Source organism: Chaetodon trifascialis, chromosome 8, assembly GCF_039877785.1.
Source record: "Chaetodon trifascialis isolate fChaTrf1 chromosome 8, fChaTrf1.hap1, whole genome shotgun sequence".
NCBI classification, from domain to species: Eukaryota; Metazoa; Chordata; class Actinopteri; order Chaetodontiformes; family Chaetodontidae; genus Chaetodon; species Chaetodon trifascialis.
Genome location: NC_092063.1, coordinates 23,716,607 through 23,788,465, shown reverse-complemented (window position 1 = coordinate 23,788,465; position 71,859 = coordinate 23,716,607). Strand labels below are relative to the sequence as shown.

The window sequence follows — 71,859 nt, the reverse complement described above, 5'->3', positions numbered from 1 at the left end:
AAGATGGAGACGAGGAAAGAGGGGTGTGAAGTTGTTGATGGAAAGAGGGATGATTTTAGGTGTTAATTTGAGGAAATGATGCTTTTGGAGACTCCTTCATCCTGATTCAAGCTTTTTCTGCACTGCGACCAACACTGAGTGAGCGTGTTTGACACCATCAGGCAAAGTGCTTGAAATCTTGCAAGGATGTGTGTTTGTCCAGTCTGTCTACAATGGAGGATTTAGAGTCTTTAAGAAATGGATGGACTTGGATCACACTTGAAGGTAAATGAGAGAGGGGTGGACAAAGTGGGACCCCGGGCCAAGAGGAAATGAGGGGAGGAAGAGGAGGAGGAGTGGGAGGCTAGAAAAGGGGGCTGTATATCTTGAAGAAGGATTGTATAAGACAGCTCTACGCCAGAGACTGATAAGGTGCAGCTGTTGAAGGAGCAAAAGAGTGAGAAAGCAGAGGGAAGAGTGTGTGAGACGTAGTGATGCTGATGACACAAACGAGCACATGCTCACATTTATTGTGCCGATGAGTTCAATAAAATCCTTTCTGTCAGCCAACGCTGCTCAGTCCCTGAGACATTTTTCCAAAACTTGGAAAAACTTCAAGCTTGACATTTTTAAGTGTAAGAAAAGAAAATGTTTTCAGCATATTTTGCTGTGAGGTGTTTCTTTTAAGGGTGGTGCTGGGATTTGTTGGGAGGGCCATTTACCGAGGGAGGAAGTGGTTTATGTCTTTCCCTTTCCCCTCGATCAGCTTTCATCTGAGTGCCCATTACACACAACAACAGACATTCCTCAAATCAGAGTTAGGGGCACATCAAGCCACAGGAATCCAGTCGAGGAGTGTGAGAATTACTTCTATTCTATTCTATTCTATTCTATTCTATTCTATTCTATTCTATTCTATTCTATTCTATTCTATTCTAATCTGGATATTCGGAGGGGGGGCTATATTTAACCCTAACTGGTCAGTGTTCCTTCCTATGTTGGGCGTGTCTTTGTAGTGAATGCCTGTGGCTCAAGGCCTCAGTATTCGTCATGGCCAATCTAAACTTTGTTGCTCATGAGAAATTACAGGGACAGTTGACAAATACATATAATACCACTGTCACAATGCCAGGTCTCTGTGTATTTCTAGAGACAAAAACACACACATACAAAAGATCAGAACTACTGTGATTACAAATTTAACTTTTTATCCAAACAACAGACTGAAAAAGTAGAACTTACTTGAATTTCTAGGTCACTGGCATTATAAGCAACTACCAGCAAGCTTGCAATCTTAGAAGACATAACAACAGCTGTACTACAGAAAAGATCAACATATGTAGTTAAAAAGACTAAGCGTCTACAGCAATGCAACCAGCCATGTGAGGCTGTACTGAGACACAGCAGTGCTTTGAGGAAAATTTTAATGTCATCATGCTAACATGCTCCCATTTACATTTGCTACTGTAGTTAGCACAAAACACAAAGCTCAGCTGAGGCCATGGGAATAACATTTGTTTTGAAGGTATTTGGTCATAAACCGAAGTACTGGACAAATTTTGGACAAACTTTTGACTTGATGATGGAGCTTGATTAACGTAAGAGGATCACCAGTGTTATTGCAAATCACCCTGAAGGGCCAAAAAACCAAAAATATTAACCTCATGGTTGCATGAGGGGAAATTTCATTTCATGGAAATCTATCCAATAGTCGATATTTGAGTCTGGACTAAAGAAGTGGACAGACTGAAAGACATTATCTCTAGAGCCACGCTGGCATGGCTGACAAGATCCTGCCATTCCACGACAACAGAGGCTGTGACAGAATGAGTTTCATATTAAACTCCAACTGCCAAGTGACTCCATTAATGACTCTCAGACTTGACCCTTGGCTGTGCACGTAATTAAACACATGTTTATTACGATGCCTGCCAAAATTTTAAGACATTTAACTTCCAGTGCCAATGTGGTCTGTTTGTGATCATAACACACAATAGAACGGATCAGAAAAATAATTTTATGACAAGGAGAAAACCTCGAGGTGGCAGTTCCATTACTTTTGTCTGAGACTCGCCCACATTGATTCGTCCCACGTGAATTCTGCATCATTCCCATTTTCTCTATATATCTTTTAAAGAGAACGGTATATTTTATTGTCTCTCTCCATCAGAAACTGTTTGTTTCAAGAATCCATTTTTAGAAGGTTGTTTGTTGATGCTCAGCTACTCTCCATCAGCAGCAGTCCAAGAACCATTGGACCATGAGGCAGTAAGGTGCATTTTGAGCAGGTACGTTTGGATAAAATATGAGTGAGAATATGAAAGGCATTGGATAATCCAATACTTACCAACAACTGAACAAATAAAAATTAAGGATTTGTAAAATAACACTAATACTCACAAAAACCTTTTTTTTTTTTTTTTTTTTTAACACAAAAGCGCAGCAGAATTCTGAACTTTCTGAAAGACGTGTTTCAGCCCCACCCAGAAAACTGCAAATATGCACAGCTGTTCAGCACAGTGAGTCAAGACACAGTTTATGTACTGCATGGAAAAAAAATATATGAATATCCTCATTAGTTAATGAAAAAGTCAAATGAGCAGCAACATCATTTTCTGTTGCTAAGTGTTCCCATTATGTACTTGGCGTAAGTCTGACTGGGAATGTTTGACAGGATATAAAGAAATTAAAGCCAAGTCACACTGTGGTCAGGATCTCACTAATAGTTCCCTCCTCTCACACCTATGACTGTGTGCAGGTCCACGGAAAACAACCATGATTATGTAAGAAAAATTTGATTTGTGAAAATGAAAAAAACAACTTAAAAAAAAAAGCACATGCAATAACATCTCCTCCTCCAGGCTAATAAGTGGGATTGAACTGGTTCCCACACCCCTGTAGTGGGGTCGGTCATTGCAGGATGACGTCGTCCAGAGGGCTCCACATTCCCACGCTGCTCAGCATGTGATATGGAGCCACTGGGACTGTGGTGCAACCAAGCATACACACGCACACACACACACACACACACACACACACACACACACACACACACACACACACGGAAACCAAAAACAAGCGCAGATGGGAGTCGACATGTGTACACATTTAGAAAAACGGATAAATCAGACATCTGGATAAAAAATGCCATAAATACTCAAGTCTGTATGTAATTCGATGTGATGTAAACTAGTGGGCAGAGGTCAAGGTTCTCAATGTTCTCTTGATGGCTAGTAGCACTTAAAGATGTCTTCAGCCACCCAGCCTGCCTCTGTTACATTGTCACATTATGATAATTCCCCAGCAGTGCTGAGGACATCACAACAGAGCCATTGTATCCGTCCAGATGTGACCTCAGCTTGGAGATGCCATCGTCATCCACATCATCTTTTAAATCAAGGCCAAACAAAACACACACCCACACCCACACACACACACACACACACACACACACACAAACACACACTCCTCATAAAAATCCAATATAAAAGATCTCTTCTTCAAACATCTCCTGCACATGTCTGTCAGAGTGGCAAACGAACTGTCACCTTAAAGAAGACTGAGAGTTGTCGTTATTTGTTGGCACTTTTCTTTCACACATGGATCTAATATTGATCAATTGCTCTTTAGCCGATACTGACCTTTGACCTCCCCCTAGAACAGGGCTGCAGGGAATAAAATTTCCCATCAAGCATCAAAATTTTTGTGAGACCAGTGTCCACTGAAGTCATCACTGACTCCTGATTAATGTTGGTCTCATGAGAATGCAAGGTGTCCTTATACTCTAAATACAATACACTTACATACATTATAGATACTCAGCCATATTATGTCCCTACTCATCTGTTTAAAGTGGGGATGTGTGAACACACAACATGTATTCTTGGAGATCATAAACTAGCAAGTTAAAATGAAACCTGTTGTTCTTTCAATATGCATGGTTACAAAAATGATTGTTGTACACTGTTGGATCGATTCCAATACCCGAACTTGTGAAATTGGATTAAAAGAATGCTCCAATAATTCAGCATTGCACTCTTAGAATATCATGATAGAAAGTCCAAAATTGATGCATTGGAACTTTTAATCCTTGTCAAAGCCTGGCACCTACATTACCCACAATGCAACTCAACCACCATCAGTTCAGTTAGAGATTTGGGTCTGTTATGCTAGTAGCGGCTAATGTAGCCTTGAGCTGCACGACCAGTCTTCAGCCCTAACCAATGCTGACTCAAGTGACATCACGTGAGGCAATTTATCAGCCTCCACACAGCTCCCACAGCAGCCACAAAAGGTTTTTCACACCTTTTTCACATTAGCAGTATATGCTCCTCAAGACGTGTAAACAGACTCTGATGTGTAAAAGAATAAATTATGCCTGTAATATAAAAGATGTTCTAATGATCTGACATTATCTTCATTATGCATTGTTGTGGATAACTCACTCAGCTGTGACAGATATGAAACAATACTGACTGACTACAAACACTGGTGCCCCTCATCAACAGCCATGCATATCAACATTTGAATACCCAGTTACAGTGAACATGTCTCCATAATATTCTCACACACTCATGTGGACACTGCATGCACACTGACCTTTGTCAGCCTCATCCTGCCACTCTCACTCCTCTCCAGGCTCCTTCTCTTCAGAGACGAGTTTCTGACCACCGGCACAGGTTGGACCTCTTCCTCCCCACACCAGTCCGAACTCAGGACGCAACCCATATAGGTGGATGGTCCTGGACTCGGGGACTTGTTCCTCCTCCTCTCTCCTCTCTCCCTCGCTGTCCTCTAAACAGGCTCCAGCCCGGGCTCCTGGGCAGCTGTTTTTGTCAGCTGGAGAGGAGGAGAGGGAGGCCCTTCCCCTTTTCCTGGCTCTTGTTCAGCCCTGCTACGGGGACAGAGGGAAGGATACACTCTGCATGCTCTCACCGCCCCCCCTTCTTTCTAGACACACTTTAAAAACACCTCTCTCTCCAGCTTAGCCGTAGTTACATGTAGACACCCCATTTTTCTGCCTCCACCCCCCCTCACTGCTCGTCTTTGTTTCACATATACGGTAACAAACTCCCAAACTTAGGTTCCCTGCTTCACTTTGTTTTTCTTTGCGTCAGTCGATCACACTGCACAGGACTCACACATGTGACCCTTCACTCGAATGTCATGCAAGGATTCATCTTCCCATCCTCTGAAGCTCTCCTTTATTTCTTCTTCCTGTTCTTCAGCACTTTCTCTCCTTTTGTTGCTTTTCTTTTTCCCACCCAGTCCTACCATCCCAACAACACTCTCTCTCTCCTCCTTCTTTCTCCCTTTCCTCCTGCTTCTACCCCTCGACTAGGGTTGCCTCACTCTTACATATACAATTACCTCTCTGTTCTCACCCCCACCCATCTGTTCTCCTCTGCAGTTTCCTGCTCCCAGATACAGGCAGTCTCTCCTTAGCTCGGGCAACACATGGTTGGTATTGTCTAGAAAACAACCAAGAAAACCAAACAGTGACGGCAGCTGTTGGGATGCTGCGGCAAACCAGTGATTCAGACTGGACTGAGCCTTCTCTTGTTTTCAGTGCAATAGCCTATTTGTTGTGATTGAGAAACAATGTCTCTTTCACCACAGAATACATACCTAACAACAAAGGATGTGAGAAGCCGTATGAAGAAATGTCTCATGCATTGCTGTTACTGTTTTGCTGATTTCTGCCGAGATAGTGAAGGAAAATTCAAGCACAAAGAGGCCCTGTGCATTTTAAATATTGCTAAAGTGTGAAAAATATTAGCATTGCTCATGTTTCTTTTCCTCACGGTCTTTTTGCTGTTGTTTATTTCTTCTCCCCAGAGTGTTTTGGCTGCTATGCAAGAGCTCACAAGGCTTGGAAGAGTGAGACTGTACCCCTTAAAAGGCAAATTCTTGATGCGCCTCCAAAAGCCCCCCCCCTTTGTGTTTACTCTCTACATTCCCCCTTTCTTCTCATTTGTTTTCTTTCTTTCTTTTGGTCTCCCTCGTCTTTCTTTCCTCTTCTCAGACAGAAACTAGTGGTGAGGCAGACTTGTTGCTGTAGGCATTTTGCCCCAGACAGGCCTTCCAGGTGTCCTTCCTTTCCACCCTTCCTATACCCTACATCCATCCATCCCTCCTGCAACTCTCCCCCACTCTTGTTTCTCTTAGGTCCCCTTCCATTTGACCCCAACCCCTCCTTTTGCTTTGCTTCAATCCCTCCCCTCTGTGTATGTCTCAGACATGAGCTCAGGCTGCAGACAGCGTTTACAACAAGCCCCCCTCCTGGTTTTACATACCATGAAATGAACTCCTTCTAATCAACTCAATCCTGCTTTTACATGCAAAATATGGACAAAGATGGAAGGTGATTTGCAGACTGAGCCATTATCCACTCCTAATTTCAAAGCCAAAAGAAAGATCCTCGTTTAATCCGATTAGAAAATATGGTACTGAAAAGAAACTAAAAGCAGACTTTTTTTGGCAAAGATGTGGCTACCTTCCGCAGCAGAATACTTGGCACTTGTTAGGAGTCTTGGCATAAATCAGTTTCAGTCTGGATCAGTGAAGATTAATGGACGATTTCTGGTGGATGGAGTTTTGATGGGAAGGAAAGGGGGGAGAGAAAGGATAACATCTTAGAGAAGAGTTGAGAAAGACAAGATAAACCAAGTCCAAATATGGAGAAACGGAGAGAAAGAGAAGTGATTGTAATCTGAAGATACACATGTTGAAGAAACAAAGGAGCACAGAAATAGACTCAGTGGTGATGATGTCAGGGATGATGCTACCCAAGCCTTCTCCACAACAGTCTTTTTACCAAACATCCCTTTTCACATCTCAAGTTTTTGACTTCCAGCGTGTGCAGTAAAATTGCTTAACAACTCTTTCTCACCCTCTCTTTGGCCTCTTTGCTGTGTCCAACCATCTGTTTTTGTGGGTCAGTCTTGAACTACGCCATGAGTTCAGTTTCTGTCTTAAATGTGCACAGCAATAACATAGCTGTTAGGCCACAGACTGAGGACATCCATGCCAAGGGTGTGTGTGTGCTGGTTAGGCTCACATCTCATCAAGCATGACATGGCACCCACATGATTGAAAGGAATGCCACATACAAACGCTTGATATACTAGTAACACATGAGATTTGTATTTTTCTAGGTTTGTTTGTTTGTGCCCAAGTGGCCAAAAATCACCTTTAAGAAGACTTAACATTGAAAACAAGAGGCTGGTGATATTTGTCCTTTTTCATACTGTCACAAAATCCCACAAAGAGACCAATTTCAGCAAAACTGATTTTATTAACAAGTATTGTTTGTGTATCCCAAACCTGATATATCTTACTGCAATACAGCGCCACTAAAATACATATATAAATATTGAGCACACAATGAGCCACACTGTTGCACTGGGTGGCACGTTCCTTCATTATGATGAATATTGGCACTGCAGTTTATTTTGAGTCAATCACACATACACTATCCTGCTGCTGGAAATGCTAGCTAATGCGACGAATGTGTATTAATCCACAGCTGAAAATAGTCCCAAACAAAAGCACTGTTTGCCCAGCTGTTTTAGGAAATCACTGAGCCTGTTTCGAGTGCCACAGACAGGATCAAGTCATAAAGTATGGACTATCCCATTGTTGGTTTTAGTCTTTTCATGGGATTTGTTGACAATAAACTATACTGCCAGCATTATCCTTTGACTCATATTCAATCCTCACCAAGCTGTTTGGGTGGAAGCTAAATCCTAATTAATCAAATCGGCATCAGATTTAAATGGTTTTCAGACTAAAAATAAAAGACTCAGCACAGGACATGACTGGAAACAATGAAAAGGTAGACAGGAATCAAGTGAGACAGCATAGAAATGTCACACCTCGTGTTGCCCTCTGTGGCACAGTGCCTAGATGGCAACACAGTCTCACGAACAGGAAAGAACAAAAACAGGCTCCATAATACTTGAAGGAAAAACTAAACCATACCAGCTGTGAAATGAAATGCTACAAAAGGCAAACACTGGGAATAAAAATCATTGCTGTAAAACGGAGGCCAAAAGACATCTAATTCCATCTATTAGGACAGCAAACTTTCTGTTCATTTGTGGCAAAGGGCAGGACTATTTATCTTCATCTTTCAGATTGACGTCAGATTAGACAGAGAGCACAAAGTGAATACAAAAGCCGGAAACAGAGTGTCTAGCTCTGAAAGCTTAGTCATCATGGAAAATATGGGAGGAAACTGAAATAAAAGTTAAGATAGGCTACAAGTGTGTCAAACCATAGGGATAATCCTGCAGCTAGAAAATGGTAGCCAGCACTGCATTCTCTTGTCTCTGCTGCATAAATCACCTGGCTCAGAGATTATAGGAAGCCAAGTAAAACCTGGCTTCTTTAACAGTTCAAGAAATACACCATAACTCTACACCAGGTTACAGTACTGTGGTGGGTTTCTGCATCATGACGCCAAAGTCCTGTACCTGTCAGAAGGTTAAAAACTTCTGTAGGACTCACCTCAGCTGAGATCTTTTTTAAAATGCCCCAATCTCTGACACTCATTGTCAGTTTGAGCAAACACTGCTGTCATCAGTGGCTCATGTAAACTGGTTACCCCGAGAGAAACGAATGACACTCAGGTTGAACGCTAACAGCAGACCCTGTGTTCATTGTGATGTATAGAGCAGTTCTCTGTAACTTGATTTTCACAGAGAAAACGTGGCAGCCATTGTCTGTTTAAGCAGCATTCTCATATATTGGCTGCTATGAAGCTTACATCATCTGTAGTTAATGAAGTAAAACACAGAAATACTGGTATGGTTTAACGGGACAGTTTGGTTGTCAGCAAAACATCAAATGTTAACTTAAAGAAAAAGAAACCAACCAGTTTCTTTCAAGAGGGTTCTGTGAAATAAATTGGGCTCCTCAAAAATCTCCATTCCTCAGTGATGTAGACGAGAACCTGCTGAAGCTGAGTCTCCGGAGATTGACCACAACATGGGAACCAGGGAGGAGAGGCTGGGAAAATGTCTATGGCATGTGCTTACAGTGGATCTAAGTGGAGGCAGTTGTTCAGTGAAAGAATTAGAGCTTTCACAAATCCTGCTTTCAATCACTCAAACCAAATAATAAAAAGGGAAATGGTGTCAGATGATTTGGCCAGGTTTTCACACTCCACTGTCACGCTGACAAATTCAAGCGCTGAAAGTCTTGGTGCCATGGAGCTGGAACCACATGCCTGTATGAACTAAAAAGGCCACCATACTACACACTCAAATGTGGTTTTATGGATTTTGAAGGCTAGCATTCACTGGGCTAGCACACGATGACAGAAATGCGGTCTACCCTTTCCTCCAGGGGATCCATTTTGGTGAACCTGGTTAAACTGTAAAACAGCATCATGAGTTGATTAAGAAGAATTCTTAAATTCTCATGGCTCGCTAGTGGTACGAGAAACTTATTCTCATGAGCATTATGAATAATTAGGGAAAGCTAGGCCACATATTGTTGGGTAAAATGATCATCTACAGGCTCTTCAGCCAAAGCTTCTGCTCAGGGAGGAGGCTGTGCACTGCATGGAGGTGGGGCGGTTAACCAGACGGCCATTTGTCATACCAACCAGTTCATCCTCATGCTAGGACTATTTCCTCTTGTAAAACATTGCTTGAAAACAAAGTCAAAGCATAAATCGCACCCTGTGTCACCTGTCAAAGTTGGCTTGCGAGTGCAGTACCAGGGCAGTACTAGTGGGTGTTTTCCACCCTGCAGCATCATGGGGGAGTAATAAGCCACAGGGAGGCAAAGGAGATGCGGAACAAGACAAGGTACCTATTTGAAACAGAATGAAACTGAATGAATGAGGTAGTCATAACTTAAATGGACTCATGACTGGTGTTTAAATGAGGTGTTAAGTCTTACTAATTTCACTTGGATTAAAGTTCACAATTTTTTCAAGTCAGTCTTAAAACAATAATCAGGTGCCCATATGGTCAGTGAAACATTTTCTTGCTGTAATTATTCCTCCTTTTCGTATTGGCCATTGACGCCTCAGAAAAGTTTAGCATGACCATATTTTCTTAAGTTAAAATCGATCTAGTTCAGCATTTCCTCTTTGTGTCACTGTCCCTCCACTGCAGCTCAGCAAGGAAACACATGGCTGTAGGGAAAAGACTAACTTTGGAAGATCCAGTTTTTGTAATTCTGAATACCAAAACATCATATTAGTTGCAGACACAAACTTTTGGAGGATATTTTTTTTTTCACAGAACACTAGAAGCACAATAGGAAGGGATCACTTAATCGTCGGTATGAACAGGAGGAAACTATTTCAGTATACCATACATTTGGACATTTAAGTAGTGTATTAAGACAAATTTGAAAAAAATGTTAATGCATAAAACTATTCCATATATATCCGTTACTGCTCAACTATTCTGTGTGGAAACAGCACCACCGCGTGGTCAAAATACAGTATTACATGCAGTTTTTTACACAGCAGCAATGCTGTCAGCTTCCTGATGGAGCAGCTCTAATGGCAGAGCTTAGTTTCAGGACTGAATGTTCAGAATAACTCATCTTACCTGTCTCATCTTACCTAAAATGTAACTGTGATGTGTGAAAAATACTCTCTCGCTCTTGTCTGCACCAACACATTGGTTTCATAACATATGAAAAAAAGGTAGTTTGTAAGTACTGTAAAAAGCCCAACTTGTTCTGAGGAATAAATCTTGATTTTTAGAGTCACACAGTGGTCATGGTGACCATTTAATCCCCCCCCTTTTTTTATTTCTCCAGATGATTCCTTAGTTTTGTATCTATTTCACACCACTCCTATTTTAAATAAAAATCTTTATCTTTATCTTTAATATAGATTAATACAAAGATAATATGACCAGATCAGTGTGCATGGACAGGTAACACACTGATATGTCTTTGTATTGAGGTGAATCACTCATGCATTGACGGCACAATAATGTTTGATCTAACACAACAAGAAACGGTGAAAATCTCATCAGTTTGAGGCTCTTCCTTTAGACTATGCTCAGATTTGATCTTAGCTCTTGAGTATCTCAGCAGAAAGTCCATTTAGCAGCTGTTCTGCAGCTTTCAACAATATCACATGATCATTCTCAGCAGCTGGACTTTTCCCAGTTAACGAGGAATGTAGATGTTCAGATTTTCCACTTTTTTTCTCATCCTTTCTGACTTAAAAGTGGAGGCTGACAGCTATTTTTTATTTTTTATTCTCAGAAACAGCAGTTGACAAATCAGTCTCACCACAAAGTCCATTTCCATATATAATTCTACTCAACCTGCTACATTTAGTCACTTTATTAATCACTTTATAGACAGAAAATTAATTGGCTGCTATTTTGAAAACCCATTAATCATTAAAGTACATTTTTAAAGCAAAGCTCCAGATGTGCTTTGGCTCCACCTTCTCACATGGGAGCTTTGCTGCGTTGCTCTGTTTTATACTGTGCAATTAAAAAGTATTTTGGACCAAAGATGTTTGATGACACCACTGTGTTCTGATGTGACATTTTCATAGTTTTCTGGTAGTTTATGAACTAAACAATGAATACAGAAAAGATCAGTAGATGAATGAATAATGACATGAAGTGCTTGTTGCCGCAGTAAATTTCATGACAACTGGGCAAACTCCACCTGCAGAGGATGACAGTGTGGTGCAATCTGAAGCTCCAAAACAGTGAGTGAATGGACATTGTGATGGGACTGTTATCAGGGTTGAGAATGAATTTTAGTCTGTCAGAGTTGATTTTAACTTGCATGTTTGAGCAACAGGTTGGGATGCAGTGTTTGCTGAGACCACACATGGGAGTGTGTCACAGTGGCATCCTGGGATGATACTGTCCACACCAATGTCAAACATTTCTACTCCAACATCACTAGGGAGCAGTGCAGGCAAAGAAATCTCTCCTCGTGCTTCTCTGAATGTCTGCTCTCAAATGAGTCACCATGAATTCATTATACTTTGATGATTATTATTGTCCAAGGAAATACATGTACCTGTACAACCCAATTTACTCTGGAGACTCTGTGCTTTTCAACCATGTGAGTGTTTGTCCTCCAAATCACTTCATCTTTTGAAGTTACTTTGACCTGTTGCATTTATGAGCATTCGCCACACAAACACTCAACCTTTATTGTATGTCATCTTATTTGTGTATGTTATATAATTCATTATTTTTATTATTATATATATGAATATTGAAGTTTTGTCTTTACTGACCTGAAGCCTGCTGCTGAGTCAACGTATCACAAGATTGTCAGATTCATTTCATTAACCTGCACATGATGGTTATGTCTCTGTCAGCATATGAGTGCATGTGCTGGCATATAAATAGAGCCTTAACACCACTGTGTCACACATCCACTGCCACATCCAACTGGTTCTATGAGTGCCCTGTTTTGCCCAAAACCAAACCATTATCTCAACAGCTTCCCCAACAGCTCCTGAAAGGCAGGGTGTGTGTTTGTGCTCATGCAAATGATGCTTGTCTGTCTGAAGGGAAGTCTACAAAATACATGAGGGTAAACTTGAAAGATGATGCCCACGACGGAGAAGAAAAGCCGTGGACGGTTTGCTTTCTCCTCACACATTTTTCCTGCTGGTCATCAAAAAGACTTAGTAACTCCCAAACAGTTGAATCATTGTTTTGGCAACAGTGACACCCCCACACATTCCATCAGTAGCTGCTGGACCTGAACTACTGTAGACTTGTCTGCTTGATATGTTTTTCATTACTTTACCACCCAGGAAAGGTTTTTTTTTCTTTCTTTATGGCGCACTCCTGGACTTAACAGTTTCTGCCTGGCTAATCATACACTGGGCATGTCACCAGCAGCCAGAAAAACAGATAAAAAGGGGAACTGAGCAGGGACAGAGATTTCTTCTGTATAGAGAAAGAAATCCATTATTCACCCAGTTAACTGATATATTTTTGCAACTGTAGCCAGGACAGTCACATGTACAGTACTTCCCATTCATTTTTCATCGCCATGACAACGCCTGCATGCACAAGTCAGAGTTATTCGTCAGTGCCAGACAGGAAATAAGCTCTTTATTCTTTTTTTGACATTTGTGTGAATGAGACATACAGAGAGAGAGAGATTTGACACTAACACAGATGAAAGTGTGTTGTAATAGATCATGACAAAGCCATTAATTAGCTTGACAGTGCTGTGATTTACACTTTGTCGAGCCCGATATTGCTCTTTAAACACTGCACTTTGGTCCGGTTTCTGTGGTCTACTTCTGGATCAGTGTCTAAGTGAATGTTTATACCAAAAGACAGAGAAACAAAGGCATTTGAAATCTCTGTACATTGTGCTGTTGACTGTAAAAGTGACGTTGTGTTGTTCCATATATAGTCCTGAGTTTGCAATGATGATCCGCTTTGTGTCTTTAGCTCCCATCTGCTAGTAAGCAGTCAAACCAAAAAACACATAGGGGATGGGCAGACATACAGTAAATGACTAGACTGTGTGTGTGTGTGTGTGTGTGTGTGTGTGTGTGTGTGTGTGTGTGTGTGTGTGTGTGTGTGTGTGCGTGCATGTGGAGGCGATCTGTCTACTTTTTTGTGGAACATTTCCCAGAGTGGTTTTGCCTCTGTCATTTTTTCCCCCTCTGCTCTTTTTCCAAAATTGAACTCCAGCAGGCGCCTGTCATGTCGTAGCACACATCCACAAACCTTACTTAGATGAACGCAGACTAAACTGAATGCTAAAGGCTTTTTTCAGGGAGCAATAGCCGCTGAACAATTCAGCCATGGTTTGTTGCCAACAAAGCTTCAGTCATCACCGCTTAATTGAATACTAGTCTCACCCTGTCAGCAACAGCTTATAATTAGACTCCTATCAAATCTGCTAAGTTTACATCATCAGCTCGTCTAGTTAGACCCTCACATAAGAGCTACGCAGTAAGTGACAGTGCATTAACACCTGGAGTAATTATGATGGGAATAAGGTGTGTCAGCACTTGTGTCATGTCAATGCATGATTACAAAAGGGACAACAACTGTCCTCCCACAATGTCAGCTGTGGTCTGAGTACTCTTAGTAAACACTATAAACACTTAATAGTGACAACAGTACCTTTTACTTTTGATCCCTGTCACTAGAGAGACTTGGTGAGGTCAAAGTGCAGTATAGAAAAGTCACTGCAAATACACTTTTACTTTTTGTGCTTAATCAAAAGTATGTTTGATATATACTTATGTCAAAGTATACTTATGTCATTAACTTCTAATGAATAAACTAATTCTGCTGTACTTGAAATGGTATTTCAAAGTACTTATGAAAAGTGTGCTTTATTGTGAGTGTATTATAAATTGTACTTAAGTGTAGTTTTAAAATACTAAATTACAAATACAAATTGCAAATTAGTAATAAACTGCACTTATAAGAAGTTTATGTATTTTTAAGTCCTTTGTAATTCACTATTAGCATGTTTAATTATAGTGGACTTTAGTTTCACTTCATTTTAAGTATAAGTATGGTGATATAATACAATTGTACTGCAGTTTTGTTTTGAATGCTCATGAATCCTGATTTTCACTGGTGGACTTCACTGCACTTGCAAGTGATACTCAAGGACTACTTGAGTGCGCTTAAGTATACTTGAGCACAAAGTGTACATTCTTCAAAAAGTATAATTTAAGTATACATTTTTTCACCCGAGAGGTAGCAGCAGTAATTTGAGAGGGTTTGCTGCTGGTAATAAACCCACAGGTTAATTTCCCCTGACTCGGTAGTCCCCCTTTTTAGTGTTTAAGTGCCTTTCAGTTCATGGTTTTGGCGATACAGCCCACAGCTTTATTTTACTGTCATTAGTTCCAGATGCAGCAGGCAGCTGTTTTCTGATAAAGGCACTTTGTGCTCCTAACTAGCACTAAAGGGCAAAGTTAGCTATTAGTTGTTGAACATAGTGGAGCATTGGGAGTTAGGGGAGACCAACTTAAAGAAGACTGAACACTGGACTTTACATTGAGTAGGTGACCAGAAACTGACCCTAAAAACATGGCAGTATCTGTATCTGCACATGGCAGCTAGCAAATGATTAAAGGTAGAGAGTAAATGTTGGTCTGTGAGAGGACAGGAACTCGAGTATCCTGCGTAAAGGACACTGTGCCGACTGCACTGGCATAGAAAGCAATAGACTGTGAGGTGCAGAAACATCCAAAATGGACATACTCCTACAAATACTCAGCTACAAGAAGCATGGCTCCACATTAATGTGAATGTTGCTCCATGTTTGCAGTGTAGAGCAATTATTTGCTGTCATAACCAGCATAACAACCTTAATTGATAATGATATATGAGGTTGTTCTGCTTTTCCCAAGTGGCCAAAAAAATATTGATCAATCAATACTTTAAGGCATTGTTCATTTTCCCATATGATTACTTTACAATTTTTTCTCTTAATTATGTTTTTTCTGCATTAGAGGCCAAATGAAGTGCACTGAGTGCTCAACAAGCCATTACATCCAGTGCTGACTGCTGATGCCAGAGTGATTATCCCTCCGGGGTGAAACATGGCTTTGAGTGAGATCGCTGTGTGGTTCCTGGCAGAATCATCTCATAGATTCCTCAGCGTGGAGACCCTCAGAAAGACTCCTTGCTGAACTTGAACTGAAGGGCTTTCAGAAATTCAGATTGACCCAACCACATTACCCCCTTTAGGCAAGCCAGGGTGTGCTGTGGCCAAGCAGTGAAAGAACCATATTGTCTGCATCCTGTCTCAGCACATTTGGAACAAATGAATCGGCTGAATTGTTCTACAGGTTTTACTGAATATCTTGGTATTAAAGTTTGGTTGGAGGACTACAGTATGATCTTTGTATTGTTTGATTTATGGAGTCAACCTTCAACAAAAGCTATTAATTTTGCTCCCAGAAGGCTCTTAATGCCAAGCTTGTAATCTGCTGAGACAACTTCCTGTGGGAGAATTCATGTGTGTGTCATGTATACATTAAGACATTAAGGTGTACGTTCATTCAGATGGGCTTATTTGCTGCAGCATCATCCTGTGAAAACCCCCCAGAAGGCACCCCTGGCAACATTACATAAGGCGAGCAGCCATGAGGAATGTTTGAGAGAAGATTTGTCCTCTCGTGCAGAACGAGCAAACAAACCCAGCTGATTTATCACCACATAAAAATGACAAAAAGAAGCACTCATTAGTTTTGCAGTCGTAAACAGTAAGCCTCTGAATGCAAGAATCTGAGTTACTGCGAGCTCTGACAGGATCACAAACAAAATGATTGAGGTATAACTTGGCTGCTGCACAGCAGGAGCAGATGATCTCATATTTGACCCGTAACACATACGCTAACACTGAGTGAAGTAAGGATGCTAACGACAGCTGCTTGACATAAAGTTCTTGTGCTCATTTCTTGTTAAAGGAATGGTTAAAGGTGTGGGAAAGCGTGCTTTTGCTTCTTCTCGAGGAGAATATTGATACCTCTCACTGATACCAATTCCAGTTTAGCATGACGGCTGGAACCTAATATACATGTTGTACTTTGTTTGTCTGAGAGCCCGGCTCACTCCACAGCTCCCACTGTATATTTATGAGGACATATGTAAAAAGTCCATTAAGCAGAGTTAGCAGCAGCACCAGTGTTTTGGCCACATCTGCCATTGCACAAAATCGGCTCACATAAACAGAAGAGATAACAGCCCACACTCTGACATTAAACAAAGGAGATACCGGTGCACACTCTGTCGTCATAAGCTGTTTTACCTGTCTACATGTCAACATTGTAAAAATCTGCACTTTTCGAGAAGCTTTCCAGAAAGACCAATTTCACTGACAGTTTGTGTGTGGACAAAAGGCCAAAACTCACAGATAAAGGTACATGTTTTAAAAATAACTAATAATAATAGTGATTAAGCAGTACAAGTAAAAGTATTACCCAAAATGTTGACTATTCCTCTTAAAATATACACATCTGGATGTTGAAATAGAAGTGTGTGATCTTCACACGCTCTGGCAACATTGCCATATTGCTGATTGGCAGGGTGATTCCCTGCAGAGAGACAACCTGTTTGCCTTTTCCTCACGCGTCACCTGAAGTGGTTCAAGTGAAAGGCTTACGATGGCACCCAGTCATTTCAAGCGATCTTAATTATATCTTCCCATCTCAACACTTTCTCAGACTCTTCTCCCTCCTCACCTCTCACATCACTGCCTTCCGCTCCTAACCCTTTCTCTCTCTTTTTTTTTAACATAATCTTGGCAAGCAAACAGGTCTCATGAGGTTTTCCAGAGGTCCGGCTCACGGAAACGTCAGCTTGGTTCATCTTCTGCTTGAAGTGAGGAAAGATATGAATCAGAGAAAGGAGGAATTAGGTGTCCCATTTATAGCCTCACATTTGTTTATTCCTGATTTAAGTCTAATACCAACCTTTTCAGACTACCTAAGAAAAAAAAACCTCGTCATAACAAATTCTACATTCCTGCCCCAGAGAAAACATCGTATTATCCCCAGCGGGTTAAAAGTGGCACATTTAAACACTGTGTTTTTGCAGCCATGAGACCATGTTTATAGATTACATCACCTGACGACATACACGTAGCATGTGAACCCCTCAGGTAAAGAAAAGCTTGTGGGATTATAGGATCATGCAGTGATGTCATTGGGAGGAGGGTGCTGGGTTACACAAACTGACATCATCATTTTGGAAAGGTTTCCCAAACATTCTTGTTATCATTTCATTAAGTAACAATCCAACACTCAGTGTTAACATAGACCTGTCTATGCAATCCAAATTTCTTAACTGTGTGTACAGATAATCAAACAAATCAGGAATTTCAGAGGATAATACAGGGAGTTTTGCATCTAAATCATTAAGTTGTCGCCATGAGAGATAGTAGTACGATCCAGCAGATTGGACTGCTTTGATATCCTTCACTTATTTGACATGTCACTTCGCTGTTGTCTGACAGGCCCAGGCCTTGGTCAGGACTGTTGAGTCTGGAGACTGAAGACAGTGATCTCAGCATAAGGTTGGGCTGGCATTATCCAGCTCTTGGGCATGTGTCTTAGACAAATGTCCTTTTGTCTCCACAGCTTACTGGATAAGGGAAGCTGTGAGTGCCAATTTTGGGATTTAAAGGGTTTCCATGTCGGAGTGACTGGTTTGAAGGAAATGTTTTGAGACAATTCTGTCCAGTAATGAAGATGAATGAGAAAAATCTAGACGTGGTAATACCTATAACATAATTAACAAGACACAACATACTGAGGCAAGCAGCCTCACCCTGACACTGTTGTTCAGGCCAACAACAGTCAAAAAGATGATCTAGTGGCTAATTGTGAGTGAGGACATGCTCAAAACAATATTTTTTGAGGATCAAATGACTTCATGTCATGTGGAGGGTGTTGCTCAAAAGTTAGAAAAAATGACTATGAATCATCCTCAGCTGAACAAAATGATTTTCATCAGCAAAGTGATTCAGAATTTATACCTTTATCAGTGACTAGCTGGTCACGTAGTAGTTTAAGAGCTGGACATTTCTGTCAGGAGTTGGGGTGTAAAACAGAGCTAAAAGGTTAAGATGCTGATGTTAAAGGAATAGTAGATGACAGTGGGCAGTTTGGAGAAACATATAGAACTACTGGCATGGAAGCTAAGCAATGTACTGCTATGGACGAGGGCTGTGCAAAATCTGTTTTAGTGACCTTAAAAGGCCCACCTTAAATATTCAATATCAGTCTTTAAGTGTATGCTGTATTTACAGTAGAACATTTGCACAGCTTTATCTAGCTGTCACAGCGCTCCTTCTGATGAGAAACTATTCATCTGTGCTTCAAAGCCACCGGATTCTTCTGACGACGAAAAGAAATTTTATCCCCTTGTTAACAAGGGTGTTGCTGGTCTACTACTGCTTTATCAGTTTGTTTGTGTTATACTGTTTAGTTTGTTTAGTTGATGGAAGGCGTAGTAGACCAACAACTCCCATGTTCAAGAAGGTAAATTAAGGTTATTTTAAGCCTTGTGGCTTTGAATACTGCAATATAATGGCTTCAGTTCCCTCTCAGAAAGGGCTGTCTAATGGCAAGGTAAAGCAGTGAAAACATTCTAAATATAACATATACTTAGGTAGATTTTGTTTGCAGGACCTTTGCTTAGGTTGTTGAAATATGTTTTGCTACTGCCCTTGTCCACAGCAGTACACTGCTTAGCTTCTGTGCCAGCACTCCTGTCTGCTTCTTCAAACTGAGGGCATGCTGATCCCCTCTGCTGTAGGTAATACAGTGACAATGGATAAGTACATCATCCGACCCCACTTCAAACAATCCAAGCTAACCTAACAAGGTAACTTACTTTAAGGCGAACATTTTCTGATCTCCACTGCAACACAATTAATGTTGCTGCTGCTGAGAGAGAGAATGCATTTTAAAGCTAAACATGTCAACTTCATGGTGGTACTAGATGAAAAGTCAGTGGATCAACAAACAAATCAGGATTCATGCTCTGAACACCACGAATGTCCTCAAAGTTCACGTCAGTCCAGCTAATAGTTAAATGGAGTTATTTCAGTCTGCATCACAGTGGTGGATCATCAACAGACCGGCTCATACAAAGGCAGCATGATACGTGGACAAGTGTTTTTTTTTCTTATCATTGTTTGTTTTGGTGGCTTGATATGGATCATATCACCTCTTGCTGGGCACAGAACCAGAAAGTTGAAAAGTCAATGCTGCCACATCTGTTTCACTGTTGGGAGCCACATTTTGTATCAGTTGCGGCTAAATGTGAAGTTATTTCCTTCACACTCTCCGACAGGGAAGCAGCGCGGGCTGGACTCTCTTCTCTGCTCTTATAAGGCAGCCTTGTTGATAACTTAGGCATCCTAAATTGAACACGGTGGAGGATGTGATGATCTGTGGGTATGCGGAGGTAAGCCAACTCCCCAGAGACGCACCAGATTAGGTGAAGTCGGGACAAAACATTAAAGGGTCAATTTAGTGAGCTCACATGAAAAGAGAGAGAGAGAGAGAGAGAGAGAGAGAGAGAGAGAGAGAGAGAGAGAAAGAAACAGATGCCGTTAAAATGAGATCACTGCAGGAGTCTCCCTTACTTGGCCTCAGTCATTTCTGTGTCCAGAAGCAGGAAGTTGGCCTTAAGGACCACAGGAAGAACAGGGTGCTCTTTAGCCTGCTTACCTACGAACACGGCATTTGGGCCAAGACTGAAACTTTGAAGCTCTTTAAGAGGCTCTGATCAAGCAGCCTATTGTAATTTGAACTCATGTCCTCTCACTCTCACCCTTTCACGCTCTTTTAAAGATGTTTGTACAATGTGATTAGAGACGGCACGCACCAGAGGAACGGATCGGCACCTGGTTTTGATGTTACTTCAGCCAAGCCCATAACTCTTCATATGTTACTACTCTATCTGCCGTAGCCGTCATGTTAAGATAATCTCCAGGGCTGTAAAATGACTCATTTCACAGTGTTTTTTGTTCCCATTTACCTGCACTGTGTCGGGTGGATTAGTTAATGATCACCAGTGTTAAAAAGGTCTCATCGTACCTGTCACACTTTCCAAAACTCCTGCGTTGACCTTCAGCAGCAGTTTGCTACAATCCAGCTCCATGCTGGTGAGAGATAAAGGCCGGATTCCCAGTAGCAGGGAACAGTGCAAGGCCTTTTTTGGTCATATCACAGTAATCGGAGGCCAAATAAGCCAGCTGCTGGGAAGAACTCTGTAGACTTAGCAATGAGCTGCATTATTGCTGCTTGACCTACCACTCGCAAAAAATCATTGGCATGCACTGGCTATCAGAGAGGAGCTGTTTTGGAGATTTAGATCAAGGAAATAGTTTAGATCCTGATGATTAAATTGGGATTTAGAAAACAGTGTATTCCCCGCCCCCCTGCAGGGCATGACATCTGAAGAATTTTATTTGCTTTCTTCTGTCTTGTGTAATATCTTTGGCAAATACTGTGAAACAGATATGAACAGACATTTGCGGTTCTCTCTGGAACTACGCAGACACAAGGGGGAGCGAAGTGCTAATATTTCATAATAACCGTGTCAACTGACTTTGACTTCAGAGTCCTATGATTCACATACTGCATTAACCGTCCATCATCTGCCTCAGGAATGAAAGTCATGTCAGAGACGAGGGTGCTGCCCCTGGAGCACTTGTTGAAATCCAGCAGCACATCCTGTACAGCACTCGCAGAAGAAAGGAACAGACTGTGGCACTTCCTGTCTGTTAGTCATTGCTAAAAGTGGCTCCCATAGGGACAACACTTCCACTGGAGAGGATGTGTTAAAGAATGGAGGAAAGGGTGGATGTTTACCACATGATGTTGGTGCATGTTAATTTGACGTAGTTGAGGCAGACGCACACAAATCACTTAAAACTGAAACACAAAGCCGCATCGAGCTTTGTCCTAGAATGCTGCTGAAACTGACACCTAATAACAGGAGTTAAAAGACAGAAGTCCTTTGGTATGTGTGTGTGTGTGTGTGTGTGTGTGTGTGTGTGTGTGTGTGTGTGTGTGTGTGTGTGTGTGTAATTCAAAGGTTAAGACGTTCTCCTGCATGACTGGTCTGCAGAGGACTGTGACGGCTTTGTCCCACCCCTGCACTTTGCATTTTGTGAGGTTATGAGGATGTGTTGGTGTGATGACAGGCACTGGCTGGCCTTTTCAACACTGTAGAGGGACCGTCATGCACAATTGGATGCAAACGCTGTCGCAAAAATCAAGATAGGACAGACATATGCACTTGAGTTGATTCAGGTACATGTTGCATAACTAACAGCATCATTCTCCACTATTGACCTCTCCACATGCCGCCCAGCTGTTAAGGCACATGCTTCTTCTCTTTTTAAAGAGTAAACAAACCCCAAAAGTCATTATTTGCTGAAGTCTTAAGCATACAATTTATCACTTTTGTTTTTACTGCATTTCCATGGCAAATGCCCAAACACAGTGCAACAGGATCCCTGAATGAACCTAACCTTTGACCCACAACTGTACAAGCACCAGCCAGTGAGATTAATTAGCCAGCTGCTCGTTTCCTCTCTGTCTCTTTTAGCTTGCTAAAACACCCAAAGCCCCCAAAACATCCTGGGTAAACAATGATGTCAGGTTAGCATACGAGGCCCTTTTCTTTTCTGAGAATATATAAGCAAGTAAAAGGTTTGAAAGATAATACTTCCTCATGAGAGGAATGCTGAAGGGCCTTTTTTAAGAGCAGGTACTTTGACAAAGGACAACAAACAATGAACTGTTCTGTGTTTAAATGGTGGTGATAAATAAATCTTTGCAGGAATCTGTCTTGACCACCACCAACAGCAAAGCCTCATAAAGCAGCGTAGGCGTACTGTGTGCTCTCTCATGCTGACATGGGAACTGACTTATTTTTCTGTTTGGTAGCAGTGTGCACATCCTATCTGTGTTAAGGTGCAGGACGACAGCTTCATGTGACAGTTAAAGCTCAATGAAGAGCGAGACCACAACCTTACCACGCAGTAACAGTGTGATCTGCAAACATTGTATGTTTGTTGTCCAGCGTTTCTTACACTTTTCATACCTATGTGCCTGTATATGTATAATAGGTATCTTATCATTCAGTTCAGTTATATTTCTTAAGCGTTTGCCATGCTAATGGTGTGACTAAAGAGATAGCAATGTAGGTCTGTTGGATGGTCAGTAGGTCTGTCAGTCCACCACATCAGTCCACACTGACGTATCTCAACAACTATTGAATGGATTACCATGAGATTTGTGCAAACATTCATGGTTCCAACAAGATGAATCCTACTGACTTTGCCCCTTGACCTATCCTGAAGCACCATCTTGAAGTTCATGTATGTGGGTTTGGGTAAAATATCAAAGTATAGGATGGATCATGATGGAGCTCTGGACTGACCTAATCAGCAAATGTTAGCATGTTAACAGGCTAAACTAAGATGGGTAACATTTGTCAGTGTAAGCGTGGTAGCATTGTCACTGTGGATATGTTAGAGATGGATATGTTACACATCTTGCATATAGACAGAATGCATCCATATACACAAACATATTCCCACCCAGCCTGTTGGTGGATGTAATAAACACACAAAAACAATTTTACTTGGCATTATTATGTGGGAAACCACTCAATATTAACTGATGATTCATTCTGGGACTCCACCAGACTGGTGTTTTTGGAAACCTCATGCCCCTCCTGAATCCCCCTGGTTTTACTACTAACCATTGGACAGAAGCCTCAGTAGTTTAGTTCCCACAGTCACACCCCACGTTCCTTGTTCTCACTCTGCCGCGTTTGCTCAGATTTAGATTTCACACAAGGAAACAAGACAAAGCTTTGTCAAGATTATGTTACACGGGCCCTTTGTATGCGAGCACAGTGCAGGAAAATGAAGTATGCAGGTGTGTGTGTCTTTGTGTATGTGTGAGCGTATTTGCGTTCATGTGTCCCTTCCTGGGCATGCTGTTATGACAGAGGGTCATTCCAACCTTTATGCCTATTTAAATATGGCCTCTCCCTTCCCGTGATGGAATTCCTCCCGTCAAAAAAATTCTCCCAAACAATCTCTATAATTACAGCTGCCTTTCCACCAGCATCCTGCAGTAAGTGGATTATACGTGGTTAGATAAAGAGAATTAATAAGGAAACAAAGAGGTCTCTGTACAGAGCGTCATTGCTGTCATGAGAAACTCATCAAAAGCTGATGGTGGTTTCAGTTCATTTCATTTCTTCATCCAAAGCTTTTCTATTGTCCAAACTTGCCATTGTCAGCAAATTAAAATCATTCAAAAACCACAGTAGGAATTCCTATCACATTAAAAATGTATTTTATTTTTTAAATCATTTTTATTTTAATGAGAGAGTCACAGTGCTACACACTGTGTCAGAGTCACAGTTATATATTTTGCGCCCGAGCCAAATGTTGGCACACTCCATAAACTCTCATCCTCCAACATAAAGCCAACAACGACCAAAATAAACAGACACATAAAATGAAGTTAAATGAATCACAGAGCAAACATACTACATTTTTCTGCCACGAACAACACCTGACAAATTCATGAATTTAAACAAAGCTGACATTACCTGTCATGTTATTGTGACTGAACTGTGAGCCAACACAGCCCGCACACACAAAACAAGTCAATATGTGCGAGCATATTGTTACATTTGCGTGGCATTTCTCTCCTTGTAAAGATAACAAGTTGTTCAGTGATGAAGGCGCTTGCTCACAGATCCATCACTGACTGACGTTAGTGTAACTGCAGCACAGACATGGTGAACCGCGCGCCGTGAACAATGCTAACACCAGTCTTGCTCCACTGATGCTCAGCGGGCATGACTTTGGGTCAAACAGATGAAAAACCTTGTAATGCTCTGGGCCTCAGTCTGTCTGAACTGTGGAAAAAACCCCAACATTTAAAGACACAAAGACGCAAAGTTAGTGTGAAAAAAGGCCTGTGTGGCTTGATGGTATGAGATCTGTGTCAATGGCACGAGTCTCATTGCAAGAATCAGAGCTGGCAGCTCTGATACTTTCTTTTATCTATCTTTCTTAAAAATGCATGTTCCTGGGGTTTACTGTCCATATCCTAATATAAATGTAATATAAATTACAAGTTTAATCTCCATGATTGGCTGTTTTTTTTGGTTTGTTTTTTATGTCTGAGCTTGCTGCGACCCCTCAACACGCTCACAGATTGACTCTTTTGTCAAGCCAGACCTTTGATGGTCTGAGGCTTGTGGGAAATTGTGTTAATTAAAGGGAACAGAACACATGACATAATAATACTTTATATACGGTTTCCTACATGAGTTACAGCTCAAAGTGCTTTACAACAAAGAAATCACAAAGTAAAAACTGAATCGTAGTAATAAGATAAAGTTCAAAATAGATTACATAGAATGCATAAAATCAGGCAAAATGCAACAATTTAAAAGAAGTGCCGTTGTGCATAAGTCTGAGGCAAAGCTCAAATGTTTTAGGCCTGTATCAGGATGTCATAGCTAGTTAAAGGCTAAAGTGAAGAGAGAAGTTTTTAGCTTTCCATTGAAAATATTTTGGGGCAAAATGGACAAAGACTGCTGGAAACCTCCAGCAGACCAGCAGCAGATGATCGCAGTGAGCAAGGGAGTTAGCGATGTAGCTTGGTCCTTGTCAGTTAAGGGCTTTGTATACGAGGTGGAGGACCTCAAAATCAGTCCTGAACGTTACAGGAAGGTGGTGCAGAGCAGCTAAAACTGGACTGATGTGCTCTCTCCTCTTGGTTCTGGTTAATAAGCTGAACTGCAGAGTTTTGAATGAAGTCTCTCAGTGTTTTTATTTTTTCGAGAAGCCAGTAAATAATGCGTTACAGTACTCGAGTTGGCTTGAAATAAAGGCATGAATCAGTTTTTCAGCATTTTTAATTTCCTTCTTGTTGAACGGAGCTTGAAAGTTCCAAGTTTGAACAGTTTTAACTTGGCTCTCTGTACTGAGGATGGAGTCAGGATATCTTGGGCTCCGCTGCTTTTAGTCTGGCCATTTTGTTTTTAATATAGCTTTTTGGAGTCTCTTGATGGAATTCAGTGCTAAATTGCTGGAGTGTCTCTTAAAAGAAAAAAAAAATCATGTCTGTAAAACCAGTTATGAAGTCAAAGACATTCATTGCATTCTGGGTAAACTGAACATTCCATCTTGGCTGCAAATCACACCAGTCACTGGAAATGTGATTATTTGGCAACGCAGTACATACATTTTGTTGTAATTTAATGAATTTTGTGTTCATGATGAATCAATTTGTTACATCTTCGGTGGTCAGCATCTTCCATGACACAGAAATATTTTGGGCTGTGAAGTGAAAGTGTAGCGTTCACATTGTGCACCATGACATAATGAGCTTAACTAGGTAGAAAGTCAGTCACTGTATCGGACTACCACCCTTTCATAATGCTGGGAATATGTTTAGTGTGCTTGCAAACAACATGTAGCCGGTAAGCAGCTAAGGTATTATTACTGGTTAAGTCAGGGGGTGAGGGCAGCTTGACAAACTTAGCTTGACAGCTAAACTTTGCCTGCTTTGATTCCATATTTTAAGCTTGCAGCGGACTATAATATGATGTTAATAACAGTTTGGAATGTGTGCAGATGCAGGATGGCACATTCTGTCACTCACACCCCACTGATCTATGGGCCACCCTGGATCTGTGGATGGGAGGGTGTGTGAGGGAGGTTGGAGAAAAAAGATAGGGTGGAGCTCGGTCTGTGGCCTTTGAGGAGAAACGCTTATAGTTCCTACTTGCCACTGAAAGTTGCTAAAAACTCCTTGTTGCTGAATTTGCACCTTACACTTGCAATACTCTAGTTTGTTTGCTGATTCTTCAGTTGTGAAATAGTCTGGAAACTTTTTATTTTAAAAACGAATCATACACGCACAGTAAAGTCCTTTTGTCCTTTCTTTCTTTCTGTCTTATGTATCCTCTGGGCTTCTGAATAGACTGGTGGTGTGAGCCCAAATGAGCTGTGCCCTGGTTGCATGACAGGTGAGTAGAAAGTTTTTGTTATTGTAGATCTAACCTTCCTCCCATTTACCTCAGAACAGAGCAGTGCAGCTAGTTTAATCAGTTACACTTTTCACTGGAATGTGAGTTACTCATTTAAGAAAACAAATGCCAAGGCTAATGAAACCTCTTCAGACAACGTGACTCAGGTGAACTGAGTGTGAAACAAAGGAGCTTGCTGGCTTAATTGTGAGCAAAGCAGAGTACTTTTAACTTGTGGAAGTCAGCTTCTGGACATCTTTCTGAAAGAGCTGTTTCAGTCTGGATTCATCCACACCAGAGAGCTGCAGCGCTGTATTTTTAGCAGAGCACAGGCGGTAATCATCTTACTCCTTTGGGTGTACGGCTTGTGACTTTCTGGTCACCAAGTTCTTTTGGTTAGTTTCCACGGAAACCAGACGAATGAGTCACTCCACAAGTTCAGCCAATTCAGCTCTTCAGTTCGGGGGGGCGGGCCTCAGATTTCCAGCTCTCTCTCCCCACGCTGCAGGACTGGAAAATGAAATTGGGGAGAAAACGGTGGCTGGATCCTGGCACAGTGCCCAGTTCTGTTCTTACTTAATCTGCCCTCTGCACCTCCTCCTTCTTTGCCTCCTCCACGTTTCTGCTCTCCCACAGTACTGGCTTTTCCTCCCTTCCTTTCTCCCTCACATTTAGTTTTTTCCCACCCTCCTTTGCACCTCTTTTCTGCCACCTCTCCACTGCCCTCGACCTCCACAACTCAGCACACTGGCAGCTCGAAGCAGTAACGAGACTTACAGTAACTCTTAAAAACATTGATTTTCCCGTTCCCAGAAGCACTAATTTTAGGTGAAATTAGTGTGTTTACCAATCTGTCACATGTGTTTTAGAGGTATTTAGAGGCCACAGATCTCTTTCTGGTGAAACTGAGCAGAGCATTTGCTCACCACTGTTTGGATTTTGATTCTGAACGCTTCCTGTTAGTCTGTTACATATACATACATCTCACATAGAGCATTTACTCTACTCTGAGGGTGACTCTACTGCAGCCTTTATCAGTTATTTGATTGTTTTCCACCAATGTACTTCCTTTCTCTCCGGTTACTTTCTCTTTACTTTCCCATTACTTTATTTGTCCCTCGTGTCTCACAAACACACACAGGCACACACACCACACCCTTCCCCCTCCGCCACCGGTCCCTCACTTCTCCCCCTCTTTGGCTCCCTCTGGGAGGAGGTCCAGTGGCTTGGGAGCACTGGATGACTGACTGAGTCACGCCCGACACACCCAGCAGATGTGTGGGGTAGAGGGAAACATCCAGAATGTGCGTTTATCTGTGTGTGTGTGTAGGACAGAGAGAGTGAGAGATGATTCATGGTTTATCTATGTTGAGCCTCTTAACTGTTTTTACTCGGGAAAAAGGAGAAGCAGATGAAACAGTGTGACCTGTCATGACTGACTCATGCCAGGAGAGAGTTCTGAATGAATTCCTACACTCCAGCTAAAGCTGTTAATCTTATCTCACAATAGCTGCAGAAATAACACCGTTCATGTTAGCCTTAAATAAAAGCATCTGTCAAATGAAAAAGGAGGCAGTTTGTGAATTTCTACACTCTGGGTGATGCAATGTGCTTGCAACACTTGGTATGTTGAGTTCATCTTTAACATGTATTCAGATTTTTGGGGGATTGCAACATTTATCTGAGACTTGGCTGGTGACTCTCAGGGACAAACAGGAGTGGCACATTAAGAGTCACATGTTATCACCCTCACAGATTATAGGATTACAGTCCTTCTGGAGAACTGGGATCAGTTTGATGCATTTCTTTTTTTTTTTTTGTCTTTTGTTGAGATGTTTTAATATTAATGTCTGTCACTAGTTACATGTTCAGTAATCTCTGTGAACACATATCTGGGTATGAATGCAGAATCTATAGGCAAGAGACAAGAGTTCGGCATTGGAAGCATTCTGGTGTGGACTCCTTGTAGTATCGACCGATCACATTTCAGTCAGTTTGGTTACATGCAGGTAAGCTGTCCAAGTGGACAGAAAAAGAGGTGGAATGAATTGGCCGAATTTCCGTCTCAAATGAATTTTGTTTTACTTTATTTGCAGTCATATGCAGATATCCTTTATAGAGATCTACCAAAAGGTCAAGTTGTTGCCAAGTTTTAAAGTCAAGTTGCTAATCGGACTGTAAACAATGACCATTAAATCTTTTATCTGGATATCTGCTGGCTACACCACACGCCCTGAAACATTGACCGTTGGTCCTGGATACTAAAATTGTTGCCCAATATTAGATAGTGAGAATATTTTACTATCCAACTCAAGCTGCACTTTGACTGGAGAGATTTAAATATGTCAGACTATAACAGATTTTCCCATTAAAAAAAGAAAAAGAAAAAAAAGAAAAGAAAAAAACAAACAGGTGATGAACATAATAGAAACAGAATTGTGGGGGTTTTTGAGCAGGTTTTCAACAAGTTAAAACTATTGTTCAGAGCTGAAGTGACTGGCTTGTGTGTTTCCAGCTGGTGAGGTCACCAGTTACAGCAGTTTACCAACTGGCTCTGTGAGTAGGGTCCACTCTCTGCTGAGATCACACTCATAGACCCAATGCCGTTGTACTTGCAAAAATGAGGAAAGCTAAAATGGCTCTAGTAATGGCTTTAAAGGATTTTCATCTTCTTAGCTCTATAATTTTTGTTGAGTCATGACTAATGATAGTGAATCCTCAGAGGGCCTCCTCTCACCATGCAGAGGGAAAGGTATTGTTCAGCAGCTCTCCGTAGAGCCTGAGGAATTACAAGCATGCAGGAGATGCACTTGTGTCCTTCTTTCCCCCAATCTATCCCTCCATCTCTCTCCTATGCTTGTCCGTCCCTCCATGCCTCCCTTTCTACTTTTTCTCTGGAATTCCCTGTCTCTGTCTCTCCAGCGTCTGTCAGTGAGGCCTGAATACGAAGCGTCTGGCTACAACAAAGGCCCAGAGTGTCAGGGAAGACAGCTTTACGACTTCACCCGAAACAACAGAGAGTGAGACTGGCACGAGGAGCCACTCCCGCGACACACACACTTTACACAATATCAGCCTAAGGGCATAAAACATTGTACTGGAAAATGGCACAAATTAGGAAACTATAACTTGCTGTCAAATGTAGTTAGGCAACCAGTCTTGCAGTCTGTGGAATGTTCCAGTTGAGCACTGAGAAAAAAATGTGACAGTGACGATGAATACCGGATTGATTTGGAAAGGTTGAGTTGAAGCTTTATGATCTCTAAATGTCCAAAAATGTGCCAGCCAATTATCAGAATCTATTGCTCCTCATGTCTGTATTCACCACATGTGAAGGGCCTATTAACATAAAGTTATGCAGTGATTCAACTGAGACCAAAAGAGGTCAGTTTGTATCAAAGAGCACACAGGAATTAGACTGACTAATGGAAATGTAAATAAACAGAAAGCAGAGACACAGGCCTGCTTGGACATGGCATGGGAATGGGGGCGTTCTGCCTATAATGGGACAAGGCGCAAGACCTGCAGGTCACGACGTGAATTTTTCAGAAGCTGAAAGAATTTCCCGCAACAGACGGGTGTGTGGGAGGATGATGGTGGAGGCCAGACAGCCATACTGCACAATATAATGATACTGTACATAAACTATTGATTTGAACTGAGAGGAAAAGTCAGGAAATGTTGGGAATAATTTTGCAACACTTTGCGAAAACAAATTGATATCACTCTACCACCAGCAGCTGGTCAACGTAGCTTAGCATAAAAACTCCAGGCAGGGGAAGCAGCTAGTTTGACTGAAGTGTAAGAATTTGTTGTGGTGTCACACAGTGTTGTGTGAGTGGCTATTTCTTGTAATTCCCTTACAATGCAGGCTGAAAGTTTCCTGAATCGTCTCACTAACTCATATAACTCTTATTTTCTCATCAGTCTACACACAATAATTACGAAGCAAAAAACAGGTTGAATGTGTGAATATAAAATCATACTGAATAGCCCATGTCTTTTAATCAGCCGATGTATGACTGCATAATGAATAACTCTGATATCATGTGACGTAATGATTGTTTTGCTCCGTAACACAAAGCTAAAAAACACTCATAGACACAATGGAACACTTTTTCTTCATTTTATTTTGAAGAAAATAAAAGAAAATCAGTTTTTAAGAAATAATTGTTTCACTGGATTTGATGCCCTTGCTCACTGACACCAGTCTGCCATCCACCACAGTCTGAGTGACAGTCACCGTCTGGACCGAATCAACTGCATCCTCTAGTCTGGAAAAATGAGCGAAAGAGTAAAATCAATACAAGGTGGTTCTTTGTTATGAGAGAAACAAGCTACAGTTCCACAGTTGAAATGTAAGGGATGAATTTACTCTTACTTTCCATATCAATGTTGTTTCGTGTTTGCATGAAGCTAATTTGAAATGAAATTTGCAAAGGCTTCCCTGGGATGAACAAAGCTCTAATATGAGTCATCTCACTACACAGAGCATTGAATGTTAACTTTCCGTGAAGATGTCAACTTCATTTTTAATGTTTCATCCAAGCGTCCTCTCCTCATACTCACGTGAGGTCTCCCCCAACGTCCAGCAGTCTCCTGTACTCAATGATCTCAGCCTCCAGTTTCACCTTGATGTTGAGCAGGTACTCATACTCCTGTGTCTTTTCCTGGATGTCAGTGCGGATCTGAGTGAGCTCATTCTCCAGCCTCAGGATGATCACATTGTACTTCTCCACTTCCATGTTGTAACGCACCTCGATGTCACGCAGGTTGGCCTCCAGTGATGCTTTCTGTCAGAAGGTGAAGGAAGAGCATAATTTTGCAGTTGGTCGATGCAGTAGAGAAAAAGAGTGACAGTTTAGGCTTAAATCTTGAACCACTGGTGATGCATTGAAAGTTCAAATTGCACTAGTTTTGCTTACCAGGCTAAGTGTAGACTGTAGTTCAATTTCCAGTGCCTGATACCTCCTCCTCGTTTCAGTTACCAGACTTGTGGCTTCCTTCAGAGCTGTTGAGCTCTCAGTCACTTGGACCTGCACCTCTGTGATCTGCAAACAAGATAAAATACATAGAGTTCAGAGGAAGTGTACACTACAGTGCACAGCTGGTCAACCAAATAAAAATGACTTTGCATTGTCACATTACCTGTGATTCATGCCATGTTTTGAGCTCCTGCTGGTTCTTCAGTGCTATCTTCTCATAGCTAACCCTCATCTCCTCCATGATCTTGGCCAGGTTCTGTCCTTTAGGAGCATCAACATCCACATGGACACTACCCTGTGTGATCTGGGCATGCAATTCAGCAACTTCCTGTTGAGGGGGAAATAGTCAGGGAGTGATTTGCTGAAGGTTAGTGGTGTTATCCTGTGCAAAGAGGTTGAGGAACAAACAGATTGCCATAATGGTGCATATTTACAGTCTAAGGTCCCTCACCGTCTGATGGTTTGTCGTCAAGGTGATCAGCTCCTCCTTCAGAGATTCAATGTCGGTCTCCAGGTGCATGCGAATGACATTGGTGTCATCCAGAACCTTCCTCAGTCTGGCCACATCAGCCTCCACCGCCTGACGCATTGATAGCTCATACTCCATCCTAATCAAACGTACTGTATATCAGATATGTTCACAGTGGATGGAGAGACTGTTTCACTTTGTATACAAGGCTAAACACTCACTTGACTCTGAAGTCGTCTGAAGCCAGCCGTGCATTGTCAAGAGCGATAACAAGATGTGCGTTGCCCTTGATCATTTCAAATATCTGGAAGAAACAAAATAGTTTTTGTATTTTTCAGTGTGTGAAATACAGACAGTATATACTCAGTGGCACTTGGTGTTTTCTGTTCTCCCACAGTCATTTTTGATTGAATGCAGACTGTAATTTTCACTTTGATAAATTCTGCTGTGACAGGACCCGCCCTGATAATACACTGCTAGTCATAAAGACACAAAGCAGGTCATCTTTTTGATAGTGTCTCACATAGCTCGATATGGAGATAAAGATAAGAGTCTGCAGGTGATAAATGTCGTGAAATAAGTCTGTTATAGTAATACATTAACACAACGATAATACAAAACCTGGAATGACTTTTGCTCCAATATTTGACATGAGACATTTAGATGGTGAGGAAAAGTGGACAGAGGATTGATATCATGGTCAGTGAAGGGTTCTTTTTACAATTCCACAGGTATTTTTGATCGGTTTGTCACAGCATAGCTGCCTCGCTTTGTGCTATATTAGAAAGATATTTTGTGCACAAGCATGAAACTTTGTAACACATTTGGTGACGTTCATGCTATTCGACCATTTCCTTTACTTGGTGACACGGCCATCTCTGTAAAAGACAAATGCTGAAGGAGATGCAAATTCATCACTCTGCGATGGATTTGCACTGTTTTTTGTTCTCACTTTTTAATTTTCCATTAAGTGAGCAGACTAAACAAAACACATAAAGTGTCATAAAGACTGACCGACTGATTCATGGACTCACCTTGGCCCTCAGCTCCGTGATGATGGTGTTGTACTTGCTGTAGTCCCTCCCCTCGAAGGGGCCTCTTTTCTCAATGGCCTCTCTGATTTTGATCTCCAGCTTGCCGTTGGCCTTCTCCAGAGTCCTCACTGCCTCCAGGTAGGCAGCCAGGCGGTCGTTCAGACGCTGCATGGTTACCTTCTCGTTAGCGATGGCCAGGTTTCCAGAGTTTAACCCAGAGGATGAGGAGTGGTACTCATACCCACCCCCAAAGCTGCTGCCAACTCGTGTGCCAAAGGTGGCGGTTGAGATCTTGGTTCCACGGCCGCCTGCTCCTCCGCTGACGCTGAAGGGATAGTTCCTCTCTGTGAGAGGAATGCCAAAAGAAAGCTGTCGTTGAAGCTTGGTCTCCATCGCTAAAAGAAGTGCTGTGATCAATCAGAAGAAGAGATGCGTTCTGGCATAAAGGGGCTTGGCAGCTGAGTGGAGGACAGAGGAGAGCTCTTGGGTCTTATATATCACTCTGAAAGGCAAAATTCCTTCCTGCCACTCCTCTCTTATTTGTATTAAAATTTTATCTTCAGCCTTCTTACACAGGCTTTGTCCTCATAACACCCACTCTTACCAATCTGTCAAAGGCAAAAGGGTATGCTAATATTTCCATACTGATAGTGTGTAGTGAGCTCTAGCTATGGTAACAATGATATCAACAGCAGCACAAAAGATCAGACTGGCCATTTTCCATGTTTTTCATATAGTCAAGAAATTCCATAAAAATACAAACACTAACTGTTGATTAATCTTCGAAACAAGTATTGTGTGTTTCTGAAGCTTCCCGCCTCAGTGTTAAAGAGCTTTTGGTCCACAAACACAGTGAGCCACACCGTAATATTGGGTGACATGTTCCATCATTACACTGAACAGTTTGTCATTTAGTGCTTTCTTTTCCGAGTCAGTCCATACACCATGGGGCTTGTTGCTTCAGGCACCCATGAGTGGATGAAACACAATCCAGAAAGAGTAACAGGATTAATAGTAAGACCTGCCAGATGCCATAAATACTGCACAGAGGTCTGTGTATGAGGAATGACTTTACAACACAGGACAACAATCATTTTAAACACCACGATCACCATGTAAGCAGTAGAATGAGCCGTTCAGGTTACAAAATAATAGACTAGGAATGTGCAATTGGACGGTATTGATGGGTCTGCACAGTGATCCCACATTGGCGCACCCATTGGCCAATACAGTGTTCTCATTAAAATGAATGAGGGACCTGTGTTCTTTAAAGTAAAGGTATCAGTGCACCTTTACTGTAAGCTTAAGTTACCAGTGGTTTTAAAAGGGATATAATAATCATCATGCATAGTCTGAGGCCTAGTTTAGTCACAGGGTTAAGTGATCCCATTTGCTTATCTTTAATGATATTGTTACCAGCCGAGATTTCAGTGTGTCATTGACTCCTCTCAAGAATTCATATATTACTTTTGGGATTGAAAGTAATCATTGTTCCTCTGCCACCATCTGCTTCATTCATTCATTCATTCATTCATTCATTCATTCATTCATTCATTCATTCATTCATTCATTTTTTTCATCCTCTGTCATGTTATGATAAATGATATAAATGGTTCTGCTTTCACACAAACATCATTTTCACACCAGGATAAATTTCACAAATGGACTTTATTGAAATGTCTTAATAGCACAGCGCAACAGGCTGACTTAACTGGACAGAAAGAAAACCAAAGATGATGAAATATAAAAAATATTTTGCATTTAATTGGACTCTTATTACTTTGAAATCTTCAATGTCTTCAATGAGTTTGTCTCCGAAAAAGCTCACAGTTCTCCAATTCTAAACTTTTGTCAACATCCGCAGGTCATCACACAAACACATAAATAATAAATATTAAAATAAAAGATAAACAAAAGATGGTTTAGTTATCCTCTGATCCAGTTTATTTATCCGCCTGTGGCGAGCTGTATACCTTGGAAGTCAAACTAATTGCAGCGTCAGTTAATGCCATGTGACTGAGAAGAAAGGAGAACCCATTGGAAAGGGTGGTTTTTGGCCTGTTGTATGTTAGTGTTATGATGCAGTGACAGTGATTGTTGGGAGTTTCGGGTGGTTGCTCCTGGTTTTCAGAGGTTCTTGGTTTCTGTGCTGGAGGACACCACCTTGCCATCTACCAGGGTCTGTGTGACCGTCATCACTTTGGTCTTCACTGTTTTCTTGTCTTCCAGAGCGTCCTGGAGCCTGAATCACAGATCAAGAATAAATCAATTGCCAATTAATTAATGTTTCAGAAGCTGAAAGAATTTCCCGCTGCAGACGGGTGTGTGGGAGGATGATGGTGGAGGCCAGACAGCCATACTGTACATAAACAATTGACTTGACCTGAGAGGAATAGTCGGGAAAATGTTGGGAATAACTTTGCAACATTTTGGGAAAACAAATTGATATCACTCTACCACCAGCAGCTCGTTAACGTATCTTATCATAAAAAAACTTGAGGCAGGGTGTTAGGCTAGGCCTAAATTTCGAAGCAACTGGACTCAAAGTACAGACGAGGAGACAAGAGTAGAAAAAGAAAACAAATTTATTAACCAAATGTACAACAAAAAACACACTCATAGGGACTAGATTAGATAACCAAAAGCACACTTGAAAGGAGTGGTCACAAATAACAGAAAGTGCACTCAAGTAGTGGGAAAAGAAACGAAAGGCGCACTCAAAGAGTGGAACGAACAATTCCCCACGTGGGAGGCTGAGGCTGGGCAAAGGCTGAAAGTGGCTGATAGGCACTGGGAACAAACAAAGCACAGGTGAGGCAAAAGAAAAAGCCACCAAACAAAAGGGCTGAAACAGCAACTTGGCAAAGACTGGAAATACTCATGAGGCACAGTTCTGGTAATCTCATGGGAGAGGCCAGGATAATACAGCGACCACTCGAGCTCAGCATCATCCTTAAGTACCTGAGCTCTAATCAGGCACATGCGCTCCAGGTGCGCTGCCAGGGAGGAGGAGCCAGCTGGGTAAAGGGAACCACCCAGCTGAGACAGACAGGGGAACAGACAGACAGACACATAAGGGAAAAGGGAAACAGAGAACACTAGGTGCAGACAAATCTAGCGGATCCTCACACAGGGGAAGCAGCTAGTTTGACTGAAGTGTAAGAATTTGTTGTGGTGTCACACAGTGTTGTGTGAGTGGCTATTTCTTGTAATTCCTTTACAATGCAGACTTAAAGTTTTCTGAATAATCTTCTAACTTATATAACTCTTATTTTCTCATCAGTCTACATGCAATAATTAAGAAGCAAAAACAGGTTGAATGTGTGAATATAAAATCATACTGAATAGCCCATGTCTTATAATCAGCCGATGTATGACTGCATAATGAATAACTCTGATATCATGTGACGTAATGATTGTTTTGCTCCGTAACACAAAGCTAAAAAACACTCATAGACACAATAGAACACTTTTTCTTCATTTTATTTTGTCGCAAAGCTCCCCCCCGACCAAGTTTTTAAGAAACAATCTGTTTTTAGTTATAAAGATATATATATATATATATATATATATATATATATATATATATATATATATATATATATATATTAGGGCTGTCAGTTTAACGCGTTAATTAGATTAATTAATTACGCTGCAAATTAATGCGCTATAAAAATTAACGCAATTAATCATGAGTGGCAAGTCAATGCGCAAGCATTTTAAATTTGGCCCTTTGAATGACTCGTAGGCTGCAGTGGCAGGTCGCATCCTACCTGCGCCACTAGTCAAAAGCAGTGTGACAACAGACATGGATGCGACACCGGAGAGCGAGGCAAGTCTACTTGGACCTTTGAACGGCAAGTTTATTTATAAAAAGAACAAAGACGGGACTATTAACAAGAACGCAGTGATTTGTACCTTGTGTAAAAAAGAATTTTATTATTATTATATATATATATTATTATATATATATAGTTCTCTCTCTTTTCTTTCTTTTCTAATTTTATTCTAATTCCATTCCTTTAAGGAGCACTGCAACTAAAACAATTTCCCCTCTGGAATTAATAAAGGATTTCTTAGTCTGAATCTGAATCTGATTCACTGGATTTGCTGTCCTTGCGCTTTGGCACCATTTTCCCACCCAGCACAGTCACCGTCTGGACCGAATCAACTGCATCCTCTAGTCTGGAAAAATGAGCGAAAGAGTAAAATCAATACAAGGTGGTTCTTTGTTATGAGAGAAACAAGCTACAGTTCTGCAGCAGATGTAAGGGATGAATTTACTCTTACTTTCCATATCAATGTTGTTTCGTGTTTGCATGAAGCTAATTTGAATCAAAATTTGCAAAGGCTTCCCTGGGATGAACAAAGCTCTAATATGAGTCATCTCACTACACAGAGCATTGAATGTTAACTTTCCGTGAAGATATCAACTTCATTTTTAATGTTTCATCCAAGCGTCCTCTCCTCATACTCACTTGAAGTCTCCCCCAACGTCCAGCAGTCTCCTGTACTCAATGATCTCAGCCTCCAGTTTCACCTTGATGTTGAGCAGGTACTCATACTCCTGTGTCTTTTCCTTGATGTCAATGCGCATCCGAGTGAGCTCTTTCTCCAGCCTCAGGATGATCACATTGTACTTCTCCACTTCCATGTTGTAACGCACCTCGATGTCACGCAGGTTGGCCTCCAGTGATGCTTTCTGTCAGAAGGTGAAGGAAGAGCATAATTTTGCAGTTGGTCGATGCAGTAGAGAAAAAGAGTGACAGTTTAGGCTTAAATCTTGAACCACTGGTGATGCATTGAAAGTTCAAATTGCACTAGTTTTGCTTACCAGGCTAAGTGTAGACTGTAGTTCAATTTCCAGTGCCTGATACCTCCTCCTCGTTTCAGTTACCAGACTTGTGGCTTCCTTCAGAGCTGTTGAGCTCTCAGTCACTTGGACCTGCACCTCTGTGATCTGCAAACAAGATAAAATACATAGAGTTCAGAGGACGTGTACACTACAGTGCACAGCTGGTCAACCAAATAAAAATGACTTTGCATTGTCACATTACCTGCGATTCATGCCATGTTTTGAGCTCCTGCTGGTTCTTCAGTGCTATCTTCTCATAGCTAACCCTCATCTCCTCCATGATCTTGGCCAGGTTCTGTCCTTTAGGAGCATCAACATCCACATGGACACTACCCTGTGTGATCTGGGCATGCAATTCAGCAACTTCCTGTTGAGGGGGAAATAGTCAGGGAGTGATTTGCTGAAGGTTAGTGGTGTTATCCTGTGCAAAGAGGTTGAGGAACAAACAGGTCCCTCACCGTCTGATGGTTTTTCTTCAGGGCCTTCAGCTCCTCCTTCAGAGATTCAATGTCGGTCTCCAGGTGCATGCGAATGACATTGGTGTCATCCAGAACCTTCCTCAGTCTGGCCACATCAGCCTCCACCGCCTGACGCATTGATAGCTCATACTCCATCCTAATCAAACGTACTGTATATCAGATATGTTCACAGTGGATGGAGAGACTGTTTCACTTTGTATACAAGGCTAAACACTCACTTGATTCTGAAGTCGTCTGAAGCCAGCCGTGCATTGTCAAGAGCGATAACAAGATGTGCGTTGCCCTTGATCATTTCAAATATCTGGAAGAAACAAAATAGTTTTTGTATTTTTCAGTGTGTGAAATACAGACAGTATATACTCAGTGGCACTTGGTGTTTTCTGTTCTCCCACAGTCATTTTTGATTGAATGCAGACTGTAATTTTCACTTTGATAAATTCTGCTGTGACAGGACCCGCCCTGATAATACACTGCTAGTCATAAAGACACAAAGCAGGTAATCTTTTTGATAGTGTCTCACATAGCTCGATATGGAGATAAAGATAAGAGTCTGCAGGTGATAAATGTCGTGAAATAAGTCTGTTATAGTAATACATTAACACAACGATAATACAAAACCTGGAATGACTTTTGCTCCAATATTTGACATGAGACATTTAGATGGTGAGGAAAAGTGGACAGAGGATTGATATCATGGTCAGTGAAGGGTTCTTTTTACAATTCCACAGATATTTTTGATCGGTTTGTCACAGCATAGCTGCCTCGCTTTGTGCTATATTAGAAAGATATTTTGTGCACAAGCATGAAACTTTGTAACACATTTGGTGACGTTCATGCTATTCGACCATTTCCTTTACTTGGTGACACGGCCATCTCTGTAAAAGACAAATGCTGAAGGAGATGCAAATTCATCACTCTGCGATGGATTTGCACTGTTTTTTGTTCTCACTTTTTAATTTTCCATTAAGTGAGCAGACTAAACAAAACACATAAAGTGTCATAAAGACTGACCGACTGATTCATGGACTCACCTTGGCCCTCAGCTCCGTGATGATGGTGTTGTACTTGCTGTAGTCCCTCTCTTCCAAGGGGCCTCTTTTCTCAATGGCCTTTCTGATTTTGATCTCCAGCTTGCCGTTGGCCTTCTCCAGAGTCCTCACTGCCTCCAGGTAGGCAGCCAGGCGGTTGTTCAGGTGCTGCATGGTTACCTTCTCGTTAGTGATGGCCAGATTTCCAGAGGTTAACCCAGAGGATGAGGAGTGGTACTCATACCCACCCCCGAAGCTGCTGCCAAAGGTGGCGGTTGAGATCTTGCTACCACGGCCGCCTGCTCCTCCGCTGACGCTGAAGGGATAGTTCCTCTCTGTGAGAGGAATGCCAAAAGAAAGCTGTCGTTGAAGCTTGGTCTCCATCGCTAAAAGAAGTGCTGTGATCAATCAGAAGAAGAGATGCGTTCTGGCACAGAGGGGCTTGGCAGCTGAGTGGAGGACAGAGGAGAGCTCTTGGGTCTTATATATCACTCTGAAAGGCAAAATTCCTTCCTGCCTATCCTCTCTTATCTGTATTTCTTCTTCCTTCTTGCATAGACTTTGTCCTCATAACACCTACTCTAACCAATCTGTCCAGCTTCCTCCCACATACCAAAAACATGCTCATTAGGTTGATTGATGACTCTAAAATTGCCCTTAGGTGTGAGTGTGAGTGTGAATGGTTGTTTTTCTTGCATGTGGCCCTGCGATCGACTGGCGACCGATCCAGGGTGTACCCCGCCTCTCGCCCTTTGATAGCTGGGATAGGCTCCAGCCCCCCGCAACCCTGAAAGGGATAGGCGGTATAGAAAATGGATGGATGGATGTTCCGTCATTACACTGAACAGTTTGTCATTTAATGCTTTCTTTTCTGAGTCAGTCCATACACCATGGGGCTTGTTGCTTCAGGCACCCATGAGTGGATGAAACACAATCCAGAAAGAGTAACAGGATTAATAGTAAGTCCTACCAGACGCCAGAAATACTGCACAGAGGTCTGTGTATGAGGAATGACTTTACAACACAGGACAACAATCATTTTAAACACCACGATCACCATGTAAGCAGTAGAATGAGCCGTTCAGGTTACAAAATAATAGACTAGGAATGTGCAATTGGACGGTATTGATGGGTCTGCACAGTGATCCCACATTGGCGCACCCATTGGCCAATACAGTGTTCTCATTAAAATGAATGAGGGACCTGTGTTCTTTAAAGTAAAGGTATCAGTGCACCTTTACTGTAAGCTCAAGTTACCAGTGGTTTTAAAAGGGATATAATAATCATCATGCATAGTCTGAGGCCTAGTTTAGTCACAGGATTAAGTGATCCCATTTGCTTATCTTTAATGATATTGTTACCAGCCGAGATTTCAGTGTGTCCTTGACTCCTCTCAAGAATTCATATATTACTTTTGGAAGTGAAAGTAATCATTGTTCCTCTGCCACCATCTGCTTCATTCATTCATTCATTCATTCATTCATTCATTCATTCATTCATTCATTCATTCATTCATTCATTCATTTTTTTCATCCTCTGTCATGTTATGATAAATGATATAAATGGTTCTGCTTTCACACAAACATCATTTTCACACCAAGATAAATTTCACAAATGGACTTTATTGAAATGTCTTAATAGCACAGCGCAACAGGCCGACTTAACTGGACAGAAAGAAAACCAAAGATGATGAAATATAAAAAATATTTTGCATTTAATTGGACTCTCTTATTATTTTGAAATCTTCAATGTCTTCAGTGAGTTTGTCTCCGAAAAAGCTCACAGTTCTCCAATTCTAAACTTTTGTCAACATCCGCAGGTCATCACACAAACACATAAATAATCACGATGAAATAAATAAAAGATGGTTTAGTTATCTTCTGATCCAGTTTATTTATCCGCCTGTGGCGAGCTGTATACCTAGGAAGTCAGACTAATTGCAGCGTCAGTTAATGCCATGTGACTGAGAAGAAAGGAGAACCCATTGGAAAGGGTGGTTTTTGGCCTGTTGTATGTTAGTGTTATGATGCAGTGACAGTGATTGTTGGGAGTTTCGGGTGGTTGCTCCTGGTTTTCAGAGGTTCTTGGTTTCTGTGCTGGAGGACACCACCTTGCCATCTACCAGGGTCTGTGTGACCGTCATCACTTTGGTCTTCACTGTTTTCTTGTCTTCCAGAGCGTCCTGGAGCCTGAATCACAGATCAAGAATAAATTAATTGCCAGCTAGTTGGACAGGTTTTTAATGGTGACCTGTGCATCTGCTGGTTGGTCCCAGGGCAGACAACTCTGTCATTATAGAATAATTAATATACTCACATGAAGTCTTCACCATCCAGCAGCCGTCTGTACGTGGCGATCTCGGCCTCCAGCTTCATCTTTGTGTTGAGCAGGGCCTCGTACTCCTGTGTCTGCAGCTGGATGTTGTTGCGCAGCTGTGTGAGCTCACCCTCCAGGCCCAGCAGGATGTTGTTGAGAGACTCAATCTCCATGTTGTAACGCATCTCTGTGTCCCTCAGCGTGCCCTCCAGAGAGCCCTTCTGTGAGCGCGAGATGCGCAAGAGGAGAGAAAAGAACAGGTTAAAATTTTACAGTGAACTCAACTTGCCGATGACAGCTCCATAGCAAGGGGCCACCAGAGTGTAAAGCTTGTGTCAACAAAGTAAATGTGAGAGACTTGAAGTGAGAGTGCTGATTTAGGCATTGCAGGGAGTTAAGATCAGCATGTGTTGAGGTAAATGAAGTGTGTGCTGACTGAGTGCTTCTCACCAGGCTCATCTGTGACTCCAGCTCGATCTCCAGGGTTTGCACCTGTCTGCGCAGGTCATTCACCTCTGTCTGGGCACCCTTCAGGGCCTCTGTGTTGTGGGTGACCTGGGTCTGCACCTCTGTTATCTGAAATAATGATTGAAGTTAAAAAGAAATGCAAAAAATCATTTGAAGACTGCACTAACTAACAGGGACTGTTTGAGAGGAGCTTCCCTGTTTGCAGATGACAGTTGAATCTTAATCATTTACCTGAGATTCGTGCCATGCTTTGAGTTCTTCTTGATTCTTTAGTGCCATCTTCTCATACTTGGCCCTTATTTCTGCCATGATCTGAGCCAGGTCCTGTCCTTTAGGAGCGTCGACATCCACGTGGACTCCTGACTGGGCAATCTGGTTACGAAGCTCCATAACTTCCTACAGAAATGAGAATGAATAGAGGAATTCATAGACATAAACACAAATCCAAACCCTTGTCATCTGACTGGGAACAGTACAAAAAGTAGCACTTAAAAGGTGCAAATGAAATAATGTCCATGTGAAATCTTTCAGTCACTTCGAATGGATAGAGTACTGCTGAGATCTTATGCATTCTACCACTTCAAACTTTTTTTTATTGAGCTGTGACCCAGCCCTGACTCCTAACCTCTTCCCACCATAATCATATTATGGTCAGGTAAATATACAGGGGGTGCATCTCAACCTGTGTCTGGGGTTTGAAACACTTAATTCCTTCAGTAAACAAACAGCTGCGTTTCTTATGCACTTAAATTATAGTAATTTTAATTCTTTGGTGTTTTCTCGGTTGCCAAATATGTATGGGAAGCATTTTTATGATGAGGTTTCCCGCGAAATTCACTGACAGATATTTCAGATTTCTTAACAAACCTCCCTCTTCCCCTGAAGTTTTCTCAAGCTTGTTTTCAAGAACGCCCTGCAGCATGTCAGGATGTGTGGGCTGCCGTCATTGCGCAGTGTGTAATATACATAGTATATCTAACTTAAGCGCCCATGGTAGTGATATTTAAAGGAATTACTGAGATCAGCTATGAAGCAAATATTATATGTGAAGAAGTTGACTTTTGTTTGTAATTCATCAGACTTTGTTGACAGCAGCATTACAACGCTGAAGCAGCCTGATTACAACCTTTGACTAATCTTTGACTTTAGCAGACAAAAGCTGCAAAGTCAGAGCTTGAGGTTATGTTAACCGTGGTGAAATGCTGTTCTCTAAATCAGCCGTGTTGTGATGGGATCCTGCATCATCACAGAATTCTCTGCTAATGTTAGATCAGTTTTGGTTTTTTCACATTTCTGCATTGCTGTTTTTGTCCTTGCTTTCTTCACTGGTTGGAAGTGGGCAGGGCTCAGCTGGAAAAAATGCAGTTTCACTGAGCACCAATTAGAGTTTACAAACATTTGAATCTGACATTTGATGGCAGTTGAGTTGGGTTGTTTGCTAATGCTGTCAGTAAGTTTTTGAATGTTAACCTCAATAAATACCTCAAAATATTTTTTTCCTCATACTCATTTAGTCACTAATGTTTAATATTACAGAGAAATATCTAAGATTTCAAACTAAGTGTTCATGGGCTGCAAAGTTGAGGTTTCAGAATCAGAATCAGGTTTATTGCTATAACTACCGTGCTACATCATTCTTACGTTTTCATGGTTCTTCTTCAGATGGATGAGCTCCTCCTTCAGGGTTTCAATCTCGCTTTCCAGGTTCATGCGGCTCATATTGGTGTCATCAATGAGCTTCCTCAGACCGACAATGTCGGCCTCCACAGACTGGCGGATGGCCATCTCAGACTCGTATCTAAACAGCACAGGGCAAGGCAGTGAGGGTAACTTCAAAGCCTGGTACAGCTGCTTGGATTCACAGAGATTGGTCTGACTTTTTAATCTATTATCAGACTTGGTATTCAGTGAGTAACTCAATGACTACAGTGATTGAATGGACCTATAATTATCACCAACATATCTTTCCTTTAGGTTTAAATAAGGCCATTATTTGGTCAGCATACAATGTTCAACACGCCACTTGCCAGCTGTGTTTGCTGTGACATTTAATTTATGAAACACCAGCTGTGATGCAAAGGTGATGATTTATGACTACAAGACAAACAACTGTCTCTTCAGATCATGACAATGTGTATTCATCTTACAACCCATTCAGCAGTTAAGCAGGGTGTGCCCGCAGCTGTCAGGCGGAGTGTTTTACAATCTCAGTGGTACTGCAGCCATGACTTACTTCACTCTGAAGTCATCGGCTGCCAGGCGAGCGTTGTCGATGTTGAGAGCCAGGCGGGCATTGTCAGTGGTGGCATCAAACACCTGGAACAGGTTTACATAAGAGGTGGTTTAGATTGCAAATGAAAAAAAGTTTCCTGAGGAAACTTTTAAAACATTGTAAGAACATTGTTCCACATATGAAACAAATTCTACTCAAATTGGCCACTGTTTACACTTGACTGAAACAAAAACATCTGAATGCTAAAATTGGAAAGTTTCTTTGTGCACATTTAAAATCCAGTTTTAAAGAGGCAAGCCTATGTGCATGATTTGTGACATCACAAATTGCTTGGAAGCCAATCCTGATCCAGTATTCAACTCACATAAATGTAGTGTGGAAACTTGAAACCTCCATGCTCAGACACTGAGAATGGACTTTTCAGTAAAGTAGCAGATCTCTTGTGAAGTAGTTAAACTTTTGAAATCACGTACATTTGCATAGTTAGAGGTTTGTGTTTTTTTATTGAAGGAGAAGAAGTAGATGGTTAATTTTTTTTATGGGTGTGTATTCCAGTGAAGTAAGTTATAATAGGTTCAGTGACAGCTAGCAGCAGACAGATGGCTGCAGTGTTTGCTTTAGCAGTCACAGTTCATTAGATAAGGGCTGGACTGGATGGGAAGGGAGACATCCAGGTGACAAAGTGCACCAGCCAATCAGTGGCTGCCAAGCGGCAACTGCCTGTTGCTAAAGAGGAACAGGATCTATCCTGTCAGCAGGACAGAGGCAGGTGATTTGCATGAGGAAGGTGGTGATGGTGGTGATGGTGGTGATGGTGGTGGCAGTTGTGTGTGTGCGTGCTTGGTCATGTGAGTGCACACGTGTTCGCATGGGTGGTTGACTGTGCATGCTGTACTGGATCGGGCTGTTTTGGTGTTGCTGTGAGAGTGTGTTTTCTCAAATGGGGGGCTGAGGCCAAGGGCACCATTTGAGTGATTTTTGCATCCTGGCAAATGAGAAATGAGCTGTTTGGATGAAATGAAGCCCTTGGCTGTTGGTAGAATAAACAAAACCTAATTTCAAAGAGTTTTAGTCTTTAATGTTATAATGTTTGTAGAATGATGCTAGAATGGAAACTCCCTCGTCTTCTGTCTTTGCCTTCCATTTTGCCCATTTAATTTGTCAGAATTTCAAGGAGGGTTAGCTGACCTTGATGCTGCTATCTGTGCTGCTCCCACAAGGAAAAGGATTTGAAAAAGGCATGCTCTCTGTGGGCAACATGCAAAAATAACACTGGTGTCCAGTGTTGAGCTGCTAAAGTAGACACACAGTGTTTGCGTGTTTCTCCAGTTGGTTTCCATTTGGAAAATGCACATGACTTCATTTTCTGAAGAGGAGAAAGTAGCTTTGAATGAAGATTAACAGCAAGAGGACACAGTCCAGTTCTTGTTCAGTCAATGTGTTACTGTGGTTTTTCTCTTTCTTTGAATTCAATGGGGCAAAAACCACAATCAATGATTTACTAATTTTCCTGGTTGTGTAATGCCTTCATTTGCTTTCAGTTCTAAAATCTTTTTGCAGTAGTTAATTGTATCAGACTTATTTGTATGGGGCATATCAGGTAAGAGTGAAATGTTATAGTGTTATAAAATTAATTACTTAAAAATGCAGTATATAGTGAAATAAGGTAGCTCCACCTTGAATGATGACAGAGAAGTGAGTTGAGTTTCCCCTTATTTTCCCTCTGCCCCTACTTTAGCTTCTATTTTAAGTACACACAGTAGTAATGACTGTACTGTATGTTCAGTCATATTGTCCAACTAAGAACACACTGTTATGTTAATCTACCAAAGACGTAAATTTTAGTTTGAGTTTTGATGTGTGGGCCTGCAGGTTGATCCATTACAGTCTGTAAAGTCCCTGGACTCTCTTGTTTTTTTGTTTTATTCTCTGTTTCCTGTCTCTTTGACCCCTGATGCGCCAACATTCCTCCACCATACTGTTTCCGGTCCAGCCCTCGGCCCCCAGCCCTTGGAGTCAAGTTAGGCACAGTGCAAAGGACCAGCAGGAACCCGTTCAACCCCCAACCTACAGTCAAGCAGTAATCCTGAGTACTGATGGGGTTATCATCAGGTTAGGGAGTACAGAATAAATTGCTTTGAACGCAGTGAAAATAGCATTAAGGTGTATTGTGACTTTGTCTACTTAAAAAATTTCTAGTTCAATCACACTTACATTACATCTTCTCAAAACATTTGCCATCTCATAAAGCAGTCTGTGTTTCATCCTTCATTTCACCCATTACCATTTCCTCCCTCCCTCCCTTTCTACTCTCTACTCTCTTGCTCAAGACTTAATAAATCAACACATGCACACTCCCCCACCAGCCCCCTCCTCACCTTCTTCCTCAGGTCGTCCAGGATGGCCTGGTACTTGCTGTAGTCTCTGAAGTCAGGTCCACTCTTCTCCAGGGCCTCCTTGATCTTAATCTCCAGCTTGTGGTTGGCCTGCTCCAAGTTCCTCACAGTCTCCAGGTAGTTGGCCAGACGGTCGTTCAGGTTCTGCATAGCAAACTTCTCATTGCCCATAATGTCGCCGGTCTTCCCACTGGCACTCACCTGGATGCTGCTGGAGAAGCCCCCTGCTCCAGAGCCCATTCCCATGCCGACTCCCAGCCCACTGCGGACGCTGGAGGAGACACTGATGGGGGCCCCACCGGCCCCGCCATGGATAGTGGGTGCCCTGTAGACAGGAGTAGAGGTACGGGTGAATGACATGGCAGGAGCCCTGCTACTACTGGAGGAGCGCACAGAGTATGCAGTTTGCATGGAGGTTTTCATTGTTGTAGTAGAGTGTGAGACTCTGTGAGAGAGACTGTGAGTAAGAGAGAGAGGCACAGGCGGGCAGGCAGAAATGGGAGCTCACAGACACAAGGCAGGAGGAGAGGGGAAGCTGTTAAACTATATAAACCTTGTGGGCCCTCAGGTCCGCCCATCAGGCCACTCCCCCCCACCCTGAGTCACCTCCCTCTTTTCCACAGTCCTAAACCACAGGCCTTGTTCAGACCATGTGCCTCACAAGCTTCCTAAGTTGGTAAATTCTTGGGACTTAGTGGAATCCAATAACCTGAAGATTTCCAGAATTTGGAAAATAAAACTAGACATTTTTTATTAGACTTGAATAATTCTAAATATCATTTGGCTTGTACTGATAGCACAGTAAAGTCCAAGAACATCATTTCATCTTTATTTCCCCCAAAGATATTAAAAACAACAATACATTTCTTCTTCTAGGTGTTTTTAGTAGTTTTTGGTCAACAGTGGAGTTTGTGTGGCACTGAAGCATAAATTACATCAGAAATACAAAAATTGAAAATAACATCAGACATTATCTCCCATGATTCTGTGAAGTTACAATACAAGGAGATGAATCTATACTGTGAAGGTTGATTTGTATGGGTATTTATTACGGATGGATTAGGTATCAAACAGCCTCAGTAATGTCTAAGAAGATGTTGGTACATAAATAAATGTTTCGCATTTTGCAACAAATTCTCACTCCCAACTCATCAAATATAGACGCATGGTCATCACTTTGGGTAACCCTTTAGTGGCAACGTGCAGGTCAAGTTAGCAATAATTACTATGTCACATGAGGTGAACATTGTCCAATTACACTAAAAATAAAGCTCACTGGTATGAATAATAAACATGCAAAACAAAAGATCATGGTTTAGCTTAAGACAAGTAGTTGCATACATTAAGTTAACATACATTATTGTAATAATGATCTTTGCGTGAAAGACGTATGTTTGTCTGGACTCCCCTGCACGTTGAAACGACACTAAAGGGTTACGCAGTGCCTTAAGAAGTGACGCATAGGACTCCTTACCAAGCGCCGGTATGTGATGAGTTGGGAGTGAGAACGAGTTGCATTTTGTCACCTACATTACACTCATCAACACGCTGCTGCTTGCTTCACAATCCCCACCCTAAAAACAGTGACATACGAGACATCATCAACTTCCAAGAGTTCAGTTGAGACATGCCTTGGGGTCTGTTCATAATTTTCAACTCACTGTTTTAGTCACTATAGGTGGGTGAGATCATGCCATATTCCACCTGGAGAGGTGAACCCTCTTATTCAACAGCACAAATTCACAGGACACTGTCGTCTGGTAGTCTTGTGATATGAATTTCAACTTCCATGTGTATCTGTAGTGTTTATTGTGGACAAAACCCTCAGACACATATCATGTGAAAAAGGAATATCTGCACTCACATCAAATGGTTTTAATGAGCTCTGTTGGGTTTTAGCCCAGAAACTACAAATCCTTTAAATCACACTTAACCATTTCCCTCACAGCGTGTTTTAAATTGATAGATATATTTATACCATTCCAGGCATCAAGTGGTTTCCACTAGTGGCTTCCTGGAACTGTAGGAAAAATACATATAAAGATCTAAAATAGCACAGCATACATTAAAAAAATGATCTGCAAACATGAAAAGTAAAAAATGTGTGGTCAAGGAGAAAAAACTAAAATACAATGTTCAATAAGCTTAGACAAAGATATAGAGTTAAATGAGGGTTTTTAAGATGTTAGGTAGCTCAAGATGTTATGTGTAGTACAGTATGTTATCTATCCTACATAGCCGGATATGTGTCTGATTGTCCCCCTCCCATAAAGGATATGGTCAAACAAAGGAGCAATTCCAGTCTCCTTAGCAGATATGTTGGAACAATAGGGTTTCTGAATCAGTAAACATACTCCAGAAGCCCCCCTGCAGGTTTTTAAGTACATTCCACACATGGTTCCTCTAAAGCTACGTGTTATTGCCTTATAACAAAGACGGAAACGCACCTTTTCTGTTGCCTTTGGTTTCTTTGTAGTTTCATGTTTTCTTTTGTTGGTCATTTGAAGTTAAGAAAAAGCATGGAGGGTTGTTTTATTGCCATCAAAGCTTAATATTTTGATTTACAGGGTGCAAACCATTAGGCAACAATAATAAAGTCTTATTTGGAAATTATCGTTGGCCTTCCTACATATAGTCTTCAGTATGAGCATCAGCTTGCTCTCAGATGCTTCGTAGTTCCCTCTCGTCATGCTGTCTCATCCTTGCTCCATGATTTTGTTTGTTTTTCAGGAAGGAACAGCAGCAGGATATTGAAGTATAAAGAGCTCTTGTTGAAATCAAAACCGCTCTTGTGCTGTCACTGAGTAGACAAACAAAAGGGATTCCAGCTAATCATAGCAATAAAGTGGCTTCATAGGAGGTTGCCTCAAAACATGTATTATGATAATGATGCAAATGCCAAATTCATTCAAGCCAATTTGTAGATTCTTGTTATAAGAATAAGCTTTTTATGAAGGCAGTGGTTATGTCTTTGCTTATCTAGACACAGAGAAAGCAACTGAGAAAGGAGGAGACACACAGACAGAGATAAAAATAATGGTGGAGGGACAGACAATGTCAAAAATATGTCCTCCTGATAAACAGCTAAACATCAGACATTGTGAATCTTTTTCCAAGAGTGAGTAATCCCATTTTTAGACAAAACCAGCCACAGGCACTCGGGGGCGTTTTAGGGTTGGCCAGTTGGAGGGTTTTCATTGGTCTAGCAGTGGCAGTGGTTTTGTCTGGTCCTGATGGCCACCACGCTCCACAGAGAAAAGAAAGATTGAGGTGCAAAGATGATAACCATGTCGAGCAGATAAGGCATTGCGTTTCAAACTCACTGTATGTGGAAGATAAATGATGGAGATTACTGCAGCCTTCAGTCTCACTGCTTTCCCAAGTAAACCAACACGAGACCATAAAGACATTAGCCGATATTTGTGTAGGCTAACACTTCAATGGAAGTGGTTACTTTGTAGGAAAAGTTCAACATTTGGTGAGGTAAGAAGATTGATGCAGTCTCGTGTTAATGAGGGAGCTGGGGCTGGGACATGGTCGATAGCATTAAGATTAGAAACAGGTAGAAAAGTTAGCCTGGCTCCCTCAAATATGAAGAAATAGAGTAACCATTGTCTCTGAAGGTCACTAATTTGCACATGTCTGTTTGTTTAATCCCTATACAGGCAGACATGTATAAAACGAATGCAAAAATGTCTGTGGTTTCAAGGTTTCATGCTGAAAAATACTTCTTGGAGAACAAAGGCAGAGCACAATAACCATGTTTAGTGAAGCCATTTGGTAACAGACGTTAGCAGGTGTGGTGTCATCATGCCATCATGTACAGAGTCCTATTAAACTATGTGCCCACCAAATACAAAACAAACCAGATGTGTTCATTACTGGGCTTAAGACACATTGATAGGAATATTTCTGAACTCTGGGGAAAGTCAGGTTAGCTGTTTCCCCTGCTTCCAGTCATTTATACTATTTGCTAAGCTAACCACATTCCCACTCCAGTTCAGTGCTTAAAGCACAGATAGGAGACCGGGATCTATCTTCTCATCTCATTCTTGGAAAAATAGAGAAAAAGAGTATTTGGGTAGCAGTGGAACAAGCGGTAACACTGTCGCCTCACAGCTAGAAGGTCTCTGGTTCGAATCCCGCTGTGGGTGCTGGTTGTGTGTCCTTCTGTGCCTGCTGCTCGAGGGGGCCTTTCTGTGTGGAGTTTGCATGTTCTCCCCGTGTTCAACCGGGGTTTCCTCCTTAATAACCCCCACTAAAAACATGCAAGAAGATCAACACCTGACCAATGGTGACAAAGAAATACTGGTCCCCGGGCCTGGCGTCAGCGTCGGCTGGCAGCTGGCAGCCCACTGCTCCTGGTCTGCCACGGAGGATCGACAGACCGAGGATGGAAAAAATGTGGAGAAACTAATTTCACGGAAAGCATGGCGTGTAGTGCAACTAACACTGTGTGTAATGTGATCAATAAAGTACTTTCTTCTTCTTCTTCTTCTTCTTCTTCTTCTTCTTCTTCTTCTTCTTCTTCTTCTTCTTCTTCTTCTTCCCAAAATATAATTTATGGAAGGACCTTTGAGTCACTAAGTTAAATAGCAACCTGAGCTCCTTTCATCCAGGTGTGTGAAATACAGTAATGCTTTTCCTCTTTCTTCATCTTTCATTTTGGCATGTCACTGCATGCCTGCTGCCAATAAAGTATTTATTTAACGTAAAATCAACATGACACTGGGAAAAGCATCTATGTTACAACAAGAGCCGTGTACGGGTTTCACAACCTTTTGACACAATTTCTGTTGCACAACAGTACAAAATGGTACCATTAGATACGAATGGTTGCAACTCTCATCATCTAGCAACTAACAGATTTTTTATTTCTTTAAAACTCTTGACTCCTATTAGTTTAAACTCTATATTTCTGTAATGATTTTAGAATGTGAGAGGGGTTAATGTTTTTGTGGGCATCCCTCTGAAATGATTCTGCCTTTTGTCCCAGGTTTTGGCAGGCAGCAGTGCCACCTTGGACTTAGCTCAACATTTCTGGCACGATATCAAGAATGTTTATCTGTCATTACTGTGATAGTCATCACCCACCACCAATGGTTCCCCTCCCACTTACAAGCTAATCTCTGTTCCTTCGAGAACTCAGTTTGCTCCCATACATATAAACATATTATGGATGCTTCAGTAACAGTGGTATGAAGTTATTATTACTGTGTGTACAGATAGAGAAAGACTATATAAAACCATAACTTTTATCATAAGTTTAACCATATGTTATATCTTAAAGGGAGTTGGGAATAATCAGCAGGCCATTTTCATTTTCTTTCTCTTTCTCTTTACTGTTGTTTACTTTGAAAATGTTCTCAGCTGTCTTCATCTTCTTTTACTGTAAACTGTGATGAACAGCCAGAAACAGAGCTTGCAACATTCTGGTATGCGGGGAGATAAAAATCTGTGAGAAAATTGGTTCAAACACATTCCTTTAAAACATTTGCATGTTTAATGAAATGATTATTAAATGATACTGATTTGTTTTGTACACTTTCCATGGGAAGGTGCAGCTTTAACACTGATAAAAACCTCCAAATACTTCAGTCTTGCACTGCTTAGCAATGCTAAGTCTTTATTTGCTTTAATCCACTATCCTCATGAACCTCTGTCATAATGCCATTGACTGTAATGGCGTCTGGGAAGTCACAAGACAGTCATGCCTGCAGTATGAGAAATGGTCTAGCTGGCCATACTCTCACTGTTGCTTGATATGTGGCAGGACAAAGGGGTCAAATCTGTATGTGTGTATACGGTATTTAGACGGTCAGTGTGAAAGCCACCTGAGACCACCTCACTTTTCTGTTTGGATGGTGCTATGTTTGGTTACAAGGACAGTGTTTGTTGTTACAGCTGAGTTAATACACTCATGACTTTGACTCATGATCATCTGATTATATGTGTTAGTTGAAACTCTTCTTTAGTGGAGTAAAATCTTAACTACAGCTGGCTGAGGCTGTTCATTGAGACTGTAGACTTCTTGTTTGGGCGGACCATCCTTGTTCTGTTCCGACCTCAGGGGTCAGAACACCCACGGAAAGTGCTAAATCACAGAAGCACTGACAGAAGCACAGACAGAGACAGAGGACGACCACTGAGAAATCTCAGTTATGGGCCTGGCCAAGGGATTGTCCAGTATCTGACCTCGGGTCAGCTACTGATCAAGCCTTTGACTATTCAACACTCGAGACCTCATTCAGTGGGAGGACAAGATGATTAGTTGGTCTCCCATTAAACGCCTTCTGACACAAACTCCCTCACTTGGTCTCACTGTAAAGATATCATGTGACAGCAGTGCATCTATGTGACACATCTGTCTGAATGGGAAAATAAGCATCACTGGTCAGACAGCTCCCGGTGCCATTGTGAGATAGTAACAGCGTAAAGATGCTCAGAATGACTCACTGGGTGCTACACAGATGGAAAACACTTGTGAGCAGACAGCTTACAGGTGTGTGGAACATTCCTACCAGGTGCAGTGGCCCACTGCAGACACTGCTGAATCACTGATCTGAAATAAGATGGTATTGGGAATTGCCTGTTTGTGTTCCTGTGTGTGTGAGAAAATGGCAAGAGCAGACAAAATGTCAGAGGGTGTTTTTCTTCTGCACCCGTTAAAGTAAAACAATGTGCACTGAGCGTGCTCATGATTAAAGGAATGACTGCTCGATTCCAGGAAGCCAGAGATGTTATTGTTAAGGCAGCAGGTGGCCAAGATGAGACAGAACACGTTTAAGAGGGTTTTAATCAAGGGTGTATGTTTGAAGACGCCACATTCACACACACATTCATGACACAGCATCAGTAGCAATTTGGGGATCCTCGTCCTGCTCAAGGAAACATCCACAAGCAGACTGGAGAAGCCAGGGATTGAAAGCATTGGTTTGTCTGTTTTGTTTTGTTTTGTTTTTTACTGCGGTGGTCCGGGTAGGTTATGCACTTATGATGGGGTGGCATGAAGAACCTGTACACACATGCACACACACACACACACACACACACACACACACACACACACACACACACACACACACACACAGATTGGAATAGCATTAATTTACCATTTTTCATATCTACTTTATTTACTAACATTAACAGTATCTAACTGCTAATCTAATCTAACTGCTGAAAGATAAATAATCACAACACAGCATCACAACACAGCAGAGTGGCTCCATACCAGTATAATATAAAGCTTCCATATTTTATTCTTAAGCACCTCAAAAAGAAATTGCCCCTTCAAACGTAAGCTACACACAAAAGAATGCAACGCATATTCAAAAGGTCAAGTTTTATTGAATATGCGTTGTATGTAAAGCAACACTGGAGTGGAGGTCAGTTCAAAGTTCACTGGCAGATAGGCAATCATGCTTTAGAATGACAGGGTGGCACTTGGGGTGGCCAGTCAAGTTTCAGGGCTGGCCAGTGCCACCCGAGGGTACCCCCTGGCTGAAAGGCCCCAAGTTCAGGGGACAGGAGGAGTGGACAAATGCACAGATAAAAGATGAGGTCAGAGGTCACTGCCCTGGGTGGAGTGAGGTCAGAAATTGGGTATGTGGTCTTCAGGGTGGAGCACTGGGAAAAAATAACAAATGACAGGTGCCTGAATACAGTTTAAAGGAAAAACAACAAGATTTGATCTACAACCTTTAATATCAGAAGACTGAAAAGTTGAACATTTGAAACTGAATCAAAGACTCTGAATGAAGTCTTTAGACTCTATGTGCTATGAAAATGTATTCATTGTGTAATTTCAACCAACTGAAGAGGAACTAAAGCATTAAACTTAAACTAAAACAAAGCTTACCGTGTTTCCTTTCATTGAGACCGTGTCATAGAACCACCCTGTGGCCTGACTTCAGCTGTGCTCGTTAACATGAAGAAGTGAGGGAAGTGAAATAATTTCAAGAATGTGCTCTTCACTGATTGAAGACAAACAAAAGCCAGAGCTGTGTAATATATGGAGAGATTACAATCACATCAATGTCACAGTTGATGCATAACTTTGGTCAGACTTGAGTCAGGTTAGTTTGTTAGGTGCTAATGCTTTTCAGTCATGCTTGCTTACCAGTCATTAAAATGTTTGTAGTGGACTCCATGTCAAACCACAGAGGTTTGGCAAGTGATGGATGGAGTAGAGACGTTTGTCTCCTAACAATTACTACCATCAAACTGTGCCAAATATGTTTTAGAACGTTTTACAGATCAACTAAGTGCTGTGTTCTTGTACTACACAGAACTTGTAGGGGAACAGCTGAGGAAGACCTCGATGTTGAGCATGAAGCACAGGACTTCCACTGCAGACAAGAGCTCACGTGCTGTGTGACAGGGATTTATATTCACCGTGGCTTGGTTTTATATGAAAGAGTAAACACTTCCTGTCACACCTTGTCCAGCTCTTGTTGTAACATAGCTTCTTTTCCACACATCATGCTGATTTTACATGGAAGAAATACTTTATTGGCAACAGACATGCAGTAACATGCCAAGATGAAAGAAAGTGCATCATAGTGTATAACCCTCTTTAAAGCTCATGGTTCTTGGGAATGCTATACTGTACAGTATAATAGAGTATAATCATGATAAAATATTCCAAAAAGGAGTGAAATGTTTTGAAGTTTTAGTCTGCAGGGTGGACATACATTATACTGTATTACTCAAGGTGGAGAGTTGGGGCTTGCATTGTGTATTTGAAAGTTAGATTAGATCAGGGTAGATAAAGGGCAGAGCGAAATGATGTGTCACATATGGGAGTGTGTTGAGGTGCTGGGAAGATGTTATGCAGAGGCAGGCTGATTACTGTGTGAGATACGGGGTGGAGAGGGGAAAGGTTAATTTATGTAACAGTAGGGTTTTCCTTGAAAGTGTGCGTGATCACTGATTCCAAGGGACAAGGATTAGTAAGAATGCAGCAGGAGGGGCTCAGGAGGGTGTGCCTCTTCTGAGAAAGTGCTATAGGGTGCAGATTAGATAATAGATGAGCATTATATGAGTACTCAGGGAACTCTGGATGGGAGTAGCATTTTCAAAACAGGGCAAGGCCAGGATCTGACATGCAGGACCTCATTTCAAGAGGAAATTAATTTCTGAAACAAAAGTCAGGAGGCTCAAGGAGGCGGACAATTTAAGATCTAGAATGTGATCTTCTCACGTGCACACACAATATTGAATACACACACCACCTGAATCACTTTCTTTTTCTCTCTTCTTTCTTTCTTTCACACACTCAGACATTTTTATCCGCTGTCTCATCCTCTTCCCCTTTGCAAACCCAAATTCCCGTCAGTAATTGCTCTCAGAATCCCTCCCTCTGACGCAGAGTGCTGCTATGGAAAGAAAGTTCCAAACTGGGCCCTCACCATGTTACCATGGCGACGAGAAACAAATTTGCAGAGCTCATTTGGGAAATTGCTCTGCTCAGACCCCGCTGCGCGCGCATGATGGGCCTGTATAGACGCTTGGCAAATCCCCGGTGGAGTTGACACACCACATTTCACAAGCATGTGCAAGAACACACTCAGTAGCCAGGGTCCAATTCTTCAGAGCTGCTCCCCGCTCCCCTCGGTGTGTGAGCTGCTGCGCTGGATGTTTTCAGACACAATGGGCTCATTCGAGTGGACAGGCACAGTGTGAAAAAAGTTCTCAGTTCTCAGCGGCCTCAGTCTCAGTCAAGGATAAAAAGAATGAAAAGAAGTGGGAGAGAAAGAATGACCACTGTCTGGTCTCGAAGAATGTTAGAACAGGCCAAGATTGACCCGTAGAAGAATCAGCCATTGATTGAGATGTGTGTGTGAGAATCGAGTGTTCCTGTTCACAGCACAGGCTTTTAGCGTGAAGCCAAGTACATGGTTTAATTCATGCTGGACAACTTGGGGTCATCCTACACATGTGAGCTATAGTTTAAAGTGAGAAATGAGGAACAACAGTCAAATTCATAAGAAATACAACTATCCTTGCTTGATTCAATCCACTCAGGAGTTTAGCTGCTACAGCCTTGCTTGGTCTGGTTACATTACTGAATAACCAACATTACTGAGTCAGTTTTCTGACTTTTGTGGTCCTCTCTATTTGTGCTACTGTTACATTACATTTTAGCATTTATCATTATCCTCTGACATGGCAGAACACAGTATTGACACAGCCTGGGCAGTGAACGCAGCATGTTAGGTTAACAGCTGCAGCAGCTTCAGTCCTCCTAGTGTCTATGGATCATGCATTCAGGCTACTAACCTGTGACTGCAGGCCATGATGCTTTGGACAGCACTCTGAGCCCAACACACAATCACTGTAGATACAAAGGTAAAACGAAGACCTGAAACCTCAAAAGTGGGTTTGACTGATATCACCATGTCTGATATCACAGAGGAAGCAGGTCATGGTGGATTACTGGGTCAAGCACCGGACTGTGTGGAACTTCTTGTTCTATTGTTGACTTGTTATTTTCAGATTTAGCACACTTTTTATTTTTAGTTTCTTTTTCATTATTATTATTATTATTCTTTTCTGTCACAGTTTGGTTAAATTAAGGCATCAAAACTTCTTGGTTAGGTTTAGGTAGATCATGGTTTAGGTTCAAAAAAACCCTTTCACAACATTAAAAACATGTTAGAAAGGCTAATTTATGAAATCTCAACAACGTGACTGATCAGTTGCAGTGACAGTCATAGAGCAACATAATGATGATGTTGCAGGAACAACAGCAACATGGTGAAAAAGTGTGTTCTGTGTATGTTACCTGTGTGCACCCACCTGTAGCTGCAGGACTAAAGTCTGTCCTGGACTACATCACCCACATAATGTGGCATCCTCATGTGAGGATGATGGTGTCTGTAGCAGTCTGGCTGGTTGGCCTCTTCGGCCTTGGCCAGCTTGCTCTCAATGCTCTTGATGTTGACAGTTCAGATTTAATTTCATGGGCAAAATGGGTAAAAGAGTACCAAACTGTTAACGCAGTCAAAGATGCCAAAATAGTCATCCTTTTCTGACTGCCTTGTTGCCTCAGTGGCTTGTTATGAGTCAGACTGTCCTGAGCCTCCAATCTCTTCCGCTACATTCCCCACCATGTCTACCAAAATAAAAGAGTAATCATACCATTTATTATTGCTCTTATGGTCATGGTGGCAAAAGTTACACAGACAGTTTTCAAAGTGACCACGGGTGGCAATGATGGGATAATAGTAAATGCAAAAAACATATGTTATCAGTAGCTGAAGTAGGAGAGTCAGCCAAAGTTCACACAGCAATATCAATCCATTAACCAGACCCCGAAAAGTGTCCTGAACAAAGAATGCATATTTTATTATGTCAAGCTGAACGTAACTTTTCATTGGGAAGATGTGGAACGTGCATCTTCTTTAAAAGTTACAAAAAGTAAGAAAATTCAGCCTTTCTTTGTCTAGAAATTAAAATCTAGAAATGAATTGAAATAATACAGCTCAAAGTTAATACCAGCAACTGTCTGACATTATTAGCAATAAAACGACTCTGTAAAAAACGGCTCACTCATGTGGAAAAGATTTGCTCTGTGCTATTATATATTTTAAAATAGAAATGTGGGGAGATTAAGGGAGATTTTTCCCTTGTTTATTGATTCTCAGAGCATGTGGTTATATCTGTCCCATCTGTTAACGGCTTTTTGTGAGCTGTGTCTATTTCAGGTACATTGGCTGACTCATTCCTCCCATGTAATTACCTCCTGGCTGACCAGCGGCCGCCTCCTAGATTGTACAGTAAATGAAACGTGCAGTGAAGGAGGCCACTTCAGGGAAATCCTTCTAAAGAGGGGTATCCCCATACCAAGGAAACCCTCTGTGTCCCCTTCCCCTCCCTTCCTCTCCACCCTCAAACACACAACAACCATATGAAACCCTTTTGTCTTCCTGCAGCTTTCCACTCTTTTCTGTTTCTTTCCATCCTTTTTTTCCATGCCACGTCACTGTGGTCGTGTATGGTTTTAATTCATTCCAAATGGCGGGAAAAGTATCGCTCTGTTCCTCTTCACTAGTCCTCTTGCTGTTGCCTTTTTTACTTCTATAATTTGCACTGCAGGGAAAACACACTGAAGTGCACGTTCCCATGCTCACTCACACCACAAACAGAGATACAGTGAGAGGAAAAGACGGAGTAGCAGACAGAAACGAAGCTGGAGAGAAAGAGAGGAGAGGAGTTGATAAATATGGCATATGTTCACTAGCTGCAACATATGAGTATGAAAATACTAAATGACAATCTGCAGCTACAAAGCCCCTCCGACAGTGCAGATGTTTGGTTCTAGAGGAATGTGTTTGTCTGGCAACCATATGTTGGCATGTCAGGAAGCCAGCCAGTAGGCCATTGACTGACCTTTTGAGTCACCCCTCCCTGCTCAGACAAGAGCCATGGAAACTTTTTGTCTCCATGAAATGGGACTGCATCATTGAATATATAAAGTCAGACAGAAAAGCAATGTTATCATCATAATTTCCTTTGAGGCTGAGCTGAATTTTGAAGTCCTCTCATAATATAGCAACAGCTATTTTCCCATTTTTCAAAAGAGTTTTTTTTTTTTTTTTTTATGTAGTGGAAACAAGCTTCATGCATTTGGGTGGGAGTTTTGCGTGGCAATGACTGACTGACGTTTAAGAGCTGGCTGCTGGGAGACATCTCCTTGTTGCACTGTCTGGAGAACGTCATAACCCTGTGGCATACCAAGGTTATTACAATGCAAAAACATTTGGAAAGACTTGTTGTTCTGATAATTTCGTCATTCCCTAGTAAAGTGGAGGCTAGCAAGCTGGGAAAGTAGTTTATAATTAGATAGTGGAAGCTTAGTAGCTTATTTTTTGGACTGTTGGGGGTGGAAGATGGCTGGCTTGCCTAGATTAACCACTTCATTGCTACACTCAGGAATCATCTGGCTTTGTTCAGAATTGGCGTGTGTGAACCCTGTAGCTTCACTGTGAGACTCTGGAGTGCTGCGTACGCTCCCTGCTAACGTTCAGCCAGCTGTTGACGGTCAATGAATGCCTCTGGAACGTGGGCTGGCTGCTGCTTAAACCACAGTTCCTCATTTTCTGCTTCTGCATGTACTAAACACAGAATATATGACGAGTGTGAAGGATTTGGAGTTCTTTAAAGGTAACTTTGAGACTGATTTATGAAGCTATCAAGTTATGTAACCACTTACTTTTGAGGTTGAGAATCAGGAGTTCGGGTAGCGTTAGCTGTCACTCGCCCGTGGGTCCTGATATGGTGATGTCAAATGACCACACTATCAACACTCATAACAAGAGAGAGGCCTGTAACCTCAATGCTCATGCGACTCTTTGGTTGAAAACACAATACAGAATAACTATGAGGAGGATTCAACTGCTTCTGCTGTCACTGGAGTTAAAGTGACTTTAGGAACTATTGGAATGCCTGCCCACACACATCAATTAAATGAAAATTTCTGACACTCATTCAGATGTAAAAATTCACACAACAATGTCACACATCACAGGAGAAAAGCAAATAAAACTGAAAATGAAATTAAAATTAAAAGTACACCCCCCCCACCAGATTTCTTACTGAAAGTCAATTTTAATTGCACTTCCAAAATTCTCCCATTTTTTGCCTGAGTGTGTTCATGTGTGTGTGCCCCTTGCATTCGTCTTGCATACATACATCCAATTGTGTGTCCACGTGTGTGTGCGCTTGTGTGTCTCCTCGCTGATTGCGTGTGTAACTTCTGGGTGTGAACTTAATCTCAAGAGGTCTTCTCTCTTGACCCCTGACCTGGGAGTGGCAGATGATGGCCAGAGACTGCATGGAAGAATGCAGAAGTTGTAAGACTCAGGCCTCCCTCCTTCCTTTCCTTCCCAAAACGCTCTCACTTCCCCCATGCTTAAAACTCTCTCTTTTTCTTAAGGATTTCAGTGTTTTTATAGCTGTACCGTTTCCTGCAGCTGTGTCCTGTCCTGCTCATTATAATTATGGTCCCTTATCTGTGTTTGGTCTCATTTGCTTCTGACCTAGTATCTCCAGTCCACAAAGGACTCCTCCTCTCTTCCATCAAACTATAACTAGAGCTACAATTTGCTGTTGTATTCTGTCTCTGCTCTCTTTTTCTTCCAATGGCAATCTACATATCTCTTAACCACCATATCTCTTCCTCCCCTTTCATGCCATCCTTGTGTGAGTATTGTGAGTCCTCTAATCATTTTCTGACTCTTTGTGTTTTCTTTTTCTCTGTCCTCCCTCCTCCCATCTCCTCCTGACCTTCCAGCCGCAGGGCTTTGCTCCGATTCTGTTCTGCACGCCCGTCTCCCCCACAGGAATGTGCTGTTTGTACATAAACATAACAAGAGACCTGATAAGAACATGTCTGCACAAGGCCAGCGTTCTGACCAGTAACATAATACTATCAGGGAAACTGTGGAGGAAGGAAGACAAGATTAGTCATTAAATTCTAGTTCTGAGTTCAGTAGGGGGGGGAATTCCTGATCCTTGGGACAATGACGCACTCAGAGTGCAGGCCCCAAATGTAGGTCTTTAAAACTAGCATCATGTGGTTACTATTTTAAGAGGAATTGCTTAATGAAAGTATCTATGGGTTGTGTTGACCCAGTGATAATATGTAACTGTTGGGTTATTGACCTTTGTTTATATCTAACTGTGTAAAGTTATTACAATTATTGTAACAATGATGTAACAATGCACTAAAAGCAGGTTTGCTTCATCAGCGCTCTGCAGAGACGACACTCATCCGTTACTGCTCAATCATTGACCAGTGGTTTACTCAATACAGACCTTGACTTAGAGTGGGCAGCAACTGGATGTACTGTTACAACTTAGTCATGGATGCCTGCATCAGTCTCCCATGAAACGAGGGGTGGGGACACACCAGTCTCTATGGAAACAGGACGTAATTGACCAAACTAGGGAAACCTTCAACTTCCCTTCAAAATAGGAAATGTTGCTCATTGCTGCAAACATCCAGCCTATTCTCTTGCTGCTAGACTTAACATCCCCAGGATCTCGTCCCTCTGATGCACAAAGTAAGTCATTACATAACGGTGTCAGATTACATGCAAACACATGCAGCTGGGCCACACAATGGCTGCATTTTCTTCTGCCGCTGTGCTGAACAGACAGCTGGCCATTTCCATTCGAGGAAATGTTGGTGGAATTGTATTTTTTTACTGAATTTGCAACATTGACTGAAACCATGCCAAACTGGATTGTTATTCAAATTTCCACTGCGCTGATTCGATGAAAAAATTGCATGAAAATAACTTTTTCAGTGGCTCCTCATTTTGTAGCTGCTGCAGAAGGGGGCAGTATAGTACAGGTGTTACTGCACAGGTAGAGGCAGCAGGTTGGAAGTGCAAGTGTCAGGTGAGGAACATTATTACACGCCCTGCTTTAATCTTTGCAGACCTTTGCAATCCTCCCCTTAGCACAGGCTTTACCAGTTTCTGTCCTTCATTGCATGATGTTCGGCTCCCCTGCGAGTGCCTTTGAGGGCTTATCTGCTGTGCGTTATTGTGGCCAATGGATCTATGAGTCCATGTGGGAGAGACAGAGGGACATCCAGTGGAGAGCAGAAAGTACCTCTGTGGGAATTCAAAGCATGGGCGTGGGTCAGCGTGGATGTGTGTGTGTTCTCAGAATCAGTGTTCTTATCAGCAGCAGGGGAGCCAGCAACATTAAAGGTGTTGTTACTGGTTTCCAAAACAATGCCTGACTGACAAAATAAACCGTGCATTCCCACATGCTGATAAAAAGTGCTGTTATCGCAACATAGCATACTGACTGGGTAGGAAATAACAGGTCTGCATACTGCACCCCTTCCTGCACCACTGGAGCAGCCTCAGCTACCTTCCCCTCCCTCTGCCATGTTTGAGTTGACCCCCCCATGCCTCTTTGTCTCACTCTCATTCTTTCCCTTTGGCTTGACTTTGAATTCTGTCTTCTTTCTTTAACTCTCAAACTACAAATCTCCAGGTATTTACACCAAGCCCACAACTCCTTATGTTAAACCTGTCTACCTGGTTTGCATTTACTCTCTACACTGGATGCCAAGAATGGGAAGCGGCTCGGTGCTGTGACCAGCTAAGTTTTTGCAGTTTTGGAAATAAGAGATGCAACCGCAATCCTGTGGCTACACAGAATAATGTGGAAAAGACAATAGATCTAGTGTTAGAGACCATATCAGTAGGTGGAGTTGGAGGAGGTGGGGTTAATATCAGTGAATCACAGCAGCTCCTCTAATCACCTTTGAAGGAGTAGAAAGTTTAAGGGACTGATTGAAGACTGATTTCTCTGAAGGGAAAACTGGACGAACAGAACAGCGAATCACAAGCAGACAATATGATAAATATTAAATATTGATTATTGAAATATCAAAAAAATAGATAAATAAAAGGCATAAAAGCCTGCAAAATGAAGTCCTTCATCCTCAGGCTTGCTTCACAATCTCTGTCTCCCAGTATCTGAAAGATAAAGAAAGGAAAGACATCCACAAATTACTCTACAGTCCTGCATCAGTTTAGCAAACATCAACATCATGTTAATCCCCACCTGAACCGTAACATTGGACCAAAGCCCAGCGCAAAATAAGATAACAGTAAATGGTTACTGTAGCTGCCATCTAAACTATGTCTGCTCTGCTGCAAACGTAACCCAGCGAAGGCAAAGTCAGTGCTAGCATGAAGTTTTTTTGAGCCGAGTGCTAACATTAGCTAATATTGGCTGTGTCCGGAATCATGCCCTTTTGACTATATAATACTCTTATTGGCTATGGCGCCCCCAAAAAACTACAACAATGGAGCGAAAAATAGTGTGCATGGCGTATTATTTTTTAATTTAAAGCCACGAGACACTACATTTGTCGTGGTCTCCTTATAGGAACTGGTGTAACACAAACATTAATAGCAGGTCTGCAGGAAGACACAAACTTGTGTTTCCTGCACGACAGCCTGGTGGGCAACACTCTGATGCACTCCTCTGGCCTCCACACCTTTATTATTCACTTTGCTACACAAAGGGAGCACCACTTCCTGCATTGCCACTGAATGACGGTGGTATCGTGAGGTGCGAAATCATCTGATGTGGAAGTGATTCCTACGAAAGGGGCTGTGAAAATTCCACTTTGCACTTTAACTTAAGATACAGCTACACCCCTCCACATCCACAGAAGTACAAAATAGGTGCAAATGACGTGTGTCCAACTAATAGCACTGTGACTGCATCAAATTGCTACACCTTTTTCTTGCACCACTTTAAGCAGGCCTCATCACAGATATGGTTGAAAATCAAGCTGTGAAAGGCACTTTTATGTGTTCATGGCTCAGTGTGAGGGTGTTAACACACCTACCAGGCCGAGACCCGTATCAATAATTTACATTGTCAGTAGAGGGACAACAAAAGGTGTTGAAGTATCAGCAGCAGCCATGTGATAGTTACGCAGAGCCTCGCAAAAAGTACACTCTCACACAAAAGCATGAATGCACACGAAACATGCACAGAACCATTTAAACACCAAACACATGGCCAAATACTATTCACCTGTTCATTCATATTCCATTAATGAATACTGCAGAGGCCTTGTTATTGTTATAGAAGGGATGATTCATTATGTAAAAAATCTGAAAGTAAATTAATGTAAATTGGACTTAAGGCAAATCATCTGTTCACAGAGAGTCTTTTGATGCAGTTTGAATGCAAAGTCCCTTACTTGATGAGCAACATTTCAGGATATAAGGCAGAATGACAAGTTATGGGAGTTACATAATTTTCTTACACAATGAAATCCAGCTGCTCAGCCTCTGTCAAATGAATCATTTGGGCCTTGTGTTACCCCTCAAATTGCATGTGGTGATGCCGACTCTAAAAAAACCCCAAACAAAATTCCAGTCCTCTTCCACCGCGTCAGTGGCCAAATTAACCCCGTGTGAACAAATCTGAAGCCTGTGGAGGAAGCAAATGTGTTTATGTTTTGTCTGTATCTAATTTCTTTAAGTACTTTTTAGTGGCAACAGGCCTTCTAGTCATCATCCTGAATCTCAACAGGAAAATCACCCTGGATAATAACCTTTTACCTTACCTTTCACACATAGGCACACACATGCAAACACACACTCTACAATCACTAGTGTTGACCCAGTCAGGTTTGTAGTTTAACCTGCTGGGTGACAAACTTAAATCCAATAACACTGATCACATCCATTGCCACAGGATAAAAGACTGTGTGGCAATTTAACCTGTGTGACTAGGTGTGACAGGTTACACAGGTTACAACCACAAACATGCATATGCATGCACATTCACACATGCTCACACACACACACGCTCACACACACACACACACACACACACACACACACACACACACACACACACACACACACACACACACACACAGGAACACATGCACAGGGCAGAGGGGTTGAAAGGTCAAACCGGTTATCAGTGTTGGACTAATTTGGCCATGTGCTATTGTTATGTAGGATTGTAGGATTGTGCATGCATGCATGTGTATGCACATGTGGTTTGGGGTGCTACAGATATTAAAAGAATGGGACAGACATCAAAGACGGTTCGCCTGTTATAACAAATAGATTAGGTAACCATAGACGAGCGCAGCAGGTTTCCCCTCTGCATGCCCCCCCAACAGTACGTGTTCTTACACACACACACACACACACACACACACACACACACACACACACACACAGACCACTCCCTGACGAGCCCTCCCCCTGTGGGTTAGGCCACTCATAATTCAACCCAAATGTCTGGCTGAATTGTTGAACTGGGTAAGGTAGTTCACTGGGAGTAAGCAGTTATGTAATAAATGGTAAGAATACAAAAGTAGAAGTAAGAGTAAAATGTAAAAGAAATGTGAAAGTAATAAACTGGTCTTGTATTTAGGATTATTTTTCAGTATAAAGTAGATTTAATTTTACAAAAGACACAGTGAGAAAACAGGCAGTATTTGGTTGTGACTTACACATCTTTATTGTAAATATGTTTATTGCAACTGTTTTTTTGACAATGAATTCACCCAACAGTACATTTCATCCTGGGCCAGCATGGATGTGAGTGCTGCCCAGCAGTGCAGACCTTTACCAGCAAACACTTCCATCCAAATCCACATATTCCATCCAATTCAACATCCACCACAGAGGAAGTTTTCTGGTAGAGTTCACGTTTTCCTCTTCTTTACTTAATGTCACCAAAGCTTTGACCCTGGGGATGAAAGGTCATGTGGCAGCCACCAATCCTGCTCAGTTTGAAATGCCTGCTTTTCAGCCAGCTTCTGAGAACAGAATTATGGGTTGTGGATAGAAGACAAGTGAGGAATTGGACACCTCACATTCTTCCCTGAAACCCATAAATCTGGCTCTCCCTCAACACTGAAGCTCTTGTTTGGCTCAGACTCTCGCTCTTTTTTTTTTTATTGCACTTTCACTTCATTCCACTCCCACTGCTCAGCCCATAATCCCTGCTTGTATTCCCTACCCCATAGTTTGCACGAGACACTTTGTAAGGTTGTGAGGGCTCCCTGTCTCCTATCTCGTGGTGCTCTGTAGCACCCCCTATTGTTGAATTTCTTCCAACCTTTATGCGAAGGTAGCTAACTGTTTCCAGGATTAAGCTTCATATTTAACAGATACAGTACACAAGAGTGCATTCTCTCTTCTAACACCACATCTGCAAAAGACGACACAGCGTGAGCAGCACGTCAGTAGTGGTGGCTTCATTCCTCCAGCTGCGTCTATAGGATGTGTTCAGGCCCAAGTTACATTACAAGTTTACATCATCCATGTTTTGCCCAATACACAATTACTATAGCTATATGTTTAGAAAGCAAGGTAATAGATCTGTAGCACATAAACACTCTCTGGAGTGCATTTATACACATGTATCGTAACTGAATCGCACTTTCCCAAACCTCCCAGATCTCACCTATCAAAGCCCTGTCCTGTTGCCATGCCACTCACTCCCATCGTCCAGATCTTCTTTTCTCTCCCTATATGCACGCCTCCACCCTCCCACAGTCACTCCCTTCCATCCCTAATGACGTTTGTTCCCATTCCTCGTCTTCCTTTGCTCCATTTGCCCATTTTGACGCATTCCAATCCTCTGCCATCATACCTGCTTTTCACACAGGCCCTGCAGTCCACAAGTTATCCTCTCTTCTGGACAAAGACTTTTTGGTGTTTCTCTGAACTGCCTACTGTTCCAAGTTACTGCACAGAGTGAAAGTGCATAAAAAATGGATGGGATTGCCAGTAAACTTGGTTTATTTGTCCATTTAGCAGATTTTTTTCAAGGATGTTGAGCTTGCTGAATTATCCCATCATGTATACTCTCTTGCTCCACATTGTTTAGTTTGTGGGCTCATTTTCATTGGTTGTATAAAGCAGAGTCCAAAGCTAAAGTCTGAAAATGCGAGCAGACACACACCCCTATCCATTCCATGTAAAATTGGCCTTTATGAGTCATCTGTGGTCAGGACAGGAAAGCACAGATCCAGATTTCAGACTCAGATTTGGAGATGTTCTGATGATTTTTTTTGTGCCACTTCTTTTTTCTCTTCCTCACTGAGGAGTAGCCATGAGGGAGTGAGTCACATCAGCTTTATTTCCCTTTCGTGAGGGCCTGCTGTTTGGCTACCCCATTGTGTTTCTCTTTTATTGTTCTCCTCTCATCATGCCAATGTACAATTTTGCTTACTTTGGAAGGTGTTAAAAGCCTAATTGCATAACCGCATTTCAAGTTATGTTTTTCGGGATGAATGCAGCATTTGAGATGCCAGCATCCAAGTTCATTATGCTTGGGAAAGGGGTAATGTTTGCAAATACAGGCTGAATCGTGATGTTTGAACAGCCAAGCCATGGACCAAACAGGACTCAGAAGTGCTAAAAGTGATTAAACACTTCACAGTGAACACCTTAAAGGCCAAATACTAGCTGGTTGATACAGCTAGAGTTCCATCAACCACAAAAAGTGCAGATTACCGGTGTTATTTTACTGTACGGCTGCCAAAATGACACACCTTGACCTGAGTACAATAGCAGTCAGATTACCCTGTACTGCTCTGTTAATGTTAATTCTCTGATCTCCTTTGTTACACCAGGTGGCATATATTATGTATCAGAGTGAAATTCAATCATCTGTTTCAAAGAGAACCACAGGGAATTCAGTTCAAATAGTTTTCCCAACTTTCACCATAAATAGTCCATTAGTTTGCCACGCAACCGTGATAAATTCCTCACACTGCAGTAAACAAACGCAACCATCCTCAAAGTCATGCAACAGCTTTGCCTGGTTTTAAATCATTTGGTGTATACAGCTGCTGACGTTCAAGCACATGTCCAAAATGATGTCTTACTTCATTTCCAAGCTTTGTGCTTTTATGGTGAACAGACTGGAAGCCCTCCTTGACCTTTTTGACATTTTTCTCATAAATCCGTTATTATCCTCTCTGTCAGTGAGAAGGATTTGTAGAAGCATGCAACCTAACACACAACCTTTGTGGTTTCAGGGGATGACACAGAACTTTCATACTGTCAATAAAACATTTTACCAGTTTGTCTTCTCCGTACTCTCTTTATTTAATGGCTGAACAGACTGTACAGAAGGACAGTCCCATCAGACCATATTCATAAATCATTAGAAAACTTAAAAGACTTCTGTGGGGGTACCTGTGGTTTAAGCTTTTTTTTTTTTTTTTATTTTTACTAATAACATAGTAGGATAGTCAGTCTCGAAGGAATAGTTTGGCATCATGAAAATCTGTAAATTTGCTTACCACTCTCATGCCTGTAGGCAAAATATGAAGCTACATCCAACTAGCCCAGCTCTGTTCAAAGTGAAAAAAGAATCTGCATACCAGCACTAATTTACATGTTGTATCTTGTTCGGAGTTTTGTCACCACTGTGACATTGCTACACAACCAGCAGTCTCCAGGAAGTCACTGCACCCCGCCAAGAAATGCCAGCATGAAAACCTCCCATGAAATCACATCTTATTTTTACACATTAGGTTTGTGCAGGCTAAACAATTCTAATATAACCCATTCATTCATGAGCTTTAGAGGGGCTGGGTTTTTTAAACTGGAGAGAACAAAGCCAGCTGATTCCCACTGCCTCCAGTCATAATGCTCAGCTAAGCTAACCAACTGCTTGTTCTAGCTTCATATTTCGTGTGCAGATGTGAGTGCTATTGTCCCTCTCATTTGTAACTCTCTGCAAGACAGCAAATAAGTGCATTTCTCAAAAGTTTAACTGTCATTTTAAGAGCTTCAAAAAAAGCTTCATATATATTCATATGTTTTCTTTATTTTCAACCAGCATATTGAAAAAATGGGATATTTAAAGAGACCCACTGATGGGCTACTGTACTTTCAACATTACATAATCATCTTGCTCACTGCCATAATACACATTCAGTGTCATTAGGCAAAGTACAAAAGATAAGATATGGTTCAAATTGTTATGAAATTCTGTTCTTGTCCATGCCACCCACATTTAGCAGCCCACATTTTGTCTTCAAACCTAAATTATCCCATGTTACACCAGGATGAAGAGGGCCTCACTTAGTAGTTAAACATTTGAGTAGGCCCAACTCAAACACTGCAATCAGACTTTGTATATCATACGCTTTTGAGTGAGTCTGAACACAGACACACCCAGCTCTGCACAAAGGCCAGAGCAAGCAAGACCCATGCTGGGACATGTATATATGTACTTACATTTAGGGTCACTATAGAAAAATGGTTTGACATGTTTTCCTACTTACATTTCTGTCCACCGATTCATATAGCTCATCTGTGACCCACCCAACTCTTCCAAGATGACACAGTGATAAAAACTAGGTGAAAACATGTTGTGGAACTGAGATTGCACAAGGCTTCTCTATTATGCACGGTACTAATCTACTGTCTGCTGGCTGTCTGGAATATAATGTTATGCAAAAAATACTTGGCATATCCTTGTCTCACACAACTTGTTCTTGCTGAATGGTATATTGTATTACTGAGGCTCAACAAAGCTATAACTTGAATACTACTTCACAAGATGGATAGATTTTTTTTGATTTGTAACTATGTTATGTGATAGTTTCTAGAGATTCAGTGTATAATGGAACTTTAGTTTAGTAGTAAATATTTTTTTTATAAAACCTAGATTTTGGAATGTTTTCATTTCTTAGGAAGAAAGGTGGCAGAGCAAACTGATCACATGACCTGATTAGATACACTCAGTCTGATGATGTCATAATATAACATAATACAGTAAAAAGCAATAGAACAGTACACAATGTACTGTAAATCTCAAAGACAGAGTGTTCTATTTTCTCTGTGATTCTTATTTCAAACTGAAATATAGGCGATACAGGTGTATACAGCATGCTTTCAGCATTGCTGTCTGTAAGAGCGTAAAACAAGAAGAAGAATCCAGTCAGAATTTTCAGCCAAACTAGCAGTGTGGCTCAAGGGATGGCAATGTCTCTGCATTTTGATTGATCGCTCCACCACAAATTTTGCACAAACATTCTTTAGCATTGTCATTGTCACATAGCCACAAGCACGTATGTACACTCTTAGTCATGTCACTTTTTGAGCAAGGTGTTCAATGTGAGATGTAGTTTATTTTTTTAATTAAGCCTTCATTTAACCAGTAAGTCCTATTAAAATCACAAAATCTCTTTTTCAAGAAACCTGGGCCAAGATAACAACATTACAGTGAACGTTTTGACCCAGGTTGTTAACATAGACAGTAAACAAAAGTGGATCCAAAACTGAACCTTGGGGGATCCCTGAAGCAACATGTAGTACACTAGAGGAAATACCATTAAATTTGACGCATTGTGTCCTTTCAGAGAGGTAATTTTCAAGTCAACCTGCACCAGACAACCCAATACTGAGCAGTCATTGCTTTGAGATCAATAAAAAAAAAAAGAGTGGCACAGTTTTTCTTACGAACTGACTCGGTTACATGGTTCACAAGCATTAGGAATGATGTAATGGTACTATGTTGTGGCCTGAAGCCAAACTGCTACAGTCAAATATTTTGAGTTCTCTGGAACTCTATCAGTTAATCATTTACCAGTCCTTCAAGGACCTCCAACAGAAAACTCAATACAGAACAGCCATTGCTTCAAGATCAATAGAAAGAGTGGCACAGTTTTTTATTATCTGACTTGGTTATATGGTTCACAACCATTAGGGATGACGTGATGGTACTATGAAGCCTGAAGCCAAACGGATATAGTTGAATATCATGAGTTCTCTGGAACTCTCTCAGATGATCATTTACCAATCCTTCAAGGACCTTTGACAAAGACATTTAAGTTGGAAATAGGCCTATGGTTGTTAAGGAATGTAGGGATTTTTAACAGGCAAGGGAGAGAGACAGCAACTGAGCTCCAGGAGAGTCTTGTAGGCCCACAACCTCCAAGAGCCCAGGTGGTGCCAATGCCATTGACGACCCTGCTGATGTCAGGAGAGAGAGAGCAAGCAAACAGGGAGGGTCTTCACACAATGAAATCAGCTGCAAATTTTAAAAAGTATGGCTCCAGATGACCTGGACCTACAGAATTTTGTTGTCCAGCAGTAGCAGAACAGAAGTACAATACATTACCAGATCAAATAATTTCCTTTGGGGACATTGATTGGAGTAGGTTCGGTGCTCTTGTGAACTGCCTACATTTAGTCTTTTATGAGTTAAGAGCAAACTTTTAATTAATAACAGATGTCTGGAGGTCATTAAAAGCAGATCTTGAGAAGGCCTGGTTTGCAGCAGTGCTGATGACACACACGATTGTGTTGTCTGCAATGTAGGTTGACATTGGCACCATAAAGATGAGATAAAGGTTGTTTTTATGAATGGGTCTCGTATGCATATCAGTCAACAGTGTTGTTGGAGTATGAATCATACAACATGCAGAGTGAACAGCTGCAATAGTTACAAGCAGATATGATTGTGCCTTTTACAGATTTAACCTGACATACATAATTACAGATACTCAAACACACACACCCACACCCACACACA

At 41.6% G+C, this 71,859-nt stretch overlaps 4 protein-coding genes across 7 annotated transcripts in view; all 4 read right to left on the bottom strand.

The window, feature by feature from the left end:
* tns2a (tensin 2a) overlaps positions 1 to 5,360 on the bottom strand; it is a 53,597-nt gene extending 48,237 nt beyond the window's left edge. For all 4 annotated transcript variants that reach the window (XM_070967570.1, XM_070967572.1, XM_070967571.1 and 1 more), the window contains exon 1: positions 4,579 to 5,360. In XM_070967570.1, the coding sequence (XP_070823671.1) occupies positions 4,579 to 4,707 (129 nt within the window). In that variant the 5' untranslated portion in view covers positions 4,708 to 5,360. The remainder of the gene's footprint in view (positions 1 to 4,578) is intronic.
* Positions 5,361 to 30,678: 25,318 nt separating this feature from the next.
* Positions 30,679 to 33,400, bottom strand: LOC139335016 (keratin, type I cytoskeletal 18-like). Its single transcript, XM_070968395.1, has 7 exons — positions 33,008 to 33,400; positions 32,195 to 32,277; positions 31,956 to 32,112; positions 31,668 to 31,832; positions 31,445 to 31,570; positions 31,089 to 31,312; positions 30,679 to 30,793 (listed from the first exon to the last, which is right to left on the bottom strand). The coding sequence occupies exons 1-7, from the start codon at positions 33,398 to 33,400 to the stop codon at positions 30,679 to 30,681; spliced, it is 1,263 nt and encodes a 420-aa protein (XP_070824496.1).
* Positions 33,401 to 34,656: 1,256 nt separating this feature from the next.
* Positions 34,657 to 39,753, bottom strand: LOC139335578 (keratin, type I cytoskeletal 18-like). The gene is made up of 7 exons (XM_070969236.1): positions 39,373 to 39,753; positions 38,560 to 38,642; positions 38,321 to 38,477; positions 38,065 to 38,229; positions 37,842 to 37,967; positions 37,486 to 37,709; positions 34,657 to 35,249 (listed from the first exon to the last, which is right to left on the bottom strand). The coding sequence occupies exons 1-7, from the start codon at positions 39,751 to 39,753 to the stop codon at positions 35,135 to 35,137; spliced, it is 1,251 nt and encodes a 416-aa protein (XP_070825337.1). The 3' UTR covers positions 34,657 to 35,134.
* A 1,218-nt stretch (positions 39,754 to 40,971) lies between these two features.
* Positions 40,972 to 47,303, bottom strand: krt18a.1 (keratin 18a, tandem duplicate 1). Its single transcript, XM_070967579.1, has 7 exons — positions 46,765 to 47,303; positions 44,387 to 44,469; positions 43,795 to 43,951; positions 42,385 to 42,549; positions 42,136 to 42,261; positions 41,686 to 41,906; positions 40,972 to 41,558 (listed from the first exon to the last, which is right to left on the bottom strand). The coding sequence occupies exons 1-7, from the start codon at positions 47,203 to 47,205 to the stop codon at positions 41,444 to 41,446; spliced, it is 1,308 nt and encodes a 435-aa protein (XP_070823680.1). The 5' UTR covers positions 47,206 to 47,303; the 3' UTR covers positions 40,972 to 41,443.
* Between the last annotated feature and the right edge of the window lie 24,556 nt (positions 47,304 to 71,859).

Excerpts from the sequence above, each read along its gene's own strand:
- LOC139335016 (XM_070968395.1), bottom strand. The coding sequence starts at position 33,400 with ATGGAGACCAAGCTTCAACGACAGCTTTCTTTTGGCATTCCTCTCACA. Across the intron at positions 31,313-31,444 it reads TACAGTCTACACTTAGCCTG|AAAGCATCACTGGAGGCCAA; the intron begins GTAAGCAAAACT and ends ACCTTCTGACAG. Across the intron at positions 30,794-31,088 it reads GACGTTGGGGGAGACCTCAC|ACTAGAGGATGCAGTTGATT; the intron begins GTGAGTATGAGG and ends TCATTTTTCCAG.
- LOC139335578 (XM_070969236.1), bottom strand. The coding sequence starts at position 39,753 with ATGGAGACCAAGCTTCAACGACAGCTTTCTTTTGGCATTCCTCTCACA. Across the intron at positions 38,478-38,559 it reads TCAGACGACTTCAGAATCAA|GATGGAGTATGAGCTATCAA; the intron begins GTGAGTGTTTAG and ends ACGTTTGATTAG. Across the intron at positions 35,250-37,485 it reads GACGTTGGGGGAGACTTCAA|GCTCCAGGACGCTCTGGAAG; the intron begins GTGAGTATGAGG and ends TCTGTGATTCAG.
- krt18a.1 (XM_070967579.1), bottom strand. The coding sequence starts at position 47,205 with ATGAAAACCTCCATGCAAACTGCATACTCTGTGCGCTCCTCCAGTAGT. Across the intron at positions 41,907-42,135 it reads TGGAGTCACAGATGAGCCTG|AAGGGCTCTCTGGAGGGCAC; the intron begins GTGAGAAGCACT and ends TCGCGCTCACAG. Across the intron at positions 41,559-41,685 it reads CTGGATGGTGAAGACTTCAT|GCTCCAGGACGCTCTGGAAG; the intron begins GTGAGTATATTA and ends TCTGTGATTCAG.